At 42.7% G+C, this 66,809-nt stretch overlaps 2 protein-coding genes across 2 annotated transcripts; both read right to left on the bottom strand.

Annotated features, from left to right (window-relative positions):
• Positions 1–10,183: 10,183 nt before the first annotated feature.
• CHAT (choline O-acetyltransferase) lies at positions 10,184–41,347 on the bottom strand. The gene is made up of 15 exons (XM_053983927.1): positions 41,225–41,347; positions 38,098–38,242; positions 30,531–30,722; positions 28,304–28,422; positions 26,825–26,878; positions 25,010–25,190; positions 23,834–24,011; positions 19,259–19,428; positions 16,864–16,964; positions 16,538–16,666; positions 15,169–15,291; positions 13,590–13,731; positions 12,466–12,526; positions 10,454–10,516; positions 10,184–10,210 (listed from the first exon to the last, which is right to left on the bottom strand). Exons 2-13 carry the CDS (start codon positions 38,158–38,160, stop codon positions 12,509–12,511), a joined length of 1,470 nt encoding a protein of 489 aa, XP_053839902.1. The 5' UTR covers positions 38,161–38,242; positions 41,225–41,347; the 3' UTR covers positions 10,184–10,210; positions 10,454–10,516; positions 12,466–12,508.
• A 1,324-nt stretch (positions 41,348–42,671) lies between these two features.
• Positions 42,672–44,915, bottom strand: SLC18A3 (solute carrier family 18 member A3). Its single transcript, XM_053983929.1, has one exon. The coding sequence runs from the start codon at positions 44,913–44,915 to the stop codon at positions 43,329–43,331; it is 1,587 nt and encodes a 528-aa protein (XP_053839904.1). The 3' UTR covers positions 42,672–43,328.
• Positions 44,916–66,809: the final 21,894 nt, after the last annotated feature.

The raw sequence follows: 66,809 nt of genomic DNA, 5'->3' as shown, positions 1-66,809 counted from the left end.
AGGAAAGAGTCTGTTTCATCAAGTAGCATGCTTTCACCTTCTGCTGCTGTTTTGCCATTTTCATCAGACAGCTCTCACTGCTTTCTAGGAAGCTTTGATGGTAATCTCAGACAATTAATTCACACTTATAAAATAGGTGAGAGAGATGACATCTCTAGACTCTAAATTAAAAGCTCTAAATTAAAAGCCCACATTATTAGTTTTCCCAGGTTAGGACCATGGCAGGTACATGGCAATGATCTACTAACCCCAGTGGGAAAAATTGGAATGAGTTGCCAGTAGCCCACTTATTGCATTGACTCGTGCTTTTTGTAAATTTTCAGTGTCAAGCAAATAGGGATTTATCTGATACTTAGTTTATTAGGTTTGGGTTTTTTTTGTTTGTTTGTTTTGTTTTGTTTGTTTTGTTTTTTTTTTTTGGGAGGGTGCCTCTATGTTTTCTAAAGCCTTGAAATTCACAAAATTGTACGTATTTGAATACTTGAGATCACATGCATGTGATTCAATTTGTCTTCCAACCTTAGATGAATTTTGCTAGGCAGAAATAGTTATTATTACAGCTGGAGAGCATTGGAGCAGAGGAAAAGTGTTGCTCATTCCCTCATAAACAGGAAATAGACTACACCAGTCCTTAATGGGATGAATGAGAAAAAAAATAGCTACAGCCCTTCTCTGTGGGCTGTACATCACTGCAGCTCTAGGTATGGGTAGTGAAGTTCTGCAGCACCTGCAAACTCTGTAAAGCCCCGAGGCACTGCTCTTGTGTCAGGGCTGCCGAGGAGCCATTTCAAGCCCTGCAGCAGCGCCCCGAGCCGCACAGCTGGCTCGGTCCCTCACCTGCGGATGTGGGAGCTCGGAGCAGCTCTGCTCAAAACGTGGCACCCGAGCCCGGGGGTACCTGCTGCCTGCCCTGTGTTGGTTGCTGGAAATAATAGCCGAGCTGTGAGCAGCAAATTTAACTACTCCCAAGTACTACTACATTTGGGTTTAAATGTATTCATCATTGGTTTATGTGTTTATTTCAGTCTGTGTTTTTGATGAGGTTTGTGTAACTGGAAAATATATGCACACTGTAATGCAAGTTTATTCTAGCAAACACAAAAGATGGAGGTGTTTGTGCTTTCTGAGGCGTGCTAGAGGAGCAGCCCTTTTCCCCTGCCTCAGCTGCTGGAGCCCCCTTCGCAGCCTGCCAGCCTTGCAACACCGAGAGCCTTGGGTACGGTGCGGCCACAGGGAATCTGCGCAGGGACCCGAGGGAATGGCCTGAAGCTGCCCCGGGGGAGATTGAGAGTGGGTATCAGGAAAAGGTTCTTCACCCAGAGGGTGGCTGGGCACTGGAACAGTCTCCCCAGAGCAGTGGTCACAGCAGCAGCCTGGCAGAGCTGAAGAAGCGTTTGGACAACGCTCTCAGGCGCATGCTGGGACGGCTGGGGATGTCCTGTGCAGGGCCAGGAGCCGCTGATCCTTGTGAGTCCCTTCCGACCGGCGGTACTGCACGATCGCACGCCGGGAGCCCGGCGGGTCCCGCCGATCCGCCCGCGCCTCCTCCCCGGGCAGGGCAGGGCAGGGCGCAGTCCGCCGCTCACCCGCGGGGGGACGGGGCAGGGGAGCCCCTGAGGCTCCGAGCGGCCGGGGCTGAAGGCACAAAAAGGCGACAAGATCTTTCGTCTCATAGCTTTTATTTGCGGTGCGGAGCTCCGTCCGTGAACGAGCTGAATGCGCGTTATCAGCGTACACTTCAGGGCGTACATATCGATATAGACAGATAAATATATTTCAGTAGAGACAAAACATAACAGGAACAACATGTGCTATAAATACACATTTACATTTGTCATAAATATATACCTTTTTTATAAAAATAAAAGTATCACTAAAATATTTCTCTGTCTTCTGCAACTCACGCTGTGTTTCCACAGCCGTGTCCTGCCGAATTACCCGTGGGGCTCTGGCAGCACTCCTGTCCAAAGAGTGAGGTCGGGCTCTTACACCTTTGAAACACCCCTGCTTTGAAATCGAACGTCTTTTACTTTTGATCACCGTGAACACGGAGTTTCATTTAAAAATTTGCTTTTTAATTTCTGCACCCCAGCACTGTGTGAACATTGGTGTACACCCACGGGGAGAGCGAAACAATTACCTCCTGACAGTTCTCTTGCAGGGGGTTGTGTGCCCCGGGTCCCACCAAGAGGGCTCATTAAATCATAGCCACTTGTTACATCAATGCAATTACACTTAGTTTGTCAATCAATTTTCTCTCTTTTTATACTGAACAATCTATTCCACAGTATTCTGGTTAGAAACATTTTAAAAGCTTCATGTTTTGTTTCCATAAGTGCATAAAGGTGTGTATTTTTACACTTCATAAAGGAACTTCATTTGCATAACACAATTTTAAATAAGAACTTAAGAAAACCTGTTTCCTGAAATCCTTGATAGATACAGCATGAGACCACACCACACAGGTGCAGGGAATTGTGTTAACTGAGAAGCAGTACAGTCCCTTGTGAAGCTCCTGCTGTCAGAGAAGTTTGTCATGCCTGTGAATTTTTATCGATCTGTAATTTAACCAGAACCCTCCAATTGAAACAGACCTGAACTGAGCCTGAAGCTTCCTGCACCAAGTCAGCTACCTTGCAGATAGTGCTTTTAGCACAGGTAGTGGCAAAGGTAAACCATGTACACAAAAGATTTCTCCGGCAGGGACTGAGGTCATCAAAGCTGCTCCTTTCAGATATTCAGGCTGAACACTAAAACCAGATCAGTAAGATACAAGTACAGAATGGTTGGCTAAATAAATAGGAAGTATGGATAGTCACTGGTCTTCAAGTAAAAATATATTGTCAGTATTTTCCACCACCAGTAGTTTCCAGAGCTGGAGAATGCAAAACACCTGTTACAGCAGCTGTACACAGCTAAGGGGCTCTTAATAAAAAATTGGTATAAAGTATCAGGTGTGGGTGTAGTTGCTTCCTGAGTTCTCAGTGACTGTGTTGGGCACAATGTCTGAGCTACTGTTAAGATTCCAGACAAAAATGTAAAATGAGAAACAGGTAATATTTGCAAATAACTATCTATACTTATATAGCTAGGATTACAAAATAAAAGTATATATTTAATTAGAAGAAAAATAATAAATTATCAAATAACTATTCACAGTATTTTTATACACTTAAAATATGACTACAATTTTAAACATAAAATTCTACAAAAAATATGTAGTGCTACATTTATGTTAGAAATGCAGAATGCATTTGTAGTGAAATGATACAAAGAAAAATTACTGGGAATGTTTTGAAGTAATTTTCATAATTATGGTATAGGAACAATTTAAAGTTTTATTTTGAACTGTGCATTCTTTAAGCAAATTTTTGGTCTTGGTAACAGCTTTCTTGGGTTTTATTTGTGTATTTTTGCATCTTAACTTTTAAATTAGATTAGATTAGATGTTGGGAAGAAAATCTTTACCATGAGAGCAGTGAGGCACTGGAGCAGTTTGCCCAGAAAAGTTGTGGATGCCCCATCCCTGGAAGTTTTCAAGGCCAGGTTGGATGGGGCTTGGAGCAACCTGGTCTAGTGGAAGGTGTCCCTGCCCATGGCAAGGAAGTGGGAACAAGTTGATCTTTAAGGTCCCTTCCAATCTAAACCATTGTATGATAACTTTGGGGCAGCTTTTATGCTAAAATACTATTTATGTAATCTAAAAATCACATTTCATCTTTGATTTGAACCACAGCTCATGGAGTAATAAAACATACATATTTTCAGTGAAATATAATAACTTTAAAAAAAATGAACCCAGCTTTTAATGTCTGTAAATCATCATAGTTGATTTACTTAAACACAGCTACTTGCTCTAATTGATTATCAGGCCCACTGTGCTTTCATATATGGAGTTGTGGATATCTTTTATCCAGCAGTCTGCTTAATTGCATTCATGTATCTCCAAAGAGGCAGTAAAATAATCATGGACATATAGAATGTCCTGAATTTGTATCTAGAGTTCTTAAACAGAAACGTCTCTGCATCTCTAGGTTATTGCAATAAATCTATTCTGCTTTTAGGCTTCAGAGTGCTTAAATGTGTGATTTTTCAGTTTACAAAGAAAGAGAGAACATCACCTCTCCACAGGCAAGGAAGCAATCCCTGGCCAGGCCTCAGAGTGTGTTCCAGCTTGTGCAGCATGGGATCTGCGCTGGAGTTAGGAATTGAATGTCTCAGTCAGTGAGTAAGTTGTGTTCTAACAATGATACTGAACACCTCTAGGTAAGGCAGCATATTTGATCTCATGAGAAAGTATCAGTCCCTGGAAGGATTTAGAGGGAATAAAATAGATAATTAGGAAAACCTCAGGCTAACATTCACATAAAATGGGAATTAGCAGACACTATATACTACCACTTTCCTGGTTGAATTTACTGTATATTGCAGAATATGATACCCTACATCTGCTATTAAAAAATATAAAATATAAATCCCTCCAAGGGGGATGATACAAAGCTGATTCGAGTACCAGTACTGGTATTTATAACTCTAGCTTGAAGACTTCCTTAGATTGTAAATTTACCTCTTCATTCTAATTATTGCTCTTTGATTTTGTGTGGTTGCATTCACTCTCCTGCCAGTCACAGTGACTAAATTAATTCCAATGCAAACAGAAAAGGCCTTAAGTAGGATTGAATCGTACATTTGTTTTGTGCTTTGCTGCTCTGTCAGGCTGGATTTTGCTCACTGATAGAAAGAATTAAGTCAATTAATTAGGGACAAAATTCTCCCAGTTATGTGTGATGGGTCATGTCTCCAATATGCTGCTTTCAGAACAGGACTGTGCTTGAGACCAGTGCAAACCAGAATAAAGCTAAATTATTTCTGCAGCATTTTCGAATTGGGGGAAACATGCAAACACTGATGTTATGTTCCTAAACTCTGTGGAAATGCACAGGGGCTACTCTTTAAAAAATAATCAGTTTTTCTTATATGGTAAATAGACTGGTGGTATTATTGCACTTCATGCAAAAGTTCACGATATAATGGCATCAGCCTACTATTTACAGTGTTGCTCTCAAAATTCCCAATAGGGCAAATTTATTTTTTTCTTTACATGCAAATCTTGTAGTAATAGATGTGAATATTTTAGAACTACTTGTAGGGGATATTAATTAATTGGTGGTCCTTAGTATTTAATTTATGTAATATGCATATAACTTACTCAATTTTTTAGGTAATAAAATGGCACAAGGTAATTATGGTTAGAAATGGTAGTACAACACATACTTTTATGACTTCCTCCTTCATTTCAGTCAGTGAGACCAAATCTTTTTTGCTGACTCGTAAGCAAGAAATGGTAGATTTAGTACACAGAGTTGTAAATGTTGGCAACAATGAGAAACAAATGACACTTTGGTTCTACACTATTATATTACTAGTATCATCTTGCTTTGAACAGCTATGTCATGTTTCTTCCTAGAGGGATTCAGGAGAATAATTCCCACAGCCCCCTAGCGCTGGTGGTCACTCTGCAGCTGTGTGGCTGCATCTTGTTTAGCAGGTGGCTCTGCTGTAGTAGAACTGCATTTGTTGCACAGATCTCTCATTGCTAGGAGACTTTCTTCCACAGCTTTTGCAAACATGTCTGAGGAGGTTTCCTTACATTCCTTAAAGCTTGAGATGCAGAATAATAAATGCTCTGGCTGAGGGTTATAACATGCCCCATATCCATTGGGCACCACAGGCCCATAGCAGCAGAACATTTCCATAGTAGTAGGAACCTGGTTGCAGGGAGAAGGGAAGGAGTGATCTCTGATTAATCAGGGCACCTAAAATCAGCTGCTTAGGAATTAGGAAAAAGAGAAAAAAAGTGCTAAAAATGCTGGTAATGTGGTGAATCCAGCCTTGTGGAGTATCACTGTCTTCTGAAGTCCAGACCTGGAGATGATTTACCTTGGAAGTCAAAAGCTGATCTCAGAATAGAATCTTGTTTGCTATGGTTTAAAAACTGGTGTAGTTTGAGGTGGTTATAATGTATTTCTTTGCTCAATTTATATAGATATTTGAAAGGTAGAAGATTTGTTATTGATAGGAATTTTATGTAATCCTTGTACATAAAATGGATATGTAAAACTTCTTTAAGGTTTTCAATTTCTTAAGGTTATGTTAAATTTGTAATGTGAAGACTGCATTAAATTAGAGAAATGAGCATTGTCCATTTCTAATAATAGTTTATAACTGATGCTCTATAAAAATACTTTAGTGCAACTAGGCGTTCTATTATGCCCCAGTTTAATCATGGCATAATATGGCAGTGAAACACTTTTGCAGAAAATAAAAGGTGTTAGAAATCTATATGTTTCAGACTTTGTGTTCATGGGCCTTCTCAAACAACATTTGCCTTTTTAATGGTGTAGAACAGGCCATTAGTCCTGCTAATAGAGCCATAGAATTGTCAGATGAATTTGCTGTGCAACAGCCGAAGGCCATAAAGCCATTCAGAAGCACTCTTTGCTCATGGATAGTTTCTTGGAGAATTTATGTAGTAGCATGTTGGTTACATTCATTCATGTCTGAAAGCCTACAAACATTATGACAAGATCAAATTACTTATTAAGGTTTTATGCTGTAGCATGATATTGTAAGTCTCTTTTGTTGCATAGTCCCAATCTGTTGCAGTTGGGTTAGTGTTTCAGTTAATGAATTCCTGCATAGATTTCTTTTTTCATTAGGACTGCTACTACATGCAATGAAATATTTAATTTTTAGGCTGTATGACATAAAGATGCTTCCTTATTCAGAACATTAAATGTAGGAAGTATTGACTCTTAGAGTACCTTTGTATGTGCACATAACTGTAAATCTCTAAATGTCTGTACCTGTCTAAAGTGTCTGTAAGTCTTAAATTGCACGTCTGCATGTGTTGCTGTCCTACAGCAACCAGCAGAATGCTCTCAAAGGTCTTAAATGTAGCAACTTTTAAGAGTAAAATTTCCTCGTGGCTCTTGGCTTTTTGTTTCTCAGAGTGGCAGCCCTTCTGGCTTGCTATACTGTCAGTGGAGTAAAGACTGCTCACTAGAGATGTCGTCTTAGGGGAAGGAGGAAAAGAAGGGGAATGGAAATATATGTAGTTTGGAAACTGAGCCCTCATGTGAATTTCCAGAATTTCTGCAAAGGACTTTGGAATATTGCCTTTGAAGTGATAACTGCAGTCAGTATTTACTGTGCTGATGAACCAAAACAGGATTGAAAATGTGGAGCAATTTGCAGACTTCTTGATGATACTGCTTTTGTTTGCTTGCCTTTTTTACATTGTTCTTATTGTGAGCAACAAGGTCTGGCAGAATACAAATGAGCTATGCTTTGCTTGGCAAGACCAGTGAACAGGAGGCACTCACCTGGCTGGTTGAGAGGATGAATCGATTGCTTGTCAGATAAGTCTCATCTGTAAATATCTCTGGCAGTTCCTTGAAGTGCTCCCGTGCCACCTCTCTGAGCCCTAGCAGGTGATTGTCAATTGCCATTCCAGTAACAGCCTGTGATAAGACAGCAGCATTTAACTGAGTTTGCAGGCATTTGGACTGTTACTGCCCAGTGCTCTGGTCAGAGCTGATGAACTTGGTTTGAGTGATGTAAAGCCTGTAATGTTCAGATATTACTTACTCTGAGTATGTACGTTGCTGAAGATCAGTAACTAGAAATTCATTTGGTGCTCTGAAGATTTACAAATTAGGAAGGAGACAGTCCTGATGCGTATTATGTGCTGATGTTATCTGTGTGTTCGTTGTCTCTCAGAGCTGGATATCATAGGCTGGGTTTCTAAAGATGCTGAGGGGAGCATATGGGACAGCAGAAATTTCTAAGCCTGATTTGGAATTTTCTGTGCATCATTTGGATTATGTTTCAAGGTGGAGGTCTCCAAAACACCTCCAAATTGGAACAAATCTTCCATCACCTTGCTGCCTGCATCTCCCTTTGGCAGTTAAAGCATATGCCATTCCACAGAACATAGATCCAAGGATCTGGTAGGTGTCTGCAACAGGCTGAGCAGAATAACAGATAGATTTGCCAGTGATCTATCACAGATCTATGAGCAAGCCCCACTGCTTTAGAAAACTGGAATTAGGGATACAGAGGCAGTGGTGGCAGCTCACAGGAGCTGCTGCTGAGCCTGCAGTGAGTCCCTGCCATCAGCTGCCTATGCTCAGGTCTCTGCTCTGTCCAGCTACCAAGTGCTCTAGACTTAAGGCATTTATTAGCTTTAAGAGCTTTGCCCTACAGTAAATGTGATTGAAGATGGCTAATGGGATCAAAATTCAGCACTGGGGGCTTGGTAGACAGGATAGTTACAGAGCTTTGTTTCTTTAGGAAACCAACCCAAAATTTGGTCCAGCCAGGCAGGAATTGCCTCAGATAAGTGTGTTCAGAATCCTTCAGTCCGGGTTTGTTCTTGCTGGTGAAAACATTGATTTTGTGGAATGAGCTGTAGCTCTTCTGTGGCCCAGGCTGAAGTCATGTAGGAAGGCAATGCTGAACTAGGAGCATTGCACTGCCCTGAGAGCAGAGCTGATATCCCTGTGGCACAGGACCCTTGCAACAAGGGGAACAAACAGCCTGAGAGAAGGCAGGATATAAAAAAGAGCATGAGCTTGATTTTCCTCTTAAGGATTAAAAATAAATAAAAACACAAGTTTACCTCTTCTCCTACAAGGAGAATAATTTTAACCACTGCTAAGTGCCTGAAACAGGGAGTTGGGAGTGCTTAGCCTGGTTTAGCTTATTAAGAACTAAACACCCATTGGTAAAGGAGCTATTTGTTCATCAGCCCAGACAGAGGAAGGATGCTTGCAAAAAGGTAGCATACATCAGCAATGTGTTTATGTTCTTTTTCCCATACAGGGAAACTGACTTGATAATCAAAGGAAATATTTTGCTATCACACAAGATTTATAAGGCTGTTAGCAATGACATTTTTGCAACATAGATCAATGTCATGTCTGAAGAGAGGCTGAGACAGGCTAACGAAATAAACTGTGAGTCAACGCATAGGAAAAAACGGGGCTAAATTGAATTTAGAGCTCCACTTTTAAGATAGCAATGCTACTAGTAAGCCTTAACAAGGGGAAATAAAATCATTAAATTGCTTTTTGTTTTATGAAGTAGATTTTTTTTGTTTTCTTAGGAGCTATTACATTTCAGTCTGTTATGCACAATTTAGTCAGACCATCTAAGTCTTACTCAGAGTTTAAAGCCCCAAAGATTACATACTGCTATTCTGAGAAAGGAAGGGGGAGCTTGGAAGCTTTTGGGAGCTTTTTAAATTTAAAGATAAATTATTTTTCCAATGGAAGTTTTAATATTTTCCCATGAGCTACACTGAAGGCTGAATTTTATAACAGTTTCTAGGTTTGAAACAACTTGGAGGGGAGAATTAATGCACGTTTTTATATTTTTCCTCTTTTTTTTTTTTTTTTTTTTTTTTGAGAGCTGTTGTGCAGAAATTCTGTATTCTGTTGGTTGTGACCCAGTAGACCTACAGTGTGTTGTGTTCATTGTGAGGTTACCCTAAGATGGTTCAGGTGAGGCAGTTGCCCTGAAGTAAGACTTGGCTTCTCTTTACAGAACATGTGAAGTCCCAGCTTCTAAGATGTGGGTTCTCAGCACAAGGCTTGAAACACAGAATTGTTTTTCTTTTGTTTCAGTCTTGCCTGAAAGCAACACTTTGCCTCTTCAGTGCTCAGAATATACCTTTAAAACAACCTCTGAAGCTGAACGATTTCTTGAATATTATGAATATTCAAAGAGTAATCAAAAATATGGGTTTATAGGCAATGGTCTGAGTCAAAACCATAGGTAGCAAATTCATTTATCATAGCTGGTTATTAATATTTATTCATTTCATAAGTGGTATGACTAAGTTGTTTATAGAACAAGTCTGTGCTTTGTCTTGGCACAGTGGGACGTAGAGCATTACCCAGACTGAATTGTCTCATTTTTAATCAACAGAAAATGAGTTGTATTTGATATTAAACTGATTTCTTTACTGGAGGGCATCTCTCCCTTTTATTAGACATTACATTCAGGTCTCTAAAAGAAAATTTACTATAATCACTCCCTCATTGTTAATGACCTCTATTAGAAATGGCAATTTGGAATACCAGAATACATGTTCCAGAATACCAGTCCATCTGAGGATCAGGTTCCAGATAGGGACCTCTATCATCTAGTGAAGAGAAATATAAGAAAATGCATAGATGGTTAGTATTAGGTGTAGGTTTTCTTAAGTTGAGGTTAGTTGAATATGGCTATTTGGGCCATTAGAAATGTTCCTAAGTGTGACACAGCAGATACTTTCCTGTTTGGAGATGCCTAAATTTTTCTAGTGTTTAAATAGCTAATGACTGTCTTTATACTTTTCTTGAAAAAGCTGACTAGTTCTTATTCAGGCAGGCAGTGTTTTACTCACCAGAACAGAGTAATTAGTCTGAGCTGCAATTGCATCCTTAAATTTCTGCATCTTCTCAGAATCCTGTTGGGGTAATCAGAATATATGTATTATTGAATCAACTCTGAAAGAAATAGCATCTTCCATCAACTAACTGAGAGCCAAATAGCAAGCACCCCAAATGTCAAATAAGTACTCTGATAAATGAAAAGCCACAGGGATCAATGTCCTGATCAGCACCAGCACCTGATCGTGCAAGGGGAGAACAGGTTTCTTGGTGGTGGTTTGTTTGAAGTCAAGAAAAGGCTTGCAGTTCCTTTTGTGTATTCCTTCCATGGATTTTGGGGATGTAGATTATTACCAATAGAATCACTATGTTTTAAGTAGGGAAAATAATTGCCTAGTGTAATTCAGTATTTTCAAAACAGACAGGCAGCGTACCTACTCCAGAATGGTTTATCCAGACAATGACAGTGATATTAATGAAAGCCATTACTGGTATTTTACTAGCCAGTCAAAAAATTACTCCCATGTGTGAAAGGGCATCTAGAATTTTCCAAGGCTGTGTCCACAGATGACTCACATTTCAGATAACAAGCTAGTAAATTTTAACTCCTGTCAAATGGCAGCCTTTTATATTAAGGGAATAATCTTAAGAAGTGTTGCCTTGCTGTACATCAAGTCCAACACTGCAACTTTGGGAGACCCTGAAACAGCCAGAAATGAGTGGGTCTCCAGATAAACAGGGGACCTTCAGCTCCTATGGACGATGAATGATCTTTTGAACAAAGAATTCATTTTAGAACCAAGTCAAGGTCACCATCAGGGACCTTCAAAATACAAAGTCTGATATTTTTTCACAAGGTTAGAGCCAGGCCTTAGCTCCCTTGTACAGATTAAATTACCAAATGCAGTCTTTAAATCTGATTAATTTACAGCCATTCAAGCAATCTCTAGTGTCAGTAGCTGCTGCTTTTACAGCAAGTGTCAAATGCATGAGATATTTCTCCTGCTGAAGAATCAATCTGACTCAATCAATCTTTGGTGACTGTTCAAGCTATCATTTGAGGATAATTTTTGTTTGTATCAGAAGAAAAATGTTTTTTAATTGGATTTGAATTAATGGCTATTAACAAACAATATTTTGGGGAGTTCAAGGCTACTCTTTGTCCAGAAAAAAGAATTAACCCCTTCACATTCAGAGCAGTGTGTAGGTCTAAAGAAATCACCTTGGAGTAGGGTTGTATTAAATTAATTTTCTAATGTTTCTGTGATGCTAATATATATGTAATTTTGCATGGAAAGATGAAGAGTTTCACATCAAAACAAAGATTTATTAATGTCTGTTGGAAAGAACAATCTCAGACCAGTATAAGTGTCCTTTGTATCTCTCAGTGGAGAAGAGGCCCAGAAAACTATCACTGGGATGGTTTGCAGTATGATTACAGGTTTTCCAGGGGAAATGAAACCATTATTCCCCCTATTCTGTATGGCCAAGGCATGCAGTAGAAAGATATGAGCTTCATCTAGAGACACATGGCATTCTTTGGCTTGCTTATGTAAAACAGGACAGTTTAGGAGGCTGGGAAAGGGGAGCACAATCTCAGATTTGGGTGGGAAAAAGGTGAGAAATGCTGAAGCTCTGGGAGAGCTGCAGGAGTCAGTAAGTGTTTGAAGAAGGCAGGAAGGAAGAGATAGTTGCAAGGGGCTAGAAAGATCTATTGAAACCACGTGGTAGGAGCATGTTGGCTCCTGCCAGGAGCACAGTCAGTGTGCCACAGCATGGGCTGGGACTATGCCGAGTGCCCAGGTGGGGAGAGGAAAGTGCACAGAAAACAGGAACTTCTGATGAAATGTGATTGATAACTGTCTTGCCACACAGGACACTGATAGCAAATAAAACCAGCCTCTTCTTGCCTACTGTGTGGTAGCCACTATTCTGTGCAATAGTATGGTCATAGTCTGCCATGAATTACCCACCCAGGAAAGGGAGTTACTTTGGGTTTTTTGAGTTATTTTACCATGGGACTTACTTGAGCTTTGTTCATCAGGAGCTAAGTTCTGAGCATGATAACGTTAAGGAAATTGAAGAAGCTGTGGATGAAGAGAGGACTTATCTGGGCAAATTTTCATAATTCTCTGGGATGTTAGATCTTGGTTTATAATTTTTCATTAATTTACACCTAATCTATAGCCCAGCAATGCTTCTAGCAATATTATGCTAAATTCTAAAGAACAGCCATGTGGGCTGTTGCCACTGGAATGAGCTTACTGTGAAAAATAAACTGTATTGTGGCAGCATTTTGCATCTAAACAGCCACCTGGAAATTCCCTGTACAGCAGCGCAGTGCAGTGGGTGGAAGCGGCGCAGAGACATTGAGGGAGGCTCTCCAGGGATGGTGGGCAGGACAGTGCACAGGGCTGTTTGTGCAGCTCTGCTCTCAGCTGCACCTCTTTGCATCCCCATCTACTCTGTACAGTGCTCATGCTTCTGGCAAACAGATGGTGGTGTCCCAAAGAAAGGCAATTTTAATTTTTCTTTTTGCAGTATGATATCAGGACAGTTTAGAGAGTTGTTTGATTAGCTTGATGAAGCTTTTCATCATTAAGGTTCAGCTCCCTTGAGGATCCTATAGGACTTAATCTATTTGGTAGAAACATCCCTTTAAAACAAAAAAGATATCAAGAAAGAACATATCCACATATCCAGAAATGAAAGCATGGGAATTACATCACTTATTGCAGGCTGCAGAAGAACTAACCACTGCAGGAGACCTGCCAGGCAATTCCCCTGGTGTGGCAGTTTAATGATCCTGAACTTTGCATGTTCAGCCTAGATCTCTCCAGGGAACTGAACTTGCATCTGATGATAGAACATTCATATCACAGTACTAAATCTAAAATTAGATATTATGTTTCTTCTAATGTCACATTTAGGTACCTCTGAATCTTTTGGATGCTTAAATAAAAAAAGGGAATATTTATATTTAGCTTAATGGTTGGTCTGTACAAAAAGCAAAATCCTGTAATGCTTGCTGCCCTGCCCTATGCCTTCATGTTCTCAGTTAAGAGTTAAAAAGTGAGAGAATTGGGACCATGAATGCATTCTTTACTTAGTGGATTGGCAAAGAGGACAGAGGGAGCCAGCCCAACATACCGACACAGCTGCCTTGTCACCTGCCATTGCCTTGACAAAAGCAAATGCTTCGGAGGTAGCAGACCTAATATTCTCAACCCGGCCCTCCTCAAATCGGCGCAGGGAAGCGCTTTCATAGGTTGGGACAAGCCTCCTGTGGCACCTGAGAGAGTGAAAGAAGGAAAACAAAGAATGACTGTTTTCTAAGAGTCATAAAGACTAAGAGAAATATAGGCTTGGTACATTTTATTGTTACAGCCACACTTTTATTTCTGGCACAGTATTCATCTTAATGTCGATAGAATTCTGTAAGAAACTTTAAAAAGATGGATGCTCGCTCCTTCCTAATATGAAGAGCTGCATACAGCTGTATATGTTTTAGTTATGCATTGCCAGTAAAAAATGACTTGTTGTGTAAAAACAAGGCTAGTAAAACAAAAATTTACTGAAAGATCTCAAGGAATGTTTTATTTGTACTGCATCATAAAATAATTGTGTAATTCATCATTTACTTATGGGCTTGAAATATGTTTTATTTAAAACAAGAGAAAATGCACTGAGTGCATCAATGAAAAGAAGAAAACTAAAAGGGGAGTAGGGTGTTTTTTGTGAGCTGGAATGAAAACCCTCATAGCAATTAGAACAGATTATGAAGACTGTTATTTAATTTGGGTCCAGGTATACAGATACTACTCCTTGCTTCAGGAGACAGACTGTGTCTTTCAGTTGAAGCAGGTGGTCTCAGAACACAACTGTTCCCTAAGGTTTTTATGACAAACATGGGATTTATATCATGGCTGGAATCCAGATGAAAATCTTGGGCTAGGTCATTGTTGAAGTTTTATTAATGGAATATGCAAAATGGATGTTCAACAGATGTTAAAGGAGTACATGAAATGTGTTAAGCATCTCTGATCTTGACCAGGTAAAGACCACTCTGGGATTTAATTAGACGTGATAAAGAATTTTTTGTGTAATAGGCTGTTCTGCAGGAAACCGTGCAACCTGTCTCTACCCTGGAGTTCTGGCAATGTAGAAAGAAGCTTTTAACTTTGATAAGACCATGGAAATTAGGGGATCTTATCAAATCTGGGGATGCTTGTGAAGAAGGGAACAGCAGGAGTTACTGTTCTGTGTAGGAACTCCAGTCTGATATGCTGCGCTGTAGTGGATGCTTTTCCGCCTGTGCCAGCCGTGCATGTGTGGTTACTGCTGTGGTTCCTCCCAAGCTACCCACGAGGCAAGGCAGTGGAGTTTCTGCCCCAGGGACCTGGGCTGCTCCAGTCATCCCTGCCATATTCCCTCACCCTCTCTACGCCAAGCACTGGGACAGCTGTCGGGAGGGTACTGGCTGGGATTGGCATGTGTGGGACACAGGGATGGGAAGGCAGAGCAAGAAGAGGGAAAGGGAGTGAAGAAAAGGAGTACTCTCTCCCAGAACCAGGTATCAGTTTCTATCTTGTCTGCCCTACAGTCATTAGGCAAGATCACTCATTTTCATGCAGGAGGCATTTGTTTGAATGTTGAGGAAAAAATGGACCCTCTGTATAAAACCCCACTACCTTGTGTACCTTGTTCCTATGAATTGAACAAACCTTACCTGTAGAATGCCAGCTGAAGTGCTACTTGAATGTAGGCATCTGGGCTAATCTTCTGTTTCTTAATGAATTCCTTTCCATAGTGTTCAAACTTGTAGGCTATAAAATCCAGATTTTCCACTGCCCTGGAAAACAAGCAGAAGGCAGTTACTATTGGGGTAGATGTAAGAATCTCATAGAATTATTAAAGTTGGAAAAGAACTCTTAGATCATCAAGTCCAACCATTAACCTACCCTACCTTGTTCACCACTAAACCGTATTCTGTCCCATTTCTTGTTTGCAAATAAAACCCAGAGATCTTTCCCTGCCAGTACCCTCCTAGAGGTGAGTGGTCTCCTGCTCTCCTGCTCTGCAGACAGTCCTGGCCTTTGGTAACTTGTTCCTAGTCAGTAATTTTTATTCATTCAGATTCTACGCCAGGCTTGTTATCTGCAGCTTTAACTGTAGCACTCAAGTCTGTTCATTTGAGTAAGACATCTTTAAAACAAACAAACAAAAAAAATCAAACCAAAAATCCAGCAACCTTCCCTCAACCTTAGTGTTTCCACCCCTGAAGCCTAAGCAAGGGTCTCCTTTGTTCTTCACAAATTTCTGAGAGATTTACTGATGTGAGAATTGGGTGCATTTGGGACATGATGAAGGCCCTAAGCTCCTTGCAAGATTCAATTCAACTACCTTTATTTAAAAACACAAAGGAGTTATTCTGCATCCTGAATGTTCTCACTCATATGTATCTTTCTAGCCACTTTGAGGTCTTATCTAATGCAACCACACTGGACATGCTTACAGCTGATCATGCAGACAATGTGTTAATTCTCTACAAAGAGATCACAAGCCTCAGTGTTGAGAAAAAATTCTTATTGCTGCCCCCACCCCCACAGATCACGCAAATCTTTGATGGCCTGGAAACAGAGTCAGAAAAACTAGAGTTTGTAGGAGCAATATGAATGTAAACAAATTACGTTCCTGAATTCAAGTTGTTTATTCAAACCAGTTGTATTCTCCTGTCCTCTATATGTACCCCTATTGCCCTGGCTTCAGATTGAGTCAGCTCAAACCCATAAGACACAAAACCAGAGGATCTGTATTGTTTGCATCCTGTGGAAATATGGGTAAGCTGTTTTTCCAGTGGTTTTTGGAGTACCTAATATTTACATGGAAGGAAAACACTGGTAATGCAATTCCTGAATACAGACAAGTAGCTTCAGCCCATAAGGGTCTTATCCTGCAGAGAGATGCAAGGTATGTACAGCTTGGTAAGAAAAGGAGGAGCAGGAAGACAAGAAGCCCTCAAGGAGGGAGCCCATGCAATGTGCTGGGTACTTCCCAACTTGCAGTCATGGCTGAGAAAGATGAGGCATCTGTACTACCTTTGGAGTTTTTCTGCTGCTGATGCCAAATGTGTCTGAATATCAGGGGAACACTTCCATCTTAGTCTCCGTGGAGCAGGAAGCTCGCTCACTGAATCAGCTCGGACTAATTTCTTGGAACTTTCTTTCCTGTTGGTATATAAGACAGACGTTATTAAGGTCACAGGAATCATCCATTTATTAAACACTGCTCTTTTAGCAGGTGAATTACTGCTTTGCAACAGTTTTACGTGTCTTAGTGCCCCTGTGCATCAGGGGAAATTTGCCACTGGCAGGGGCTTCCCAGGGGCTGGAATGGGTGTAAAATGCACAGAAAGGGAACTCACATGTGCCTGAGCAGGTATTCAGCACACTGCACCATTACGATGCCATCGAAAGGGGAATGTTCGCACACGGTCCCGCAGAGTCCGTCTCTTCCTACCACAAACTAAACCAGGAGAAGAATAGGTGCAACATATACAGGGAATAAATCGTGTTCTGGCTAAGTTATCCATGATGGAAACCTGACAAAGATGTTATCCTTCCCCTGTGGTTTTCTTATTGCTCATATCAGGAGCTGCCTTGCCCTACAGATCAGTGGGTGACTTACAGATTTACTGCAGGAGACTTGCTTGTCCTGTGAAAGGTGTTGCACTGAATTCCTTTCATGCTGCTATTTGGGACTGAATCCTGTGAGAATGTAAATGTTAGCAATTCCCAATGGAATCTGAAAATTTGATTTAGCACCTGCTTTATGGTACATAAAACTCATCAATACAAAGACAGGCCAGGCTTCACCTTCCACTTTTGAGGACAACAAAACATCTGTATGTGGGAAATCCTTAGGATCCCATTTTATTACAAAGCTCATCCTTATTTGATAGCTTTCTCATAGCTTATTTTGAATCTTTTATTTCTAGATGCTTTCTTCATTTCATTTCCCTCTTATTTTCTTAATTCCATTGTATACACATGGCACTGATGGTGACAACCTGCTGCACTCCAGTTGTGTGATATACCCATGCAATTTGTAACTTCTGCATCTCATACAAAAGCAGATTTCTAGGCCAATACTGCAGCTTTCCTGTCCTTTTTCTGGGCTTTTCCTCACACTTACTTTGAAGTGCATTTGGCTGGACTTCACCCACTTAGCTCTCTCTTGCACATTTGTATCACATCCTGCCTCCCTGCTTTCCATGAGGTTTTCAGAGAGTGGGCATGACACAGAAAGTTCACCTGGACATTTTCTGAATCCTTACTGCAAAGGTGAGGAAGAATATGGAGAGAAAGAACAAATTCTACTGTGATAATGGCTTCCTACATAATCTGTGTTTGCATACAAGGAAATGGGATCTTATTTCCCTAAGAATTTCTCTTCACTTTTGAACTATTTTGGCCTGAATACATCTGGACAGATTAAGCTCTCTCACACTATATGCAATTTTATTTGCTTTCTGCTGCCTTATGATAGTAGACAAAAAGAAAATGTTGTTTATTCTCATCTGCTTGAAATATCTCAACACTTGACCCTGCAAATAACAGGGTTCTAACTGTTCTAAAGACAAGTGGTCTGTTCTTCAAAAGAGTCTGCTAATAATGTAATTTGCAGTGGCATTAATCAGGAATGATTACTGAAATGTATTTGCTCTTGGGTAAGTTGGTGCAAGTGAAATTATTTATGGGAGTAGAGAAGGGAGACAGAACAGAGAGCACAGTTGTGCTTATGGATCAAGATATTCTGGCCTTGGTCTGGTACAGATTGTGGGATAAGCAACCATAGATCTGAAAAGAAGGACTGGAAAAGTACAGCATATACAGCTATCAAGCTTTTTGAAACGATGTGGTTTTGTAAGGCTGCCAAATAACACATACAGCAGGCTGATTGTGTAACTAGTGGGAAATTCTTGCTTAAGGATGTAACTCTTTGGGGCTATAACTGCTTGGGGCCACAAAAATATATAAACTGATCTGTGATAAAAATAAAGTGCCTTCAACTTCTTTTTGCCTCAACTTCTCGCATCCCTCCTTCAAAGTCCTGTCTCTCAGTCATGGCAATTATTTTAGGTGTTTCTCTTTTCATGTTGCTGTTCTTAGATATGGCAAGAGCAAAAAGCATTATGCAAGCAATGTATCAGTCAGGGTTTTTTTTCAATTTTTCATAAGGTGTCAACATTGTTGACAGCTGGAGATTAATACATCACTTCACTCTGGGTCTATTGCAAAGTGTGGAAATAACAGTGTGGTGCTTTAAAATATGACGATAAAATCTGATGGGGAAAAAGGCTAGAGAAGTCAATATTAAGGAAAGTCTCAACAAAGATACCATTAAATGAATAAACAGTCTGTTAAGTGAGGATTTAAACACATGCCAAATTATAAGCAGTAGCATTTCTTGGATGTCAGGAAAATGTGTAAGAAGAGGAAACGAAGAAAAATATCATGCTCTTTTTTTTCATTCTGGCATACTAGGCCAGCATTTTCATTCCATTTGACTCAGTGTAGAAAATGCATTGTTTTTTTATATCCAATGTCTACCTACTCACACATCTGAGTATCTGTGATATCTCAAGAGCAAAGGGCAGCTTTGGAAAAGGTGGAAATGTCCCTGCTTCCCCTGCCTTGCGAGGGACAGCCTTGCTCACACCAAACCTGCCCATCTTCCCCTCTTTCTCCCACCTGACTCTAAGTGGTCCCCACCATAAAGCAATGTGCTAATGTTCACAGTGCTGGAAGTTTCTTTACCTGCATAGGTTTGTCATACCAACGATTGGCCCCATTTTTATGGTAGCCTCCTCCATGCAGCATCTGAAATGCCATGTTTGTGTTGTTGAGCTCCACCCCACTGGGGCTGTCCAGGCACACCAGGCATATGCACCGCTCAATCATGTCTAGAGAGTCGCGGTTGGTGGAGTCTGGGGATAAAAGAGTGAAATGTTCACATCTTCTTACCTCTGAGTACAGTACTGGCTGGGGAACCCTCTGCCTCGGAGAGCACTGAAGATCTGACTCTGACTCTGCAATGAGCTGGTGTCTGCAGAGATTCTCTCAGCAGCAGATCATCTCAGTGCAAGGGAACATTATACCAAGGCATTAATTCCTGTGTTAACTTCTGTGACTGTGTATCTCTCACATGATTCAATAATAACCACTTTCTTTTTCTGCCTTTCATTTCCTTGAAGTAATATTATTATGAAATAGATCTATTTTACACTTAAAGCCAGCATTGCTTACTTATTTTATAAATAACAGTTACAGAGGACAGGTGGAAAATAGAAAACTTCAGAGCTCATGCTATTGCTGCAGTATTCAGCTCTGGAACAGCAGAGCTTAGAGTGTTTTTGCGTTTTCTCCCATGAAAACTCTTTTCAGAACAAGGAACAGCAGGGTCTATGTTGGTTTTGTCTTACTGTATTAAAACCCTCTTGTCTGTCCTGTCTCTGATCATTAGCTTATATTGCCTACATCACATGAGGAAACATCTGCAGATGAGGTTTTGAGGTTTAGTTTTTGGACATGGTTTTGCCAAAACTATGGGTTGCCACGTTACGCTGCTCTCCTGTCACTACTGTACTGCTGAATAAAATGGGCTTTTCTGGATCTCTTTCTGTTTCTTTTCCCTGTCTTGACCCTCTTATATGGTTGGACTACTGCAGGTATTTTTACCTTATCCTCAGTGCTTTCCTCCTTATTTATGGTATATTTATATATTTCTCAGTTTCTTTGTCTAGCTCAGAAATATTACAAAGATTCTGGGTTTGTTTGCATCTGAGCACCAGTTTGAAGCATAGGAAATATTTAATTGTGAGCACTTTTTACAGTTCCTCATTGAAAAGATAAAGTGTGCAACTTATAACAAGAATTTGTTTCATTTAAAAACATATCAAATTATTAATTGCTTTAACAATTGTTAACAAGATCAAAGGAAAAAGGGCTTTCAAGTGTCAACATAAAATTCCTTTTGTTCTTAAGAGAGCAGCTTTCATCCTCTGGTTTTGCTAGATTTTGGTGTAAATGTAAACTTGTTTCAGAATATTCTCAACAAAAGATATGAATTCAGATTGATCAAAACTTCTTTCAAGTCTAGGCTAAGTTCAACAAATATGTGCTTAATTCAGAAAACTATTTTAGGTGAAAGAATGGAAACATATTTAAAATTAAACAATTCTGATTTGCATTTGAAATATGGGGCCATTTCAATATGTGCATGTTTTCAAGGTTTGCAAGTATGTACAGTAGCTTGATTGTCTGAAAGAGCAGCAGTTTCCATAGTAAGAAATAATGCACCTTTCCTGGAAAGTAACATAGGTTACAAGGAGTAACGTCGGTTAGTCAGAACCTTGAAAAAACCCAGACACTTGTTACCATCCAGGTTCATTCTTCAGATGCTGTGTAGTGAAAAAGAGACCAAATATGCAAGAAATTTAAATCCTTTTCTGTGTCAAGAGAAGGAGAGGCAAGTGATAGCAGTGGCCGAGAAGGAAGAGGGGGAGCTGTGGCCTTGTGCAGCTTATGGTAAGGTACTGCTTATTGCTGTTTGGTGGCTCCTGCAAGGCAGCATTAGCAGCCAGGGCCCAAGGGACAGAGATGGTCAGCCTGACTTCTTGCAGGCTCCCTGGGGACCTGGTGGAGTGCAGAGTGTGTTGTGTCCCCTTGCCAACAGAAGAGTCCTAGGGAAAGCAGCTGGAACACCTGCCAGCTCCTACAAAGGCTTGAGCCAAGAGATTGTGTTTGATGGGGCGTGCAGAGAGGTTGCTGCCCTGCAAAATGTGAACACCAGCATCCCTTTGGAGTGTCTTCAAAAGCATTCAGAAGCTTTATAAGAGAGAAGACACATCCCTGTCCACTTGGCTGCAAAGCTTTTCTAGTATCTCACACTTGCAGGGCTGACCGTATTTGTGGTATTTTTTTCATTGATGATCTGGGTGCATCAGTACAAAGATTGAAAAGATCCTTGTGAATGGAACTTGCCCTGTATACATCAGCTTCTGGTGCTGGCAGACAGGCAGCTTTGAGGAAAAACAGCTTGGATAGTGATTTACAAACTGCTCACAGCTTGCTCAGCATTCTGCTTTCCACTGTTTGATAGGTTTATATATATTTCATTGTGGCTGCTACCACACATCTTTGACAGATATGAAGCCCTTAGTCTGACATATGGCTTCAGAGTATCTGGAGTCTAGGTATTAGACTGAATAAAATTAAGCTGTGCCAGAAACAGAGAAGTAGGGGAAAGATGCCTTTACAGAAGGAAACAAACATATCCAGAGGGCTGATCAAACACTGAAAAATTATCATGTGAAGCAGGCAATAAATTGCACGAGAACTCATGAACCATGACTCGGGATTGAAAATATCTGCAGGAAGAGCTAAAACAAAGAAGAGTTAGACCAAGCCTAAAGCCTGCAAGACATTTCTTCCTTTCTAATGCACAGTTGCATTGAATTGGCCAGTCAGCTCTTGGTTAGTTGGGGTTTTTAAAATTTAGTTTTAGAAAGGAAAATATGAGTTTTGAATCAAATTCAGATGTAGGATGCATGGGACTGTAGCCAGTCACTTCATGCAGAATTCACTTCCTGTACTTAGGAAGAGCGAACTAGTTCTGCAGCCTGAAGGCAGTTACAATGCTGAGTGTGTTTATAAATCACTGATGGCTGGGTTTATTACAATCTCGTGGACATTTTCTCACCTAGAAGACCTATGCTCTACTTGCAGGTCTGTGGAGGCCCATGGGTATAACTCCTTCACAGCCTCTGCAAAGCGCTGGTTTTCTGTCCCAAAGCATTCTCTCTTGCCCTGCCCAGCACAGACCAGCTGTGGAGTGACGTTTCACCCACACTACTTCCCACGTTCTCTCTTCCTCTCTTATTTATTGTTGCAGGAACATTTCACCATCACAGATAAGAAAGAAAAGGGCTGTAAATGATCATATATCCATGTGTAACAGCAATGCATTCACTATATAGAAGAGCTGTGCTGACATGAACGGTCTGGGATGGGATTCCTGCTTAGATTAGAGAAGGCTCACATCATGGTCCTATGAGGGTTACTAGTGCAGAATCTGGTTTTTTTTCAGCTGCATAACTGAGTTGTTTGCCTTCTGATTAAAATTAATATTCTGGGAAATGCCAGGCAATCTAAAAACACCATGGAGAGGGTTTTGCTAGTTTTTGTTGATTTTTCTTTTTGTTTTTCTTTTGGATGATGTAGGCATTAACACAGAATTTTGTTGAAAGTTTCAAGGCATTGACTGTTATACTTAGTATGATATGAAAATAAATGACTAGGTGTTCACTTCAATTATCATTAAAATAAGTTATTTATTTGTCTCCTCCTTTAAAAAGAAATGATGGGAAGAGGAGGAGAAAGCTTAAAGATGGGACTAATGCTATATAATATTGCTGAAATAGTGGCCAGGACTCTGTGTGTGTATCTGTACTAAGTTTTTTAAGCACAGATAAACTTGAATAAGAAAAAGGGAATCTTGCTTAGGAGGATAAACTTATTTTGAGACTATTGGCAACTCTTGTATATTCCAGGGCATTAGTAAAACAGCAATATTTTCTGTGGCATTGCTAAACTGGAGATAGATGAGTTAATGTTTTCTTCAGGATGAAGAAGTAAATACTTATTACATGTAAAATGGCAAAAAGAGGGCATTTTTATCACTTAGCCTCAGGGTAAAATACATAAGGTGTGATATGATAGAGGTCACTAATCCTACCCTTTATTTTAATCTATTTCCAAGTTTGACATTCAAGTCCAGAATCTGAGACAGCTAAATGCTGCCTGTTGGAAAAGAGAGAGAGGGCAGTCCCCAGATAATAACTGGTGCTACCTTTCCTAGATATTTAAGAATTGGTTGAGTCAGCCCTGGGACCTTCTCCATTGATTAGCGAGAGGACACAACTAGATTCAATAGGTGTTTAACTTGCAGGTGCTTTTGTTGGATAAGATCAATAATATCAAATAGTTGCCAAAAGCTAAGAGGATACATCATTCCTATTGGTACAAAATAGATATGAAGAAAGAGACAAATCACAAAATCTGACATAACGTAATTTATGTGATGAAAAACAAAGAATGGAGTGAGAGTTATTACATGGCATAACACTTAAACATACACAGCCAAAGGGTCGAGCTATTTCTGCTGCTCCCCTGGCAACACACATCTTACAGAGTTTCCTACAGCTGGAAAAATTCAGCAGTGGGGTTGCACATTCAGTCCTGTGTTTGCTGTGATGTTTGTTCTCAGCAAAGAAAGGCAGTGATGGTGAGGAGGAAGATGATGAAGAGAAAGCTGGGGTTGCTGCGGCTAACCTTTCATAAGGGTCATCCTGGCCTCTGCCCACTCTGTTCTTCCGTCTGTTGTCAGCAGGCCAATTGGAGGCAGCATTTCCTCTTCATTCTCTGCCATTTTTGCTATCTTTTGTAACTGAGTGAAAAGATCTCCCTCACTGAGACGACGGAAATTAATGACAACATCCAAAACAAAAAACTGCAAAAAAATTACAGAAGTCAGACGATCAGTCAGAGGTGGGTTGGACCCTCCAACATTTGCTGTCACCTATTGACATGCTGAAGTCCTGCCAGGAGAGCCAGGCCTGGATGCAATTCAACACAAAACCACTAAGGAATGAATGGCCCAGGGCTCATCCCTCCTGTGTTTTAACACCAATGTAATGCCAGTTGCCATAGGGGAATTACAGTGTGTGTTGGACTCAAATAAAATGTACCCTATTTGAATAAGCTTTAAAAAAACTTGGAGAAATAAAATCAGGCAGTATGTAAGTAATTTTCATGGCATTATTTGTTTAAACATAACCTAGCGAATCTAGAAAATTTCCTGTGCTTCCTGGAAAAGCAGAAAGCACTTCACTGAAAGCTACCTCCTCATTCCAAGAGCACCTACAGGCATGGCTCCAGTAATGCAAATAGTCAAGCTGGGCTATAAGGTACTGTGCCCAGAAACAGACTCTGCTGCTCCCTGCTAATTACTGGTTGGGGCAGATTCACTCTAACACTTCAGTATTTCTGCCTGTACCTGTGCTAACTTCTTCAGACATAGCTTAGGGCCCCTACATGGCGTCTATGCCATGCATAGGTGTGATGGTGGTATAGTTGCCATGAACTTGACTGTGCCAATACTTGATTGTCATGAGAAGAGCGTTTCCAGCAAATGCACTCTAATAGGATTCTTTTTTCTTTGTGATTTCATCTCTGTTTATTAAGCATTTTTCTTGGAAAGAGAAAGCAAATAAATTCTGTCACGCTCCTCCTTTCTGCACCACTGTACTCGGAACATAATGTGGGCCAAGGACAAAAATGCTGCAGAAGCATCTTTTAGAAATATCGACTGCAAATGCTTGGTAAGAAGTGAGCTCATACATAGCACGCTAATTGCATTTCTGAACAGAGATTAGATTAGGCTCTTCTGGAGTGAATTTAAGCAAATTAAGAAATATAGAAAGGTATGAAAAAAGAAAACCAATTTACCTGATTGTTACAAGCAACAATGATGTGCTCTGGTTCTGGCATTACATTGCTTTTCTGGGCCACGAGGGTATCTTTGGTAAGTCCTGGAAGACGATAGGAAGAAAAGAGTCCATAGTATTGCTTCATGCAGAGAGGATGGCCAGACAGCTGTCCACGAGAAAAATCAGTAGGTAAAGCATGGCTGCAGAGAAGGAGAAAAACACAGCCAGAGGAAAAGAAGGGAGACAGAAAGGAAAAGAAATCTTATCTGTCCTTTGTTCTGTTACAATTAGATCAGGTATAACACAAATTGAATAATAAAATGAGATTACAGTATAAGGGAAATAGATGAATTCCCATACCAAAGTTAAATACATCATTCCTGGCAGCTTCATGCATATTCATTAAGCAAATGCATTATCATCTAGTGGAAATGGAAATAGCAGGTTACAAACAGCTTTGCAATGTGCATAGGAAGCCTGCCTAGACGGGACCCTGGAAATTTGGCAGGACGGAAGTCAGCAGAACAGTCAGTACCTTAAAGAAAGGTACTGATGAAATTCCCTGCAAATCACAGAAGTCATGTACTGTACTGACTGGTTAGAGTGTGTGTGAGAGGGCCTTGCTTGACAACAGGAATGACTTAGGCAATACAGTAGGAATTTCTATTTTCCACAGGTACTCACTTTTGTGCTAATTTTTACTTAGACCCATGGAGTAACATGTGCTGAAAACCTATTCTTTTTTTGGTTGGAAGGTAGGTGAAACCAGCATCTCTTTAAAAGCTTCTTTAGTGGCCAGGGAGAAAAAAAGAATTATCACAGTCACAATTATGATTATGGATTGTAAAATACCCCACTGACACTGCAGCAGGAAATAGTGGTGCTGCTGGTCAGGAGAGGCTACAGAGACCACTGGAGGAAGAAAATCTTACAGTGCAAAGATTTTTTTCTTCTGCAAAAGAGAACTAAGCTTCCAACTTGTCAGACAGGGGGAGGGGTAAAGAAGCAGGCAAGGAGGTTTACTCTCATACAGCTTATGAGGGGTAATGTTTTATGCTAGTTTATCTTGGTTAACCATGTCTTTAGAACTGTTACAGTTCTAAACTAGCAATATTTCCTTTAGTTCCCAACTCTCAAATTCTCTGTATCGCTTATTTCCTTGTACTTCAATAAAACTCTAATTTTCAGCTGCCATATTCTAACATGGCTAATGAGGGCTGAAGATCTAACACGGTTAATGAGGATGAACTGTGACTTTGTGGAATGGTGCATAATACATACATGACTTGAAGAATCATGCATTTCCCATGTGTTTTTATTCAGAAAGTAACAAGAGCATAAGTAGCTTATTTTTACTAGCTACTGAGCCAGCCTTTCTGTGGTGAGACTTCCCTGCTGGGATGTGTTATTTCTCTGGGGGGAGGGAGGTGGGACAGTGCTGTTGTAAGTGGAGAGTGCACTATGTGGAGAGTGCCAGGAAAGGTGTGCAGGCTGTGTAACCACAGTGCTGCTGCCCTTTGGGTGTGGGGAGCACAAGCTTCCTCTTGTGTTCTCAGTAACTCTGTTAGGCAAATTGTCTGTGCCCTTTTGGGCTGCACTGTGCCTGCCTGAGTGATGGCTGCCAGCCGTCAAAAAGGATCCTTCTTCAACCTGTTACACTGCAGGAATACAGCAGAAAGGGCATAAAAAATTGCTGAAGCACTTGCCCTGAAGCATGCTGGAGCCCCAGCCCTTCCCCATGCTGGAGAGGTGCAATACAGCCCAGCTCTGTACTGAGAGCAGCCTTGAATCAGAAGCCCTGTGCATACTCAAGCTCTCCTTCCAAGCCACTTACGTGTCCAGTAAAGCTTTGTAGTCTTGCACTCCTGAAATGAGATTGGCAGCAAACCTGCAAGTAGCAGAGAGAAGTGACATCAGTCTTTTGTCATTTGGCAATGCTGGGCTGTTTCTGGGAGACAGAGGAAAGCCTGAATGATTGATGACACGGCATAAGGAGAAAAAGTCTTCTGCCTTGGCAAGGATAGCTCCCTGCCCCCACCCAAAACCTAAATTAATTCATGTCAAGAGAAATATGAAATCCTAGAGACAGTCCTTTCAAATGGTTAAACAGACTACCACAGGAGGAAGCCTGAAAGTGCTTATTTAGAGAATGGGAGCAGAGACTGAATATTTAATGGAATCCTCACATGGGTTTCAATATCAATACTCACAACCTGTCCAGTATTAGAGTACTTCCTGTCCTAAGCAGATATTATTTTTGCAGAGCTGTGGACAGGTGTATTTCTTCCTGACATTGTCCATTTGCACTGCATCAGAATGGGAGGCTCTGGGAAAAATATTTCCTTGTTAAAGCACGTGCATTAGAAAATGCAAAGTGGAGGTTTTTTGAAAGCTGTGTGCACAATAAATTTAGTCAGTAATGAATGGAAGCATTTATAGTTATGTTTAAAGTAAAGTAAAAAGATGCATTAGCTGTCTATGAAAAATGTTAAAATAATGCATATTTGTTTCAAGGTTCTGGCTGTTTTATAATAGCATAAATTCACATGCAGTTAATTATTTCAGTAATGAGCAGCTAGAGAGTGCTAAAAGCAAAGAGGAAAATTGCACTATCTGAAGGTAGATTTTTACTGTTTTAAAAGGAAGGATGTTTTGGAAAGGCTGAAGAATGGAATCCTGTTTTAAGGGTGTCTGGAGACACCTGTGCTTGGATACATGCTTACCTTCCCACTTTTTAAACAATAGTAATTGCCCACAACAGCTCAAAGTAGAAAGATCAGTTCAGAGCTGGGACTGATGGACTGAAGGAAGCAGTGTTCTTGGGGAAGAATGATTTCTGAATTCTTATTCTTAGATCCCCTGTGTTTCTGGTGCCCTTTTGTGCATCTGAGAGGGACAATTTAATGCCAGCGTGGCCTTTTCAGTTTGCAGGGTGGCTATGAGTCATAGTGAAGCCATGTTAAAGATTATTTCCCTTGAAACTGTGTGTCAGAAATCAGTATTTATTTTTTTTTCATCGCAAAGTGGTTTACTTGAATCACGTACAGTAAAAAGCTTTGTAAATATTCCTTAAAAATATAAATCCCTTGGCATTTTTTTTCATGCAATGAACGTAATAGCAATGACATCTCTCTTTCTGAATATCGGTATGAGTTACCCCAGAAACACTGCCCTTGGTCAGCAGGCCTCATAGGAAATAATTTTAATGGCTACAGCCCTTATTTTTTAATGAAAGTTGATTGTCTTTTTGCAAAAGCCGTACATTTAAAATATCCTTTCATTTAGCAAAAGCTGCAGAGTCGTAATACATTACCTCAGCTGGTCATTTATGTCCTTGAAATGCTGACGGGCAAAGATAATTGCGGGGCTGGAATTGACTGGAAGAGCCAGGCGGTTGTTGAGGTACATGTCATCCAGCCAGTAGTTAAACACCTGAGGGAAGGGGACACAGCATCTTAAAGCTGCCAACAGCACACAGAAAAGCATTCTGGGGGTGAGGGGACAGTGCCTGGTGCTCCTGGTGTCAGCCATGGGCTCTGATTAATGGAGCTGCTGAGCATTTTCAGTCTGGGCTCTGTGACCTCAGCTCAACAGAAGTCAGCCACAATTCCATAATCCTGTTTCTCCATCAATGGCAATTTACAGTGTGTTCCATTAAAAACTACACAAGCTCCAGATTGTGGTGCTTTGGGTATTTTGTTGTTTGCTTCTCTCTACAACCAGAAAATGTTTGAATACAGCATGTTAACTCTTGCATAGCAATTAGAATATGTTTAAAAGAGGACCAGGGTATTACTAGTGATGCCTTTTTTCAGGGGGCTTCAAATATTTGTGAACAATGCCAAGATGCTCCATTGCCAGCCATCAGATATTGTCCTGCAGCAAGACAGAGCAGAGAAGAATTTCCCAAGCCTAATGGTTCAGTCCTGTAGAGAATGGCACATGGATAGGGCCCCTGGAGAATTCCCTTTGTGTCCACTGACACAAATGCACATTGCTGATTCTTGACCCAGACAGACACACATTAAATTTCTAACAATTTTTATTGAAAACACACATGAACAGTAACTGCACTCCTTTATGTCTGAGCAGAGATTGAAGAATCATTATTTGGAAAATGGAGGCTTTAAAAGATCATAAAAAGATCAAATGGCCTTTCTGAGAGGGCAGGCTTTGCATATGGTAACTATAAACAACAATGAAATTATGCAAAAATAATTACAAATGCATGCATCAGTTGAAAAAGTTTTCCTCCGAGATATTTCATTGCTGTTAGAACAGATGCTTCCCCCACAGTCTCTGGAGTCTTCAGGGGAACATGCTAGAGATACACTCCTGGCAAGTTAAATTCCAAATAAAACCATTTCTAATTTACCTTAAGAATCAGGTATTTATTTTAATAACCAGTATTTAAAACTGCCACAATTTCAGAAAATACTCATGCACCCTTCCTCTGTAATTTTCATGATATAAGTGTTCAAATGAGCAGTTGTCTTCTGGAATATTATTTCCTATCAGGAACACTATTTAAATGCTGGTTAGTTTAGCCACCACAAAGTTCTGTAATCACAATATGAAAACAAGATTGGGCAGCATTTTGTTCACAAATTAAGCACTGCTTTTAAAATTAAAGCACTGACAGCACTATAGCCTTTCCCCCCTGACTGTAGCAGCAATTTGATGGAGTTTTTTGGTGTGTCATACAAAAGGGAGAAACACAATTCACTGACATCAGTAACAAGCCTGCAGGGTTTCACTGAATCCATAGAATAATTTTCCTTGTTGGAATGGAAGGACTTCAATAAAACTCTAATTTTCAGCTGCCATATTCTAACATGGCTAATGGGGGCAGGATGAACTGCGACTTTGTGGAATGGTAAAATCTACTTTAGCTGTGCCTTACCTAATTTGCCTGCCTTGGGAAGAAGAAAGCTGAACTTTTGTAAAGGCAAAGGTCTCAGCATGGTCTGTGTGATAGATGTACATGTGTATACATGTATGTGCATATTTGGCAAAGTAACTACTTCAGGGTAACTACATTTGTATAGTGTGACAATGAATGGCAAATAATAGTTCAATTTTAAAAGGATAATTCCTATAATGAAGTATTCCATTCCAAAATAATTGGTGTGGATCAGAACTTTGCGTAGATGGCTGTGCAAGGCACTTTTTAAAGCCCTATCAGAAAGTATTTTTAATTTGAATAAAAATTCTACATCCTGTTATTTAAGGCAAAGGAAGAAATTACATCCAAAAGGTGTGTTTCCTACAGGTGTTGTGACACTTCTGTTTATGAACCTGAGCTAAATGAATGTCCTTATTAATGTCAACAAACTGCTGACCTGAAAACACAATAATGACATGGATTTTGACAGAATTTTAAAAATCTAGCCTATTACTTCTCAAATATTCCTTTATCAGAGGAATATTTGCATTGACCTGCTGAAAGAAAACAGTGATTGCATAGAGAATATCAGAAAGAACTTTTTAAATAAGCATCATCAAACACAGCAATTGTTTTTTCCACTGCATTTGCTTACCCAGTTTATTGTCTTTTCACTTCTTTCCTCAAGCATTTGCTGCAAGGATTCCCCCAGGCCTCCTGCAATTCCAAATTTCTCCACGATGGCCTTGGTCTTTTTAAATTGCTCCTCTGGCACCAAGTGTTTCATGCACTGTAGGTACATGTGTAAGGTCTGTTGCAGTGGTGGAACAGGAAGTTTTGGCACTTCCTAATCATTAAAAAAGAAATATAAATTAATGAGTAATTCTACTTGTTTCCAATCTGTCCTCTTTTGTTCTCTTATGTTTTTTCCTTTTGTTGCTGATTAATATGTTACATCCCTTTAAAGTTAATTTATGAATAAATAAATTTGAGAGGCCAAATTTACTGTTTGTAGGTTTTCAAATGGATAGAGCAGTGGACTAGTGGAAAATTATCGAGGACACTATTCCTTGGTAAAAATTCTAGAAATCCTAGGACAAAGAGGCATGATGCAAGGAAATACCCTGAGCTAAGCTCTAGGAAATCTGCAAATACATTACAAAATAATCAAATAATACCTTAATACCTTAACAATAATAAACTTCTTTCATTAGTAAAGAAGTTGTGATTAGCTTTTGGTTAGTAAAACCATGGGTTAATACTTGTCTGGTTGGTAATATGAATGCTTATACAATGATAAAAAGAAGCAAACATGCAGGTGTACCTGTTTATTAGTACTGACTATGTACAGTCCTCAATAAGCTTGTACTTTACCCTGCCACACCTCTGCTGTCAGTCAGTCTGGATCCCCCTAGCCCCCCAAAAGGCTTGATAAAACATTTCTATTTATACTTCCTTTATCCTTACCCTGTTTGGAGCAATAGTATCTGGGAAGAAAAGAGTTCCATGCTGTCCATGCAATTAAGTTTCCTTTATTTTTTAATGTAGAATTAACCAAGTGAAGTGTAATTAGTCATTCAAAAGCCAGAGCAATTATTGGGACACAAAAGACACATGATGGACTTTGGACCTGGTTAGTATAAGAGATTTGATCATCAGGATGCCTTGGCAAGAACAAACAGAACTTTGAGGATTAAATCAAGACTAGCTGAAGATTAAATCAAGACTTTCCGAAAAAGAAACATCAAGATTTCTGCAAGTAAGAGATGTTGTAAAATATGTATAAGTTTGTTTATGTGATGATTAACCCAATCATTGCAGTAAAACATTTCTAGCCTTCCTAGGGTAGTATATAAGCATATGTAGTCCACAGTCAGTTTGGATTCTGACCAGCCCTCAGTCTCCCTCTGTGTCCATCGCTGATACCTGGTGCTCCGCGTGAGGAGAAGGACCAGCCTATCTGGCTGCAATCGGCGAGCCCCTGGAACTGATCGTGACGGTGAGAGGACCGCGTTTGGGCCCACAATCACCTGTCTGCTGCAACGTGACAGGTGAGCCAGGGGAGCTACACTATGGGACAGAACATGTCCAATGAGAGAGATGTCTATGAAACCATGCTCGCCCTTCTAGGCAGGCATGGCTCCCCCATCCTAAAGTGCAACCTTGAATCACTTTTACGATGGGTATTACGCATACTCCCCGACACCATCCCTTCTTCTGTATTTACCCCCTGCTTCTGGGACAAGGCCGGTGTAAAACTCTACAGCCTGGCTATGCTGCCTGGCCACAAGCCAGAGCAATGAATGCTTCCTGCTTGGAGAGTGGTCATGGACGTGATTAAAAAGGAGGGAGGGAGCGAGGCAGCCTGCAAGGCTACTGCTGAGACGGTCACGGCAACTGTGCCGGACCAAAACCTGCCAAGGTGCTGCTCCCCATCCCTGTCCGCACGCCCTCCCCAGTGAGCACCAGGGATAGAGCCTGGTCACCACCTCCAGTCCTATCACCACACTACCAGAGACCCCAGAGCTGCCAGACACTTATTGCTTATGCAGCAGACACTGACTCTAGCAGTAAAGGGGAGCTGGACCCTTTCGACCCCGAAGATCTGGACTTATTCCCTTCAGATATGCATAACAATTGGTTACGGATGAAAAGGAAAGCCCTTAAGGACAGAGACTTTGACACTGCTGCAAGAATCTTTTTGGCCCCTGTGCGACTCGGCCCGAGGGAGGGAAATCCATGATGGGAGCCCCTAGGTCACTCAGAAGTTAAGGAGCTGTGCCATACCGTGGTGGAATATGGACTGGGGTCCCCTTACTTTAGTAATTCATTAATAGCAACTTTTACTACTCACCTCATGAGTCCTCATTATGTTATGTTTTTGGCAAATCTTTTGCTCACACTGACACAATATGCAATATATATGGCGCAATGGAAAAAAGGACTGGAGAATTTAATTACAATGTATGCAGGGCATGCAAACCAAGCCCTGGCTGCCTTAAATATTGACCACCTGGGGGGGGGTGGGTATACCAATCCTAATGGCCAGGCTGCCTTACCAAGAGAAGCCCTAGAGAGTATCACAGATGCAGCTCGTTTGGCATTTCTTAAGGTTCCTGATGCCAAAACCCCTCAACAGTCCTTCATAAATATCAAACACGGTCCACAAGAGCCCTATATGCAGTTTGTGGACAGATTAAAACAAACACTGGAGAGACAAATCAATAAGTATCAAGCAAGGGAAGTTATACTCCTCAAATTGGCCATAGAAAATGCCAATGAGGATTGTAGTTGCCTTTTGAAATCTTTGCCTTCTGAACCTGAGCCCACTTTACTCCAAATGATACAAGCGTGCAACCACCTGGGAACACTACAACACACCACGGCAATCACCTATCAAGTCATGGAGCAAGGCATAGTGGACGATTTTGCTGCCCTGAAATTAACCCCCGGAAAGCAGCTGGTTTGTTTTGGCTGTGGGGAGTCTGGACACGTTAAAAGAGACTGCCAAAAAGCACAGAAACCCAAAGCCCCAGGTATATGCCCTCGCTGTTGGAAAGGTCCTCACTTTGCTAATCTATGAATCTATAATCTACTTATAGCATGGTGCTGCTATAAGTTTCATCAGAATGGCAAACCTTTACAGGGAAACTCATCTTGGAGCGCGGAGCAGCACCACGCGAGGTCACAAATCCCACAGCTGACGCAGCAACCAGGAGCAACTGCCAACTTCCAACCAGCCCTGCCCGCCGGACACCTGTCGCTGACCTACATGCAGCCACCCCGGGCAGCACAGGACTGGACATACCAAACAATGTCACAGTAACATTACTCGATTCATCTGTTCATTTGCTTCCCACAGGAGTTTTCGGACCATTGCGACAGCGTATGCGTGCTTTGATCATAGGCAGATCATCCACCTGGATAACAGGGTTGGTTGTTCTCCCTGGGGCTATTGACTCTGACTCGGTTGGGGAAATTAAGATCATGGCTTGGACCCCTCAGCCGCCCTGTGTGGTCCTGGCCGGGAGCCCTGTTGCCCAACTCATACATTTTCTGGCAGCACCAATAACTGAACAGAGGGGAGAGGGGGGTTTGGTTCCACAAGGTTCCCACAGATTTTTTGGACACAACATATATTACATCTCAGCATCCCACATGCCAATGCAAAGTGACTCTGAAAGGCAGGGACATAATTTTAGCAGGACTCCTTGATACTGGAGCAGATGTGACTGTTATCTCAAAAGGCCAATGGCCCAGTGATTGGCCATTACAGTCTGTGCCTCAAGTGCTCTCGGTGTGGGTGGGAATAGTCAAAGCTTGCAAAGACAACACTTTGTGTACCTTACAGGGCCTGATGGGCAGATTGCCACAGTTAAACCTTTTGTGCTGTCTGTCCCCCTGGTTTTGTGGGAGAGGGATGTATTGACACAGTGGGGAATTTTTATGCATTCAAATTTTGTATAGGAGTTATTGGGACACCACCCCACAATGGTCCCTGGCTGAAGTGCCCCAGATGCCTTCAAGCATTGGAAGCAGCCCAGTTATCAAAAGCGACAGACCTAAAGCCCTGAGGGACACCTTGCCTTAGTCAAACCAGTTATATTTCCAGTTACTTGCCTTTTTAACAATGTATTTTCTTGTGAATTTTTTGGGACAGCTATTAAGTATTATATAACTAATGTTTTATTGTTTTAGCCTCCAATGTTTATATCCCATTACTTTTATTAAGCCGAACTCAAATCTCTCATACAAGCAATCTTTAAAAGCTGCTGCAGGGGGTGCGGCCCCCCTGCCTGGCACCAGCCAGCATGGTCTAACCTGCACGGCATGCTGAAGTTATAGCACACCAAAATCCCAACTGATGCTACCTGCTATCTGAACTCTGTTAACATTTACCTTCTAATTTTAGTAACTTGTGATTTTTAACAGGATTGTTACTAGAAAAATTCAAAGGTGCTTGTGTGAAAGTGGTGTCTTCCTACATATTAATAACACAGCAAAACTGCATAGTTCACTGAGAGTATTTAGATAAGTCATAAATTCAAGATTCCTTAGCTCACATTAAGACAAACTTTGAACTTTATTTGTAGTAGTTATTTGAGACTTAACTAGAATTAGTATATAAGACTTCACTGTCGGCTTTATTAAGTGCTTGCTTTTTACTCCATAGTTTCAACAGGGTAATTTTATTGTAAAATTTTCAGAACAGTTGTTATTTACCTTGATGTTTAACTGTTATATGACAAATTTTCAGTAACTTTTTTGTAATAATAGAGTTTAAATAAGTTAATTCTTTTTAAGATTAATTTTTGTTTAGTGTCAGTGATATTTAGTTTAAGTTCTTTTAAGTATATTTTTGTTGTTTTACTGAAGTTAAGTTTTAGTGAAGTTGATTTTAAGTTTTGTTGAATTATACCTGTTTAAATTGTAAGATATAATTCCTTTATTATACATATAATCATATGAATATTATTATATTCATATAACAACATTGTGAATAACAATGAAGCCTAAATTAATTTTGTCAAAATTTGCTTATTTAAATTACAAGATACAACTATTTTATTATAGAAATAAGAACAATTTTTGCTATTTTATTTTTATAAGTAGTACTGAAGAATGAGTAACCATTTCATATTATGAGTGCTATCAGTTGTAATCTGTTTAATGCTTTTTTTTGTTTTACTACTATTTAACTAAAGATAAATGACAAAGACAGCTGATTTACAAACAATCACATATTGTTGTATAGCTATTTATAAGACGTATATTATTCTTCTAACTACTATTACTAAGAGATTTTAAAAATATATTAAAGAGACTTTTCCAGTTAAAGCCTGGACCATGGCCAAGTCCTAGCCTTAACTAGTAGAGAAATATACCAATAAACCCAAGTGTTTCCTACATCAAAACTATACTCAAGTCATTCTGACTTGCCAAATTTGGACCTCTAAGTGTGAAACCTCCTTTTAAAGTGAACATGGAGGGCTTACCTGGGAATAGTTCTCCAAGCCCCCACTTTATAAATGGAGCTTGCCAATTACTACAGACTCTAAGTAATAGTACAATATTTAAGAAATTGATAATGCATTATTTTAAATTGCCATTCTATTTTTAATGTGCTACTAATTGTATATATTATCTGATTTATTTTTACTTAGTTTAAGTTTATTAGTTTTATTGTTTAATGTTGCCTTCATGTTCATAATGAGAAATACACATGCTATCAAAAACCAAAAAGATTAGGGAGAATATGGTTCCTCCAGAACTGTACACTAATATTTACACAAAAAAAATTTTAAATCAAATCAAATTTGACCCCTTACCCTCCTGAAGCATCCTTGGAACTCCAAGAATTAGAGCCCCTGCATTCTATGAAAATGGATTTTTGTGTTAATTTTAAATACAGGGGAAAAATTAGTCTAAAACTTTAAAAATGTTTCTCCCTATCACCCCGTGTATAAGAATCAAACCTTTTGGTGCAATTACACCTTTTGCAATCTTTCTAAATCCAGTAATTCCCCCCCTGTGGCTGCCATCAGGAAGGTTTTTAGTTTATAAAGATCAAGCCTGAGCCTTTAGTGGCTAAAGTTTTTAGCTAAAACATTATTTTTAAGATGGGTATGTATGTGATGATTTTCATAATAACTGTATTAATCATGATACCTTGCTTGTTTCAATGTGGGCAGAGATTAATTAATAAGGCCCTTAAAGGAGTGGTTTTGGTTGAAAAGGGAAGGGGGAGATATTGGGACACACAAGACATATGATGGACTTTGGACCTGGTTAGCATAAGAGATTTGATCATGAGGATGCCTTCTGTTTCCGAAGAAACAGAACTTTGAGGATTAAATCAAGATGAGCTGAAGATTAAATCAAGACTTTCCGAAAAAGAAACATCAAGATTTCTGCAAGTAAGAGATGTTGTAAAATATGTATAAGTTTGTTTATGTGATGATTAACCCAATCATTGCAGTAAAACATTTCTAGCCTTCCTAGGGTAGTATATAAGAATATGTAGTCCACAGTCAGTTTGGATTCTGATCAGCCCTCAGTCTCCCCATCTCTCTCTCCATCGCCAATAAGCAATTATGGGGGCAGTGGGAAAACAAAGCCAGGAGGTAATTCATGAAAGACTGGGAAGTTGCAAGAGGCTGTGATGCTCCCTCCCTCAGGGAGGGAGCTGTGTCACCTAGTAGAGAAATGGTCATCTAATGTAGCTATGCTTGTCCATTAGTGACTAGTGTAGGCCGTAAACTTTTGGAGGTTTTATTTTTCTGATTTGATTTTTGCCCATCTCCTAAAGTAGGCAACGTTCAGATTTTTTTGCTAGTTCTTGCTGTAATGGACATTCATTTTAGTAGGATTGCAGGCCATAGTGTGATTTTGGGTGGAAGAAAGGATTAGCAGTTACCTGTCCCACCTGCTGCTCAGAGTTAGTCCAGTGCACGCAGGGAGGGAAGGTGTGGAGGAAGTGCTCTGAACAGTAGGCAGGGACTGGGTGTCCTCTGAGCTCAAGTACCAGCTCTGCCTTTTGACATCGACAGAAAAGTCAGTGATGCATTATGTTCCCTATCTAGAAACCAAAGATTTTAGATACTCATGAAAAGTGTCATAGGATTACCTGTTATTCTGTAATACACCCAGAAATAAAAGAATGGCAATTCTACAGGTTAGTCAAGACATATTTCTTCTGTCATTGATTTCTCAGTCATTGGAAACAGATGTGCTAACTAGTATTTCTTTCTGATACCTGGCTTTGGCCCAATCTTTCTGGGTAAGGTTCCTGTGCAGTTCATGACCTGCTTAGGAAAAAAACCCTGAAGGCTGACTATTGACAGGCATGCACACCCAGTACCTTCTAAACCAGCTTGAAAATGAATCATACGTGATAGTTTGATAGTGCTGTACTAGCATGAATAATTCCATGCCATCTCTGACTTTGTAATATAAAAAATATTTGTAGTATAATAATATTTAATTTACTGTGGTTCTTCAGAGGATGTTGGAAGAAAGAGTTTATTTGGATATGAGAAGCACTAGTGTTTAATCAAGGTTTCTGGCTATAAACTGTTGCAGGATAACTGGTGTTCTCTGAGATGAAGATATTGGCTCTAGAACAGAGCTTGGGTTACAATTATGATATTAATTTATAGAATTAAAAGTTGTTAAGGCATCTTCTTTTTTTCCTTTTTGTTTTCCCAGAAAGAGTTACTTACTCTTTCATCTTTACTGCATGAATCTTTCTCCTTCTTCTGCATGTTTTTTTCTAGGTCAGGCATTCCTGCATTTCTTTTGGTATCTTTCGTTGAGGACAGAAATTGAAGTCACTTGGGGGCACTTATGGAGCCTGATGCCTCAGTTCTGGAAATAGAAAAGATTTAAAGTCCTGTCAGTACCCATTATTTATAACCAAAATGTACGAGGGGAGTATTCCCTGCACAAACACATACAGAAGCTTCAGAATGCAAACCTGAAAAGAAATAGAAGTACAACATTCAAAGTAGCTAAACTGAGCCCTGTGGAGATTGCTCTGACATTCTGTTTGTCTAATTTGCTATAAATTTATTTATTCAGAACTATCTGATGCTTATAAAAGGTCCCTTCTCAGCATGGTTTATTTTGTCACTGTAATTTACTTTGCAATTTTTTGTGGCATAATCTGCGTGCTTTGTATTACTGTTATATGTTAGCTGGAGGAAAGAGGGGATTTTTATTTGAATGTACTTATGTTGTCACAGGTAATGTTGCAGTTTTCTATATTAGGATCTTATATTTTCTCCCCTTACCATTTTATATGAAAGCACCACAGCCTTTAAATGTATTTTTCATGGCATTGCTCCATGGGTACAGTGAGGTGCTGTGCTAGAAGATGTAAAAAGGAGCTTGATGGAGATGTGCCTTTGCCCTCTGCAGCCTAGAATCTCACAGGGTACCAGTGCTTTGGGGCATAGGTTTGGGCTGGGGGTCCCTGTGAGCCTGCCTGTGAAGGCTGTGGAAGGACTGACAGGGGTGCTGTACGCTGGGTTCGAGCCGCTTCGTAGAGCAGTCTTTCCAAATAGCACGTACTTATCCAGGGAGACAGCTTAACCTGCTAAAAGTCACAAAAGTGATCTGTGACAGAGCAAATACTTCCACTCGTGTCTCTCTGGTACTGTGCTTATTCTGGTTTTCACTTCTGAAGATGCCTCTTCACTCCTTTTCTGTGCAGGAATAAGCTATCTGACACGCATATTTCTTCTGATATACTAGTGACCACTAATTGTCCTTCAGTTATGACTGTACATAAGTACAGCTAAAGCAGAGGGAATTTTTTGTGTTCAGTCAGGTCTTGATGGATTAGAGGTTTTTTTGGTTTTCTTTTAATTACTTTGCACTGTGCGTATGCAAAATATAAAAGACAACGTGTGTTGACTATGTAGAAAATAATTTTTTTCTGTAATCTTTGGAATTATTACATTCAGGGCACTGAAATTATTTCTACAACAGCTTTTAAGAATAATTTAGATTAGACTCTACAATGTATGAAAGTGAGTTGAAGAGTTTTGTTTAGCAATAGGCAGAGATGGCTGTGGATTATTCCTCTCCTGAGGAATTAGCTTGTCTTTTGCAGCCTTGCAGCTTCAGCATGGCTCTGCCAATGTGTATGTGGTCACTGACACCTTGTGTTGATCCTGTCCTCTCCCTGTCCTGCACTGGCTGTCAGTGGGGCCATGTGCTGTGAAATAGGTTGTATAAGGTTGAGAGAGATGCCCCTGGGGCCCTGCAATGAGCCACACAGCAAACGCGTGTTGATTTGTCATCTGCTTACAATTTCAACCCAGGTGAGAGATGATGTCCCTCATGGAAAGGCCACCTTAACTCACTGCACTGCTCCTCTCCCTCTCGTGTGCTGCACAGTGCTCATCACTTAGCCATGCACTCTATTCCTAAAACACAGGTTCAAAGCACCTCAAATAATGCACGTCCTGTAACTCCTGGAAGACTGTTGGCTTGCCCAGTTGTTTATGGGCTGGCCCCAGCCCCCCACCTGCATTCAAATACAGAGCAGCCATTTTGTCTTTAGAGCCCCTCAAACTGTACTCCCTTAAAGGAAAAATCCTGCTGGTATTCTTTTTGCTGGGACTTTTGTTCTTCCTTTCCTTATGCTTTTTTGTCAAACTGCAATATGGTGTCACACTGACTAAAAGTCTATATTGGCTCAGTGTCTCTGGGAAGTGCTACTACTAACAGCCCTGCATATCTGTAAAAACAGTGTGATAAAGAGTTTGGAGGTGGTAGCCTGAACTGTGCTTTTCTCTATTGCAGGGATGAGCGCAGGCTTTGTCCCTGGTTCAAGAGCTGACAGCTTAGCATCACACCCAATCCTGTATTTGCTTAATAAAGGAGAAGAAAACTGACACAGGAGAAAATCCTGCAGAAATTCAAGATGACTTCAAAGTTGCTCACTAGAAAGCTATGAGGTACATTTTCAAAGTTATTAAGCAAAAAAAAAAAGAAAAAAAAATAATCCTAGCTGTTTTTATTTACAGCTGGCTTAGCTAGAGGGCCAGGGTGAGCGGCTTAGCACGGTGGCTGCGAGTCACAGCAGGCTGGGGAGCCGGGTGGCCTTCCCCACAGCTCAAAGCAGCAACTCAAATCCATAACAAAAGGCGCTGATCTCTTCGTTAGCAGATAGCAGAGAAGGACTAAAATAAGCCCATGTGCTTATACTTGAGCTCTCCTGACATGATGGACTCAGGAGGCAGCTTGCAGTATATGGTGTTCTTGGGGCAATACATTCAGCCCCCATCCATTCATCCTCACTCTCAGTGTTATCAGGAGGATAAGCTTAAAGTTCTCAGGAACCTATGCTTGAAGTTAAGAGGAATGAGTGCGTTGTCAGGAGTACACGTGTGAAGCGCGCACTGCCGCGGCAGCGGACATTGCGAGCGGAGCAGGAACCGCCCTGTCGCCGGCCGTGAGCTCCCTGCGGGCCACGGTAGCGCCGGACCCGTCGGGGAGCGCTCACGCTCCGCCGGAGGCTGCCGGTACGTCCCGCAACCTTCCTAAGCCTTAGCCCCGAAGGAGCCCTTTCCCTCCCGTACCACCCGTCGCGGCGGGACGCTCGGGCGGCGGCAAAACGGGCGGCCCCGTGGGTGCCGCCCAACCCGCCGAGTTTGGCGAAGGCAGCTCGCTCGGCTCCGCGGGACCCGCCGCCCTCGCTGCCGTTCTCCCCGGCCCCAGACTCTCCCCGGCCCCAGACTCTCCCCGGCCCCAGACTCTCCCCGGCCCCAGGCTCTCCCGCAGCCACGCCGCCCGGGCAGCGGCAGGCGCGGGGCTTGCAGCCCGCCCGCCCGTACGTACCTGCTCGTCGGGGAGCTCCGGAGCGGCTGCCGGGCGGGCTCTGCAAGTCGCAGCGGCTCTGTCCAAGGTACCGCCGCCTCCTCCGCGGCCAGGTCCCCTCTGGGTGGGGGCGTGCGGAGGGCGGCTCAACTCCACGGCCGCTGGCTCCTCCCCGGCCCGGCCCGGCCCGGCCCTGCCCCACCGCCCCTCCCGCTGCGCGCAACAGGCGCTGCTGCGCGCCCGCTGTGCCCGTGCGGCTGCTGCGCCCAGTGCCGGCCGTGTCCCCTGAGGGCGGGCGGGGGCAGTCGGGCACAGCCGGGCTCGCCGGAGTTCTTAGGGCCGTCGGGATCAGCCTCGGCAGCGGCAAGTACAGCCCCGAGGCGCTGCTGTGTTCGCGGACCCGCGTTGCCACAGGGGTTGTCGCCGGTGTCGAGAAGTGTCGCCGTGGGGCATCTGCGGCTCCTGAAAGACCACGGCGGGGAAGGGTGGAAGCCGCGACGGGGCGGCAGCGGTCCCGGGAGGGGCCCGGGTTCTGCAGGAGCTGCCATGGGGCCGGCAGCAGCAGCGGCTCGGGGAGGCTCCGCTTTTGCCGCTTACCACAAAGAAGCGGCTGCGGTTTAGGGAAGTTGGTCGCACCTCACACCGCCGTGGCCATTGCTTTTTCGCCGAACCCCCGTGCCAAAGCGCCATCCCGCTGTCTTCATTAGTTTTGCGCCGCCTGAGCGGCGACTCGACCTCCCCAGCGGGAGTTGCGGAGTCGCGCGTCCCGCGCAGCTCAGCGGAACCGACCGGCCGCTGCTCCGCGGCGCCCACATCTCCAGGGTCGGGTGGGAGCCCTTTAATAGGTGCCGTGGCCGCTTGTAAATGTCTTTTCACCCTTCTTGCGATTACAAGTAATTAATTTTGTTTCCTATTGGGTGAAGAATTAAAATAAACGACTTTATTTTATATTAAGAGAAATTTATAGGGCAAATTATGCAGTCTGGTTCCCTTGTGAGTGAATCGGAGATTTCCACTCTTTGCAAATGTTTCAATGAAGCATTTCACCCATCTTTTGTTTTTGTTTAATCCCTGTCGAGTCACTGAGGTGGGTGCCTTTTAATTCGGGCAGCATTTAACACTGAGAAGGGCACCTTCCAGTATTGTACCTCTAACTGCTGGTGACGTAATTTTTTAAATATTAGAAAATTGAAATTCATTATTGTGGGGAATTAAAATTGAATTCACATGAGAATTCAAGGAGCTGTTTCAAAGCAAGCAGTCGCACAGTAGCAGCACAACGTTGTTTGCTCAGACACGTTATGCTGTGAAGAATGAATGAGAACATTTTGTACTGGGGTTTTCTCCTGTGCCATTTTGGTAGCTAGTGAGAATTATGCTCTGCGAAATTGTTACTTTAGGGGTTACACTGAGCACAACCAGCTCCCTCCCTCAAGCAGCCCTCAAAAACAAAACAAAAGACAATTGGTCCCCTTCAATTCTGTTTATTCAGATTGTATTATTCTTGTAACTTGGACTTCAACATAATACAGCATATTGCACTTACCGGAGCGCAGCACAAGAGAGAAAAAAAAGGTACAATATTTCAGTTTATTCCCAGGGAAGAATAAAATGAGATAGCTGTTGCTCTTCTTAAATATAGGAAACCAACTGAAAGTCTGAGTATATGTACACAAGATTTACTAAGTCCCTGAATACACCATTTGAAATTTTACACATACTTTTTTGCTTTTCTTGTAATTTTTACAGAGATATACAGTATGTCACACACAGTTTCAGTTTGAGAACACTCTGCACAATTATACCCCAGCTACAAAGCTGTTGGGTTTTTTGTTTTCTTTTTGGTGATTTTTTTGAAAGATCCCCTCAGATTTCTGCTAATGATTACTCCAGTAATTTTTTTCAGTATTGTCTCCCATTTCCCACCCCCTCCACCTTGCCAGAATGCTGAGGGAAATACCGATTAGAAGTAAGTCTAGAAGAAAGCCATTACATCATGACAAAGGTTAAACTGTGGATATTGCACGTCAGTACAGAAACATAATGCAGTAACATTTTCATCCCCCGCTTTGCTTCTCTCCCACATGTCTCTCCTTGCTCTTGGGTCTGGGCTACATGGGGGAACCTAACTGTACTCATAGTCGGATGAGTCCTCCTCAGACACCCCTTTCAGGTCTCTGTGGTAAGAGCCCATGCTGTTCTCATCCATCTCTCCCGCTGGCTGGAGGCTTTTGCCCATGCCTTTGCGTTCCTCCATTTTGATGGTGTCATAGAGTCCCTTAGGTCCTTCTTCAAGGAGGATGTTCCTCTCCGAGTGAGAGGGTTTCATTTGGCAAACATTTTTGAGGAAGAGAAGGACAGGGGCGTAAAGCACGTTGGCTAGCCCCATGCCCAGGTTGAGCTGCGCAAAGCCCATGGTGTGCACAATCTGGCCGGCCACGATGGGCCCCAGAGCATATGCCACACAGTAGGAGATGTCTGCAATGGCGTAGACGCTGCCATAGACAGAGACGTGACGCACGTCCACAAGGAAAGCCAGGGTGGGCAGCAGGGCTGTGTCCACCAGGGCGATGCCGAAGCAGATGCCGCAGAGGGGAATGATGACCTGCCCGAAATTCCTGCAGGCGGGCACCAAGCAGGAGCTGGCACCGATGATGGCCATGCCCAGGGCCCCGTAAAACCACTGCAGGTGTGGGTACGCAGCAGCCAGTTGGACGGTGACGTAGACGCCCAGCACGTGGGGGAAGAAGGCGGGCAGCCAGGTGAGGCCCACCTCCCATTCGCTGGCCCCCATGGAATCCTTCATCCAGTTGGCGATGGTGGGCTCCAGGAAGGCCAGGGGGATGTTGCAGGTGGCCAGAGCCCCTGCCACCACGGCAATGTAGGGGTCAATCATGAGGCGGTGTATGGGGGTGCCGACAGGCATGTTGGCCCGTGCCCCGGTGCCACCGGGCGGCGCCAGGACCAGCAGCAGCAGCCCGTCGAGGAGGCAGACGCAGGCCAGCACCAGGAAGGGCACCCGCTTGCCCGCGAACTCGTAGAGGACGCCGCCGAAGGGGGGGGCGGCCAGGCTGCCGAAGGAGATGCAGGCCAGCGCCGTGCCCAGGGCGCGGCTCCGCGCCGGCTCCTCGGCGTAGCGGTCAGCGATGAGGGCGATGCCGGCGGTGTCCGCAAAGGCAGAGCCCAGCCCCTGCAGACTGCGCGCCGCGAACAACGTCGCGTAGTTCTCGGCGAAGGCGAAGGTGGCGGTGGAGAGGAACAGGACGGCCAGCCCGGCCAGCAGCGGCGCCTCGTAGCCCACGCGGTCGATGAGGGTGCCGCTGAGGGGGTTCACCAGCAGCTGCAGCATGGCTTTGGAGGCGAACAGCACCCCGATCTGCACGTCCTCGTTGCTCCCCGAGGCCGGCGGGTACCGCGCAGGCAGAAGGCTCCGGTTGCCGCCGCCGCTCCCGTTGCCCCCCGCGGGCGCGGACGGGCCGGCGGTGCCCCCGCCGCCGCGCATGGCCGCGATGTAGTCGGGGATGATGGGCACGATGACCATGTAGAGCATGTTGTCCAGCAGCAGCGCCACGCACACCACCATCAGCAGCAGCCGCCGCTGCCGCCGTGCCTCCCCCATGGCGGTGCCCAGCCGCCGCCGCCGCTCGCCCACCGCCTCCGAGAGCCGCTCCACGGCGGCCCGCGCCCGGCCCGCGCCCCCCGCCTCCGACATCGCCCTCAGCGCCGCCGCCGCCGCCCCGCCGCCCGCATGGGGCACGGCGGGGGCGGCCCCGCCGCCTCAGCCGCCCGAGCCGCCGCCGCTCACCTCCGGGCGGCTGCCGTCAGCCCGCGCCGCCGCTGCCAGGCGGCTCCGAGGGGCCGATCCTCCATCACCACACTAATAAGCGCCGCGCACGGAAACCCCACCCGCCCCCGCCACCGCGCCGGCCCCGCCGCTCGCTCGCCCGCCCGCCCGCACTCCGCGCCCCGCCCCGCCCCGCCCGCTGCACCGCGCCGGGGACGGCAGCCCTGCCCGCCGCGGCCAGGGGTCTGCGGGGCGGGGGTGCCGCCGGGGCTCTCCGCCCCGGGGGTGTGCCTGGGAGGGCGGTGGGCACGCGGCACCGCCCCCGAGGCGGGGGCCCGACGGCGCGGCTGGCTGCGGACGCCCGGGCGTCGCTGGTAGTGAGCCCGGCTCCCCGGCAGCCTGCCGGAGCTCTCCGTTGCTTCCCCCTGGGCCGGCACGACGTGCGCCCGCCGGTGCTGCGGGCAGAGGTCCCGTGTCCTCTCAGCGCTGCTTCAGCGGCGCCCGGCTCGCCTGCGGAGGTCGGCGATTACGGGCTCCGCCGCTGTGCTGCCGCCGTCTAACCCGAGAGCTGCTCTGGCTGCTCCCCAACACGCGGCGCGGGTCCGCCCGCCACGGCGTAGCTGGCCAGGGCAGGGTGCAGTAGGGGCGCTCGGGGAGACTTGGGCTAATCGGGCACGGGTCTGGCAGGGCTGGGCTGAGCCCGCACCTCAGGGGAGGGGCGTGAGACCACGGAAGCTTCATTGGAAATCAGAGAGCAACACAATAACTGTCTTCCTGCGTGCGAGAGTGTTTCTGACAAACAGGCAAACGCCAGGGAAATAATCGTCAAGTGCGGTTGTGTTACGTACTCCCGCATTTTGTCGGGCCAGTGTGGCAGCTGGAAGAGCTGCGGAGCAAGAAGCCTCACCCGGTGCAGAGGCTTTGATATTGAGAAGCACTCCTTAGCACAAAGCAGCATATCTGTACTCCTGTAGCAGAAATGACATGTGGGCTGATCCAAGGAGGATCTCTGCAGAAGGCTGTATGAACTAATCCCATCTCTCAGCCGAGCGGTTCCTGAATGGATGTGGAGTTTGGGCAACTTCATTTGCTTGCGTAGCCGGGCTTCCACAGCTGAAAGGGAGATGATTTATCTGTCAGATGATTTTGCTGTATCTTGCTCTGTTGCAAGAAAACATTATAGATGGCCAGAAACACTTTAAGATGGATTCCTGCGTGGAGTAGCATACAGATCCAATTGTGCTTACATAGAAGTGGAACCTTAGAGAATATTTAAGATAGCAATAGTCCTTGACATCCACATTGTCATTGTTACCGTTGTTACTCATTTACTATATCCACTGTAAAACTGCAGAAATGCACCACTGACAATCGGGATAAATTTGTGGATCTGGGACTCTAAATAAGCTATTGTCCTAAATGCTTCAAAAGCTAATTTCAGGGTGTAGAAGGAAAGTGTCTGAAGGAATAGAAGAGTCTAACTGGAAGGGTCCTGAGCTAAAAGCCAAGGCTGCTGCACTTGGCTGCATGGAGTCAAGATACTTGTCACCTGTGAGACTGATTTAGTTGGGAAAAAATCAAACTAAACACTACAAAGTCCATCCTCCTCTAATTCCTCAAACAGACCCTGGGGTCTTTCTTGAGAACATGTTTCTGCACAGGACTGTGAGCATGGGAGGAGCAGCTACCCAGATGGCGAGGAAATGGCTGAGGGATGCACCTGCTGTTTAGGATGGATATCACGTTTGCAGTAGGCAGTAATGGGTTGGGGGCAGATATGACTTTGGATCGTTGCTGTGCTGCAGTCAGGAGTATTGGAATCTTGGCTCCCGCTTGATGAGGCACTTTATTTGATTAAAGTTTCCCTTTTAATCAGAGATATGGTCATTTCCCGTCTCTAAAATGGAATCTGGCTCTGGGGGTCATGTCTGGATAATAAAAGGACTGGTTCTCTTGTCTCGTGGGAGTTGATATCGAATTTATTACCATCAAGAGAAAGCAGAATTATACTTGTAAAATGTTGCATAATAAATTTAGCTTCCTTAGTAAATCAAATCAGCAGATACCCTTATCTGTAAGAGATGCGTCATCGCTACGTGAGCTTCTTTGACTAGACAGAACTAATGGGGAGAAAATGTACCTTCGAGTGTGGTCAAAGTTGATGGGCCCACAGTAAATTAAACTTAAAAAAAGTCTCCCTGGTGTTTGGCTTAGAAATTTATAATTATATTTGGGAAGGCACTTTAAGGTGAAATGAGATGACTTAAAATTTTGTGCTTTTATCCCAAAGCCCAGAGATGTGACAATTATTTAGTTTGAGAGGAGGAATGTGGAGGAGGTGATGTACTTCATTTGTCCTCCAGTGCAGAACATGTAGGTTTGGAAAACCACTCTTAATATCAAGGAGATAGAGAAGATTTTGGATCTGTATAAAGAACAGGGATGACTGCACCAAGACTTTTACCACTTTCTTTGTTCTAGAGGCTGTAGATGTAGGAAAAATAGCTCAGGATGACTGTTGGGTAATAAAAAGGATTTTATTATTGAATCCAAAAGAGCCCATGGCCCAGGAAGAGAAACTATACTTAGGATCTTCAAGATTTCAGACAAAATCCTAGAAAATATATAACATGTGTGAGCATATAAACCTTTATATCTGATGATGGTATCAGTTTAAATTGAATGTAAGGGTGAAGTGGGGTTTAGTATGACCAGTTGATCACATTTCTCACACTCAGTTTAAAATGGAAAACCTACCTACATTGGGAATTTTGGAAAAATCAGAGAGGTTTCTCTCCAAACATCAAAATAAATATATAAGTAGTTAAACAGATAAAATTACTTGTGTACAGTCTGCTCTTGCTTGTCCTGCTACCTACTGAATTGATAGTCCTTGTGCTTTGAAATGACAGTTGTTTCTGATGCTGTATCAGGGCAATTTTACAGAAAGAGAGAGAGAGAAGCAACAACTGCTGTGATGCACTCTGCTCTCAGGAATGGAACTGAGTTAATTGTGCATCCCTAGGAGCCTTTCTTTCACAGGAGAAAAAGTTTTGCTATGAGGTGTCCAAAAACAATGAGTCAGAGAGTTAAGAGTCCTCCAGGTCTGCAAAATATTAATAGTCCTAATAGCCTGAGTACTTAATGTCTGCAGTAGAGAGCTTGCCCTCTTCAGGATATGGCAATACATTTTAGCACTTAGGACTGAACTAATTATGTGTTCCTTTTTTGATTAGAAGACCTGCTAATCTGATTCTGTCAAACAGGAGAGGCTCACCTACTTTGACAAGTATGTTATAATCTTTAGAAGTGTGATAGAGGAAAATGGAAGAGATTGAAGGTAAGGTCCATTTTCAACAACTTAATTTCAAATGCATTTTTGTGAAATGCAGAAAATGGTCAGGCTGTCAAATGGCAGCCAATAAGTTATTGTCATGAATGTAGTGATCGAGAAAACAATGGGTATTTTGCATTATCCATTAACATACTGCTGTATGTCAGTAGTAGCTGAGGTTCCTGCTCTTCCTGTTGGGCTCTGAACCTTTGTTGCCAAGGCAGATGGACACACAGTACAGACAGAAGCACATGAAGCACACAGGGCAGCTTTGGAGAGCAGAGGAAAGAGGGAGTCCTGCCAGTGGCTTGAGGTGGCACTGGGCCAGGCAGGGCTTGGTGCCCCTGGTCCTGCTTTGGGTTCCAGCTGGGCTGGTTGGCAGTTCTGGCTGGACAAGACTTAGCCCCTCCAACCGTTGGTACTTTTGTGATTAGCAGGATTAGCCACAGCCTTCTGGGGAGACCGTGTGTCTTGTAACTCTGTAAAAAGTTCTTGTCTGATGCAGGTGTAATGTGGGATGGAGACTGTACATGAACATGTGCCCTTCCACTTCTGTAAAAGCTTTGTTCAATAGGCAAAACTGCTTTTTATTAATGGTGGTCATACTTCGAGGAATGGTAAAATGATCAGGGTGTTTTTTTTTAATTAATGTTACACCCATACTTCATGCTGCTTCACTCTTTGGAAATAGTGCTTAGAGAGGAAGGACAAATAGCTGAAGATAGGGAAAATAAGAGAAAAAACAATTCAAGGATTTGTGTCTCAGCTTATGTCTGTTCTAGCAATAGCTGATATTCTTGATAGTTGTAATAGACAGTTCTTCATTAGAGTTAAAAGAAAACTAGTAAATGATGGTGTGTCTTCCAACTCTAAAAGTACAGGGTATTCCCTATGACAAAGTAATTTCTGAATATGTAAATAGCTCAGTGAATGGAATTTCCACTTTCCCTCTTGGAGAATACTTATCTGTCCAATAAAATTCAGGGCTTGAATAGTCTCCTGATGTTCAGTCTGAAATTTCTTTTCCTGTTTTGTTCCTGCTAAGCCTATGTCTACTGTGTACAACACCTCAAAACCACTTTTTTCTGTTCTTTAAATCCTTCAGACATTTGTTGTGTTAGTCCCAGACTACACGAGTATGACAAGTGGCATTGGTCTTTGAGATGCAAGAAGCAGCTATAAAATCTGGGAGGATGCTGTTTCTCCTAATGACTGCTTCTCTTCCTGGTTCCTTGAACACCATTTTTATCCTGTCATGTCTTTGCTCTTTTGTGGAAGGCTGTCAAAATGTTCTCCAACCCACCATAAAAGTATATTTTCTCCCCAAGTTATCCTAATTTTCATCTTTTCAGATGTAAAAATACAGAATCTGTCCTTGCCCAAGACTCCTCAAGTTCATTTCTGATCCAATTTTGCAGGGAACAGGAGCTGAATGAATGTTTGGATGCTCCTGATTTTTAACATCCTTCTCCACTAGCTACTCATCTCTGCTCAACTTCTGGGGCTTTGCTGCAGTCCAAATCAAATTCCTCATTGCTTAACAGCCTTTCAGAACTGTGATAGCAGGAAACACATCTTCCACATGCTCACAAATAGTTTCTTGGGCTTTAAAAGTGGTGTCAGATTGGCAATTTGGTTTGCTGACTGTTCAAATGTGCATTTCCATCATGCTGGACATTCTCCTCATGCTGACTACAGAAGAAAGATATATCAAAAAACCTGCCAGATATTTTGGATTGGTAATCTGCAAAGACATTCATTTGTCCAAAGCAGAACGAATTGAATATGAATGTTTTAGTTAAATGGGGAAGCAAATATCTTGGGAAATAATTAAATATACATTTGAAAGATAAATTGTAAGTGACATATCCCAGTGACAGGATACAAGTCAGCTTGCATCTTCTAACTGTTTAGGTAAAATTTCACTATCAGGAAAAGCTCAGCTATCTGGCAATTTTGTAACGCCTTTCTACAAAATTATTGCCAAGGAGAAAATTCCAAGTATGAACTAGGCATTGGTGTCAGGAGACAAACAACATAAAGTTGTAGTGGGTCCTACTTTCCCATTTGACCTAAGGAAATCAGAAAAAATAAACCTACATAATTACTCATGTACATCTAATGCATCTAAATATCTAAACCTTAGATATTTACTCATGTCCATATGTTGTATGTTAGGTTTGTCTGTGGCAGCTTTTGCCACCAGACTTGCCCATCTCTTCCCAGTGCACTGTTTAGTTCATAAGATGTTATGCTTCTGTAGCTTTCATCCTGTCCCTTAACATTTTGAATAGCTGTGGTGTTTCAAAGCAAAGTGCTTATAAAGAAGTGGAAAAAATGCTCCTTTCTACAGCATAGATAAAGCCAGTGGAGACTGAAGCCACCTTGAAGGTCCTTATAGGTGTGTGGGATTAGTATTCACACAAATTTAGGAAGGGGAATCAGGGGTGCATCATGCTTTCCACCTCAGGAGGTTACAAGACTGATTCCTAGCCTGCTAGCCTGAGGCTGGTCTTGGGATGGCATGAGCCACTGGTGTCACTGTGGAACTGCTGTTGGAGTGAAGGCTTGGAAATGGTTCTCAGTAGAGGCAGAAGACTGAAGTTAGTGATTTTTGTGGTGCTTTTTTCACTGTATCTGCTGAAGTGTCTGTTTCCACTGCAGCTTCAGAGCAGTATATAGTCCATATGTGGCCTTTGTCAGCTGGGGGCTCTTCTTTGCAAGGTACAAAGGGCAGTGACTCCTGCTGGTGCTTTTAGATCTATCAAAGCAGCCTTTGCTATTTTTGAATAAAGTTGAATAATAGCCTGTACTTAATAATACATTAGGTTCATGAACCATCTGAAGATACTTATATGTAGGCACACAGAGTGTGGTGATTGGGAGTGGGGCTGTGGCTGAGCCTCATCCCCAGTGGGCACAGCTGTGAGAAGCAGGTGAGCAGCACTGACAGCAATGAGCCATGGAGTGCCCAGGGGCACTGAGCAACCACCAAAGGGAACAGAGGGCACACAGGTGCAGTGCAGGAACATGAGGGGATAAAAGGTTGGGCTAAATGAACAAGCAGGACAGATGCTTGCAGCCTTCTGAAGTGACATGGTGATACTCTGTATGGGCAGGCACCTGAAGCCTTCTGATGGGGTATGGTGTTGCTCTGTATGGGTGAATGCCTAAAGCCTTCTGAAACTGTATGGGGATGCTCTGTGTGTGGTGGCTGTCTCAACTGTGGTGTGTGCTGGGACTTGTACAGTTGTCTCTTGTTTTGTCTGAAAATGTTGTAAGTTGTTCTTAGCATGAAGGCTGTTCTCAGAAGTTGCTGCAAGAGTGAGGTGCCTGGCATTAGAAATCTGGTCTGCACTGACTGGCTCTCAGGGGTGGAACACCACCTGTTGCTTCCCTGCTGGGGCTGGAATCATATGGAATTAGTGTTAGTGTCTCAGCCTGAGCATGTCTATGCCCTCCAAACTGCAAAGTAGATCATAAGTGGAATAAACTTCATAAAAAGTGGTGTGATTTGACAGCACATCTAGTAAGTTTAGAAATTGTACTGAAAGTTTTCTGGAGGATTTGAAAATCTAAGGAGATGAAGTCCATTTACTACTAACCTAGGCAGGACCAACTGGGCAGCAGGAGGAATACCTGGGAGAAACAGCTGAGAGAGCTCCTGCTCTGAGCCCTCTTGGAGGTGGGAAAATGCATGGGCTTTGCTGTCAAAATGAGATGGGACTGGTGGTGTCCCAGTTGTAATCCCAAAGAATGCTTGGTTATGTAGGTTAGATTCAGAAGCAAAATTGCAGTTTTCTTAAGCAGTTTTCTTAAGCAGTTTGGCACAGTGGATGTGTTGGGCAAGTGGATTATAGGGCAAGTTTTTTTTGACTTTCAGTTAGATGATAGCACCTGCAGATTAACTTAATTGTTTTTTTAATGTACCCAATTGTTTTAATTGTGAACATGCAACAGAATCAAAAGCACTTTGGTTCTGTGGAGTATCCTATTTTTTTCCCAAAGCTTTGTGAATTTTTTTTGGTACTGTTGAGAACTGTTTTTCAACTCATACTATATAAGCATTATGTATTATGTGTATTTCATGACCCAAACTGTATGTGTGGAAGAGAAGGCTGCTCTCTGCAGGTTTCTGTACTATGTGCACATCCCTCGAGTAAAAGGGAAATGCAGGGAACATACAGCAATGAGCTAACGGATGTTGAACATACACTGTGAAGGAAACTGATTTTAATTGGAGACAAATTGCATTTGAAGGGAACTCTTTACCTCCTGACAAGATTTTAGGAATTCAGTGGGCTCCAATATTTTCCTAACAGTGAACTTTTAAAGAGATTTTCCATTTCCTTGATTGCTGTTATATTTAAAGAAGATGGCACTTGAGAATTGAGAGCAGGATGCAGTGACCTTGCCTTACCCATAACACCAGTGGAAACTACTGTGCTTGGAGTGCTATAATTCTGCTCTCACTGGGAAGCTGCCTTTGATTTCAAGGCAAAAGGCTGGAGCTCCCATATGGGAAAGTGCTGTCCTGCATCTCTCACCGTGCGTGCATTAACTGGAGAGCAGGCATCAGATTAACATCCCTAGTGCTGTCATAAATCAATCTGTGTATGCTTAAACAAGTTACATCAGCCTAATGGGGAAAGATGTGGTGAGACAATTAAAAGAATTAACCCAGAGCAGGAGGGTCGATAGCATGGAATAATCTGTTGCTGGAGTGTGATGACCAGGCGCCATGGTAGTTCTGGCAGCCAGTCCCTGCAGGAATTGAGCCCCAGTCTCCCTCATGGGAAGGCTGATGCATTTTCAGAGGATCTGGCAATGGGGCTCTGGGGTTTCCAAATGCTTGAAGGCTGATGAGGTTTAATTATTTTTATTATTAATTTTTATTGCTCTGAGGTGGAAAGCAGCTGTGTGTGAATGAGCTCACTAGTGCATGTGTAAATAAGCCAGCTCAGAGCCTTCCTGCCAGTGGAATCAGAGCATAAGCAATAGGGTGCAATCAATTTTAGTGATTTAATACTTTCTAGGTAAGCTTTTCTTCTTACTTACTGACTCAAGAAGGTTGCCTTACAATGCTGTTCTTATGCTCATGCCTAAATTGAGCTGTGCAAATGGCTGCCAATGGAAACCAGAAACTCGGACTTCTTATTAGATTTAGTACAGTGGTCATTATGGTGAATTTAATTACAAAAAAGGCAGAAGAGAGTTGCTAAAAAAAGAGATGGGTTTGTTTTCTTTACTCCTCCCCACCTTGTGAAAAGTCAAATTGACAATGCATGTCTATCAGGCTTACAGTCTTAGAGCAAGCATTGCAAGCTCCTAGTCACGTTCAAGACAGTTGCACAGGGGTCTTTGAAAAATGAGCCTCTATCTTCCCCAGCCAATATTCAGTACCTGACTCCAATTCAGCCATGCCCTTTAATGGAAGCCTCTGCTCCTCCATTTCCCTCGAGTCTGCTTGTTGTTTCCTTGGAAGATTTCTTTTCCATGGGGCTACTTGTGCCTGGAAAACACAGTCAATGCAATATATCTGGGACCAATGTAAATCTCCTCCTTTTCTGTCAGTTCAATGCAAAGGAAGTCAAATTGTGTGCTGAAACTCAGGTATGTTTCAGAGAAAGGCAAGGGAGTCAAGAAGAAATGGAGAGCTGGTGGAAAGGGGCACTTGCATCATTGTGTTTGTGTACTTGACCCTCCTTTTTTTTTTTTTTTTTTTTTTTTTTTTTTTTTTTTTTTCCCCTGTAGCTTTATCATCTTCAGGCAGAGAAACCTGTGCTTGCAAATAGTTTTCTTTTCCACTCATCCCCAGGCAGCACAGTGAAGCGTTTCTGGGACCATAAGGAGCAGCATAAGGAGGTCATGGAATTCTCTGGAGATGGGGAGAAGCTCCACCGTGTATCTCTGAGCATGTGATGTTGACACTGTGAGTCCACCAGACCACCAAAGCCTAAAGAGTGAGGCTAAATGCTGATGGTGTTTCCAAGAAATTAAGTTATTGGCTGGCCAGCCTTTTTCTTGCTAAGTGTGTCCCTTGGCTCAAGGCACATCAGGTAGTGCTGGGCCTGACTCTGCTGCTGCATTACAGCAAAGCCAGCAGTGAGCAGCTCATGGTGCAGTGTCCTCAATTGCCAGGGGGCTGTGGCAATGGTTGTTTGAGGGAGCTGCTCCCTCAGCTTAAGTGTGCATGACTTGATTTTTGTGTATGTTGTGCTTAGATGTGTTTTTGGTGAACATGCCTGAGAGTCAGGAGCAAAGAAAGGTTCTTGCTGGCCCAGGAGACAGGAGCATAGAAAGGCTATTGAGATATGCAAAAGGAATGCTGGCCCGAGTTGCTCTGCTTTCTGCTTGCTGTTTTGAAGTATCATGGCAGTGAGGTACCATGCAATATAAACTTTGTGGCCATTTTTCAGTGTGCCAGTTGCAGATATAATGGATCTCAATTGGGAAACCCCACCAGGCTAATGCAGGGGTAAGGGTTATTGCAAACCCGGCTTTTACCCTCCCCAGCAGCTATCCAGCTGCATCTTCTAGCACAATGCCTTTAGCAATCATCGAACTTTTGACCCCAGTCTCTGAAGTAATGCCAAGTATGTTTAGCACACATACAAATGAAGTGGAAATCATTATTGGCTTGCTCATGACCTGCTGAAAAATGGGTCCCCTCCGGGGCCCTGTTTGCATTTCCCTCAGTCTCTCTGAGCACTCAATCTTTCAGCAGTTTCATGTGCTACAAACTGAGCATCACTGTGCTTTTGATTGGATCGACCTGCCACTGCCTGTTCACTCCCAGCCTTTCCCTGCCTTATGTTTTCTGAGGCAGCAATAACAGGGCTTGCACCTAAGCACCCCCCAGAACACACGTTTGTGTTGTGCCATGTTTATATTGTACATCCAGGTGTGACTCAGGACCACATCTAGCTCATGTCATGCTGGGAGCTGGTCTCAGCCTGTCCTCTCTGTCCTTCAACTACCAAGCCCCAGGAAAAGGAAATGCAGATTTGTAGGCTGTCAGGAGGCTCTGCTGATCCAGATGACTGGCAGCCCAAATGGCAAGGTTTCTTCCAACCCTGAATTTTATTTCTCTGCTTTCCCTCTGCATGCATATATTCATTTTGTCTGGGCTGCCATGAGAATTGACAAAGCTGCTCTCTTCTTTACATGTCCATCATTGGAGCACCTTCTCTTCAAAACAAAGAAATGTCTAAAAACTCAGAAACCTCTGAATTGTTTATCTGAAATGCAGGAATAAAATATATTATTTTAATATTTTTCTTTCCTAAGCAAAGCTACACATAAGCTTTGAGGTAAGGTCAAAGCTCATTGAGATAATTGCTACTTACTCTGTGTAGAAACAGAATGATTGCAATAACTGGGTTGTTCCTTGCAAGAGTCTCCTTTTGCATTTGCATGTAAATGATTACAGAAAAAAGGAAATCCCAGTATTCACCTTGTCACCTTATCCTGTAGTACAGTTGAAATATCATGAATAGTTGATCCTTCCATTCTGCAGTTTTGAATGCCTGTTTTTTTTTTTTTTCTTCTTCTTCTGTTGTACTGTTTTAGTAAATGGTATTTTCTTCTCCCAAATGTGTTCTTTTTGATGGGCTGGGGATAACACTAGACTAAATAAGAGAAGGCTTCACTGAAAAGGAGTAATCAACTCCTTAAAAAGGGTAAATGAAACAGCCATGTTAAGCTGTCTTAGTAAAAAAAAAAAAAAAAAAAAAAAAAAAAAAAAAAAAAAGTTAGTTTTTACTTTGTTTCTAAGTTCTTTTCTGTCAGCATACCAGACAGCAGCTGTTCCTGGCAGCGCATGCTGTTAGTATGATTGATTGACAGCTGGCCCTGTGACAGCAAAGCCCTTTCCTTCAAAGAGATGGCAGGACTGCAACTTGATGAGGGGATGCGGCAGGCCAAGGGGAGCAGGGCCCTGGCTCCCCTGTCCCCGCTCTGCTGTTGGCTGCAGTGCTTTTGGAAAGCCTGCCATTGTGCCGAGGGGCAGCCTGGAGCCGGGCAGCCCGTGCTGTGCGCGTCCCCAGCGCCGCTCCTGCGGGCTGCTCCGGAGCAGCGCCTTCACTGGCTGCTCCCGGCACCCCCTGAACCTCGGCTTTTTCCGTGTCGAGGGACAGCTCTTCTGCAGCCGTGACAGAGCAGAGCAGCGCTGGCCGCAGGGTGTGCCGCCCCCCGGGACTGAGGGGAGCGGTGCGGGAGGGAATCGGGCTGCTGCTCCGCTGAAGCGCTGCGGGAAACCCGGGGCTCGGAGGTTCTCTTTGGTGTCGGTGGGCACGTGTGGATTTTTTTTTTTTTTCCCGAGGCTACAACCACGTGAGATGCTTACCCCAGTTGCGCTGGGCAGCTTTCCCTTGCGCTCGGGCAGGGCTCCTGTCTGTGCACCAGCTCCTGGGAGGACTTTGTCCAAAGTAAAACCTGGCAAGCTGCTGCCTGGGCCACCGATAGAGTGCATCCCTGGAGTTACACAGAAACGCTGTAGGAGAGGCAAGGTGGCAGCGTGCCTTTCAGAATTGCTGGAAACCAGCTGAGGATTCAGCCACACCCCCGCGTTCTCCAGTGGGACCTTTATTGTTGGAGATGATGTGAATAAATGGTAAGGATCATGGGAACCCGTTCCTCTGAAATTCTCCCGAGCTTTTGAGATCCTGCTCCACGTGAGAGTATTGCACATACTGCACACGATAATGGGTGTGGGGTCCTTCTGAGTCCTGGGGTTTCACTGGGCTTCAAAAAAAGCCAGAGCAGATATGCCATGGATTGGTCGCACAAGAGACAGGAGAGAGGAAATAAAGTATTTTTTCTTGCTACTGCAACATGAATTAGTTAATGACTACATCGCTCTAATTCCAGGGAGTTTATAAGAGTGGTAACCTAGATTTCATGTTTACTGTGTGAATCGCGCGGGACCCTTCCCTGCTCGGCTCTGGCAGGCAGCAGTTAAGGACACTGGGAGCAGATTTGTGGCCATTCAATGCCACCTCCTGGTTGTAAATGTAACAGCAGAGCTGCTCTTAAGGGGTGTATTGCCGCCTTTGATAAACTGGGATTCACAAATATTCACAAATATTGACAAATACCTAACTTCTTTGGTGGCTTTCTTGGATAATTTTATTGAAACACATTTTTATACCAAGTAACATGACAATTTTTCCTTGGGTTATTGTTTATATTAGTAAAATATAATGAAGATAAGAACAAAAATATTATATTGTGATCTGCTGCTTACCTTAGGGAATGAAGGTTCTGGAAAAGGGCTTGCCAGCCTCACAACAGAAGATCTGCCACAGCCATTTCTGTGTATCGATAGCAAAGGTCTGATTTTCACAAGCTAGCAACTGTTTGTCCTCTGGACATGTTATTTAGTGATATATTGCTACTAGAGCTTTTTTTTTTTTTTTTTTTTTTTTTTTTTTTTTTTTTGTATTTAAATGGCCTTTCTATTCAGCACAAGGGGACTCCTTCCTTACTAAAAAAAAAAAAAACCCAAAAAAACCCCACCCCAAAACCAAAAAAAAAAACCCCAAAACCCACAACAAACAAACCACAAAAAAAACTCCAAACAAACAAAACAAAAACAAAAAAAAACCCCACACCCCAAAACCTCCACAAACCAAAAAAGACCCAAATAAACAAAAAACCTGAGTTACCTTGCAAGAATGTGGTAAATAAAGGATTTTCATATGCTTTTCTTACTATGCATTATTCCTATTTGTAAACTTTTTGCTGGCTCCAACTGAAGTCAGTAAAGATTCTGACTAGAATCCAGTGGATATGACGGGTTAGAAGAAATGACCTATTTAAGATGAAAACTGCTCCTCTGTGGTAATATTTGGGTGATGGGGGGGAAGATCGCCGTGGTGAGACTCTGCAGGCTGTTTGCTCCTGGCTGTTCTCCGGTAGGGGGTGCAAAGGTAGCGTGTGTTTTAGGGGAAAAAAACCCTTTTATTCTTCAGCTCAGCCCCACAAGTCGTTATCTAGTGCCTAGCCTTTAAGGAGGTTTCTAAGGAAAAGGGAGAAAGCGAACACAGATGATTGCAGAGTGTCAGCAGATGGAGAAGCATTATTTGATAGAATCTAATTTCACTTTACACATATGTCAGTTACAGGAGATGCAGCCTGGCAGGGAATGGGGTTCCCTCTATTTACTGACACTCATTTCTATTTTCTAGAGAGTATTTTTATTGTTATTGACAACACAACGTTTCTGCTTTTTTTTTTTTTTTTGAAAAAATATTTTCATGTTTGAACTATGGAATGACTTGTGCCTTTTCATTCCTTTCACAAAGATCTGATGTCACCTTTTGCATGTAAAAAACCAGGTTTTTCTGAAGTGAGAAGGAATTTAGTAATTGGGGCATACCAAAAAAATTAATTCCATCTTCAGGATGACACAGTGCATTTATTTAATGTTTCCTCTTCTTTCTTAAAGGGTTTGATATGCAAACTTCATTCTCTATTACTTACCACTATAAACCCTGATTTGCTGCTTTAGCAAGTGTTGTTCTGGGCTGGTGTATCTGACACTGAATTCTGCACACAAACGTTAGCTGTCTGATTTGTCTGAGACTCTGATGGCAGTTTTATATGTTTAGAAAATGTTTTAATAAATGTCATATCTTCACTAGATTGTGTATAGGGTAATGGTATGTATGTAGTGGTAGAACTATTTAAAATAATTAAGAAGCACAAGGCAGTGTTTTTGACATAAAAAAACAAAACCTTCTTTGACAAATGTTGGTATCTTCATGCTTGATAGACCATTTAGGAATTTTTCCTCACTTAGGAGCTACCTTAAAGTTACTGGCTTCACCAGGTGTTTTGCCAGGAGAAAGTCCTAGTTTTATACTCTCTAAACACTCCATGAGTATCCTGATAAAAGCTTCCTCTTGCAGATCATGTATCTACTGTGATTTATGATCAGTGGGTCAAATATTAATTCACTTATGACATTGTCTTTTGGTTTTTTTTTTCTTATTTCTTTCTATTGTAAGTCCAGTAATGCATTAGGATTATCTCAGTGAAGATGGGTTATAAAGTAGGAGATGAATATTGTTCAAATGATTTGTTTGGTGAACAGCAACAACAAAAACATAACTCTTAAAAATATAAGAAACAAATTTCTTCCTGGCAGAGTTCTTTTCCATTAAGGGTAGTCTGCTCAGATGCCTGGGTATCACCATCAGCTATCTTTATTTGTTCCCAGTTTTCAGAGTAAAATCTGCAGCATTTATGCAAGAGCACAAAGCAAATGGCAGCTGCTGTCTGGGCTGCTTAGAGCCGACTAAGCTGCAGTGAGGTGTGTGATGCCAGTGGCCACCGGCCTGAAGAGACCGGATAATGAACCTTCCTCCAGCTTGTCACACTCAGCTCTATCCTGGAAGTCTAAAATAAATCGCAGGCTGAGCTATGGCCAGGCTCCTCAGACAAGGTGCTGAATGCAGGAGCCAGCCAGGCTTTTAGAGGTTTGCACTGTTTTGTAACTACAGCCTGAATGCACCTCTGTGTCTTCGCCTTCTTCTAAGGAATATTTTCTGTATTTTTAGGCACCTGTTTGGTTCTGCTCTTACTCATCTCTTTTCATACAGTCTAAATGGGTGCTGAGGGAGGACACCCTGGTTTCTGCAGGAAATCTTATAGTCCACTTCTAACTAAAAATCTAACAGAAACAGCCAATATTTCTGCTAAAGCTCCAGCAAAGACTGAAGGGAATGGAAGCTATCCCCTGTTGAGAGAACATCAAAGCAATTTCTGAAACTGAAGATATAATTATGACAGGGTCCTGTGGCTTTCCCTTCTCATTGCTTGGCTTTCTGCCGCTTTGTGCTGTCAGTCTGGGACTGACAATCTACATTCAGCAGCTTACTTCCAAGTAATACTGTGTTTTGAGAGGAGGCACGGTGCTGAATGACCTTCCATTTCCCAGCTATGAATCCAAGTATCTAGTCAGCAAATACTTGATGAGCTGTGTTTGGAGATGACCTTGTGGCGTGGCTTTGAGCTGGCAGTGGTGAAAGGAGAGAGGCGATTTCCACACTTGACCCGGCAGAGGGCATGAGTTGGCTCCTGGGATTCACGCCAGATCCATGAGCATGTGGAAAGCACAGCTCATTGTTTATACATCGCTGTAATTTCTGCCGCAGATAAGACACACTAGGGCGTGTGTTTTGGGGATTATCACACTTCTTAGGCGATGGAAGTCCGGGGACAAGCCGAGGTATGTGATAAGCACTCAGAAATCCTCTGCCGGGTGGATCTTGCAGTTTAAGGAGATCATGCCATTTCCTTCCGAAGTTTTGGATGCTGCAGCAAAAGCCAGGCGCTGCCATTGCTGTGGGGAGGTGGGATACCCAGAAAAATGAAAGGTCCTGCTCACAGCATGGCTTCAACCACGCAGGAGTGAAGGTGGCTTTCATAAAGAGCTGGGCTGATCACATCATGCTGCATCTGCTCCTCCTGCTTCTCAGATCTGCAGCAGCTGTCAGGAGGAGCTAACATGATTATCCCCAGGATGAGATTAGCCAAAGGTGACTTCTTTTCGTGCTGTGACAGGTGATGGGAACTGACTCTTCACCTTTGGAGTCAGGCTGATGGAATAGGGTTTCCTTCCGGAAACTAAAGATGGGAACCATAATTGTGTTATGTGTCCCTTCCCATCTCATTTTTCTATTTCTATATCTTGGATTACCAACCCTCTGCTCTGAGCAGAGTTGTGAGTGCAGTGGGACAAGTCACCAGGGATCTGTGATTGTAAGAGCAACCCCAGCTCCTGGCTCTGTGGGGGCACCTGCAGGTGAAGATGTTTGATGGGATAGGCACCAATCCTCTTGAAGGAGTTTTTTGGCTTTTTTTTCTCTAATTTTGAAGCAATGTTTGTACCAAGTGTTGGTAAGGATATATCAGTGTCAGAATAGCAGGTTTAGACAATGCTCATTGTTAAATGAACATTATGTCAATATATCGGTCATATTTAAACAGCAGTGGCAATACCTACAAGAGGGCCTGTGAAGAAGTTACATGTTATCTAGAATACCTAGATTTGGTCCTGTGTTGTCTGCTGGGCTGCAGTGTGGCAGGTAGATAAGCCTGCAGTGCAAATCAGAAGATCATGTGCAAAGAATTAGGAGAAGTAAATCTAATTATTACTCTTGCAAAGACTGCTTTCTGTCCCTTGATTCACTTTTTCCATCATATGCTGAGACGAGATGAGTTGTCTGACATATTGAGGGGTCAGTATGATTTTGCACAGATTTGATTTTTGATGTAGCATGATTAATTACTATTAAAAGGTTTGGAAGACTTTGAAAAGGAAAATAGTATGATACAGATACATTTGCTAACAGATCAACAGATCTCAGTGTTTTGTAAGAGATCAACATTATGTTCTCGAAGGGAAAATGGCACAAGGAGACTTTCACCATATAGTGACATAGAATATTATACCTGCTTAATAAATCAGGTAATCTGTGATCAGAGCCAGTCTCTGTACATTGCAGCAGGCCCTTGAAACTATCTTTCAGTCACCAAAGGCCCTTCTGCCTCAGTGCTTAATGATAGTCACACAGAATTATCTGTGGCAACTTTTGAGATTTACTGTAATTCACACAGAATCCTATAAACAACTGTGTGAATCACAAAATCAACTAGGCTGGAAAAGATCTTTGAGATCATTAAGTCAAAACCCTTGAGAGCATAAGGGAATGAGGCACCCAGCTGGGCCTCTCTTAACTGGTCACATTCCCCACCAGCCCCTTTCCTTGGGGAGAAAGAGGAATTTGTATTTTCTGCTTCAGAGGATGACATTAATTTTGTAAAGTGCAGGCTGTCCAGGGCTTGCCTGAGGTCTGCTCACAGGGAGCAGGCTGTGCCTCTGGTCAGCTGGCCTGTAGAAAAGCTCAGCTGTGGGAATCAGTCTGATGGTAATGAATGAGCCACAAATCTGCCTGTGTAACTGCTCTGGCCACATCATCCCATTTTCAGTGTCTGTCAGCGTAAGTTTTGCCCCAATTTCTTGTCTGTTTCCCTTTCAAACAGTCATTCCACAAATGACTCTATGGAAAAGCTAGATTAAAAAGTCACATAAGCTGCTTTAGCAGCCATTAGTTTAAATACACTCAGCAGTGTAAACATTTGTATGCCAAATCAATTCAGTAAATGGAGACAGGTCACTGTATGAAATGGACTGGCATGTCCTCAGGACACCAGATCCCCTCAGCAAGACATGCAGGGACTGTTCTCTCCCTCCAACACTACTCTAACTAGAAACGGTTTATTGGAGAACTTATTTTGTCATTACTTGGAAGTAATGACAGAGACCTGGTTAGAGAGGTCCCTAAGAGGTGTAATACATCTCCAGGACCGGGAGGATGGTGCTTGCTAGCAAATAGAGGCAATTCCCTGTCTTTGGCTCCCATTCCTACATGTACATGCTTCTGGAGTAAGAGACAGCCTGGAAATCTAACAGCAGTACAAACTGCCAATGCCTTTCCCTTCCATGGATGCCATGGTAGGAGAAAAGGGCTTTTTTCTTGGCATACTTGGCCAATGCTGCTTGGACACTTGCACTAAAGAAACAATGATGGTCTCAAACCAGGATGCCCTGCAGTCATTGAGATAAATATGTGCCTCTGTTGTACCCTATAGACTCTAGTCCCAAATCCTGTCACCAAGTGTGGTGTCCCTGTCCTGGGGGCTGTGGGAAAGGGCTTGCTAACACCTTTGGCAGGTTATCTGAGCATATACCCTGGAGTGCTGTGTGCTGGGTGAACAGAGGCTGTGGGCTTTGTGTTTCTTTTTCTGTAACAAGAGAGAAATAACATGGTAGGAATGTTGACTTTTCAGAAAAAGCAGAGCCAAGAGATGCCCAGTGATTTTTTTTTTTTCCTGGCTGTGAGGTTTTCACATTTTGAGCAAATCAAATGGCCACACATCCTTTTGCCTCTGCTGTGTATCTCCTGCCTGAAGAGGCTGTGAGCCCCCAGCAGAACCTGGCAGCCTCTTGCAGAAGTTAAACAAGTCACTCACATATTTGTATATGAGTATATATTTATATATGAGGAGTACTCAATATTCCTCAACACACAGACCTGTTGTTTCATGGCAAATAAAATCAATTTGACATGAGTTTGGATTTCATTCCTGTTTTGGTGGGAGGGTGAGGAAAAATCTAATGTGAAATTGATTAATCCCTATCCATGCCATGGTAAAAAAAACAAACAAACAAAAAAACCACAAAAAAAACCCCAAAACAAAAAACCCAAACAGAAAGGTAACAAACAACAAAAACAAAAAACAATCCAAAATAGAAAAAAAAACAGATTAAAAACAAACAAAAAATAAAAACCCAAAAAAGCTGAAGAGAAGTCCAGTGCTCTTGTCAGGGGACTTGCAGCACTGGTGACATTAGGAAGTGCCTGGGCATTGGCTAAGCCTAAAATCTTAGTGCAGTATTAAAGAGATAGTCTCCTCATTACACTTTTCATTTTGAAGTCTATTTTTTTCTGACAGGAAAAGAACTAACTAAGGAAAAAGAAAATAAAAAGGACTGACTGAGGTTTCCTTGGGGCCCAGCTGAGGCTGCTGCAGTGATGGGAAATGTCATTAGGCAACCTCAGGTGTGCACCAGCTGTGAATCTGTTTTGGCTGTGGGCATAGGATTGGCATAGAGCCACTTATTTTTCCCCTCTCTGGAAGTTTGCCATTTCAGTGTACGCTGGTGATGGTAACACAGGACTGAATAAGGAGAAGATATGCTGGCTCTTCACTATTACAGGCCATGGCCCCACTAGCATAATAACATTCATCTCTTTCTTCCAATTTCTAGGACTGGGTTTTCTTATATTATGATGAGGTCTTGGTTTTTGTTTTTAAGAATAGAGGAGAGCAAAACCTTAACAGCCTCCTTCATCTGGAGTGACCTGTTACTCTGTACTGTAATTGTGTGCCATAGTACCATTGCAGAGCCTAAGAAGATTTAACTAACCTGTATTTCAGAAGGAAATGATAGCTTAGATAATTGCTCAACTTGCTAATCACTTTAAAAGTACCAGTGAGAAAATTTTGAAAATTCTGCAGAATGAAAGTAATCAAAAAGATTTTATTCCAAAGGGTGAAGTTTATGAAAGCCAGGTAACTTCTTGTGTAACCTACTTGGGATTTTTGTCCACCACCTACTGTAGGGGTTTGGTCCAGAGTGAGAGAGATTGCTGAAGTCAGGAGTTGAATAGGTTTGCAATAAATATCCCCTCTAAATATGTGATTCTACCACTGTGTCTTGTTATTCACCTTTGTATTCCCCCTGCTCTCTATGGTGCTGCTGCTCCCCTCGTGTCTCAGTGAGACTGCATGCTCCTCAGGCAGTGATACTCCTGCTGTGGTCCATGAGGTGCTCAGTGTAACCTCAGGAGGCTCAAAATAAGTACCTGGAGTTTATAATTCCCCCAGATATGACCTATACTGGTTGCTGTCTTGTTGCTCCTTTTTGGCCAGGTGTAGTTGAAAATGTTTTGTTTACTCATCTACTATAAAGCCTTTCCAAAAATTAAAAGAAATTTGATGTATGAGGGTACTGTGGGCTCTGGAGTTCCTGCCTACAGCCAGTTTGATTCTGCTTTTGGTGTAGAACCCCAATTTCATCACATTTCATGTGTTTGTTTATTTTGCCGAGATTTCATAGCTTTTTAAACAGAAGCTCACCACATGTTTTGGTAGTGGCTGTGACAGTACACACAAACATTTCCTAATTCATTATTTCTCCTTTGACCAACTCTACCTATCCTCTCCTTCTAATCTGTGTTTAACAGATGAGTGTGTCTTGATAATGAACATTTGAGAATGTTGCAATCTGTGTATGTGGCAGTCCTCCAAGTGAAGGAGGAAAACTGTGGGAAGAGTTCCTGGGTACTCATTTTACTGCTCAGCATTAGGCATCTGTTTGATTGTTCCTAACAAGCTGAAGCAAAATGGACAGGCAGACACGATCAGGTATGTTTTAATTTGCATCTCTATGACGTTTCTCATGCCAGAGTAGGGTTTGGCAGTCATTCTGTCTCTGGAGTATGAAAAAAATGCCAGGCTGTCTGAGGGTGGGTTTCCCTTGTCTCCATGTGATGTTTGAAAAGGGCAAAAGTAAGAAGTGGAGAAACTTACAGCCTTATTCAATCTAGTATTAAGTTTTGAGATGAACCTGTAACTTTAATGGTGTATGGTTGTTTACTTCAGGATGATTTGGTTATTGGGATTCATTTGCTGTTATGCTCCTTGTGCAAACTGGCTAAACCAGCTGGAAAAACAGCTGGTCAGAGTAAGTGTTGTTGTAGAGGCAGAAACAGAGCATACAGGCTAACAAGTACATAACCTATCAATGTCCCAGGTAAAATGCATGGAGTGATCTGGCCCTGGCAGCTGTAAAGCTGGCTGTGCTCAGCAGGAGCTGGCGCCCACTCCCTGGGACACTCAGGGGTATCCCTCCAAGTGTGGGAGGCCTCCTGAAACTCCTGCTTTGGTGCTGAGGGCATATTTCTTCCTGAAGCAATTGCCAGGCAAAAGACAGGGCTCTCTGCTGTTATTTTACTGAAGTCATTCTTGTTCTAGGTTTTGAGCCTGTTTTAGCTCTTCTCACTACTGACTTACGATGGTGGGTAGGGGATGTATCAGTTTTCCTTGTGAAGGTCTCATGATGCCTGCAAAGGGTTGTCCTGGGAAATCTAGTGGGAGTTTGATTCACAGAAATGCCTCCATGTTCAGGGTTAATGATTTGTAAATATAGCCAGGAATAAGGAGCTGCAGGAGCAGCCCCAATTTCTTGTTGTACTTTTTGGGATGGCTGTTTGCAAGGGTGAGTACTGTGACCAATCTACTCGTGTGTGGCAGACTAAGGGCTCACAAGCCCCACATTTTCAATTCACCACTATTGCAGTCATCTGTTGATATGCACTGAACAGCTTACTACATTTTTTTTTTTAAGTGTGGGAATATTTCTACCTCTTTCTAGCCTTCTTTGGGGTGTGGTTTGTTTTTGGTTGTGCTTTTCGTTTCTTCTGACTGTTCCTGCATAGTTAACTGGAGTCAACTTGAGGTTAAAGCTAATTTAAACTGGATACTATATTTAGCATTTATGGTGCTAAAAGGATTATAGGAAAATAGATACTACATAAGTGGCCATAATCTTCTCACTGCTTGTGTTACTTGAGTGGCAGAGAAAGGGGTGCCAATCTGAGATTAAAAATCTAATTTTAGGGACTTAACAGGAGTCACATTGAAGCATAAAGGTACAGAGGGATTAAATTTTGTGAACTTAATTTTTTTAATTGGGCCCCTGACCTGCTAAAAACCTTGCAATCATATCTTTAACCAAAGCCTATGATTCTAAATTATGTACTCTTTCCATACACCAATTTAATAAAATCAAACTAGACACTTCAGTTTTACCCTTGATGGAACAGCCAGGATACATTTTCAGGGGTCATTTT

This window comes from Vidua macroura, chromosome 8, assembly GCF_024509145.1.
Source record: "Vidua macroura isolate BioBank_ID:100142 chromosome 8, ASM2450914v1, whole genome shotgun sequence".
NCBI classification, from domain to species: domain Eukaryota; kingdom Metazoa; phylum Chordata; class Aves; order Passeriformes; family Viduidae; genus Vidua; species Vidua macroura.
This window is presented reverse-complemented; position numbering and strand designations above follow the sequence as displayed.

Excerpts from the sequence above, each read along its gene's own strand:
- CHAT (XM_053983927.1), bottom strand. The coding sequence starts at position 38,160 with ATGCCTGACCTAGAAAAAAACATGCAGAAGAAGGAGAAAGATTCATGC. Across the intron at positions 28,423-30,530 it reads GTGAAAAGACAATAAACTGG|GTGTTTAACTACTGGCTGGA; the intron begins GTAAGCAAATGC and ends CCCTTCCCTCAG. Across the intron at positions 13,732-15,168 it reads CTTCAGCTGGCATTCTACAG|GTGCCACAGGAGGCTTGTCC; the intron begins GTAAGGTTTGTT and ends TCACTCTCTCAG.
- SLC18A3 (XM_053983929.1), bottom strand. The coding sequence starts at position 44,915 with ATGTCGGAGGCGGGGGGCGCGGGCCGGGCGCGGGCCGCCGTGGAGCGG.